Here is a 60,948-nt window from a genome sequence, read left to right as displayed (position 1 = left end):
TGGAGTAGCGACCTTGTGCTGCGAGTCTTCATGGAAAAGTCCTTGAGCTGACCTTTTGAAGACCCCCTTCTCTGCCCCCCGCCCCGCTACGCTGGGGGACGAGGACTGTGGGGAACTGCCAACCCCAACTTTCTGTGTATTTCAAGCCCCCAGAACTGGGCTTCCTTGTTTGCTTATTTAGCAGCCAGCAGAGGAAGTGGTAAAGGAAACTAGCTGAGTCGTTTTCTGAGAAGAGACCATATTTGTGCCTGGAGGAAGCCGCTGCCTTCTGGGCTCTGCCTGCAGCCGAGAACGGGGGGCTCCTGGGGCTCCTGGGGCTCCTGGGTCCTCCTGGGCTGGGAGCGCCAGGCCACGGGCGGGCTCCGGCTCAGGGCTCCCCTGTGCGTGGCGTGGGGCCCCCGCCCAGCCGGTGAGCCTCCCTGGACGCCGCCATGGCCCTGAGTAACGTGCCCTTCCGCTCAGAGGTCCTGGCCTGGGACCCCGACAGCCTCGCAGACTACTTCAGGAAGGTGAGGCTCGCTCTTTCGTGGGCGCGGGGCCAGGGGCGGGGGTGGACTGGGCGTGGGCTCCAGGGTGGGGTCTGGACGGAGGCGTAAGAGCCAGCGGCAGAAGCTCCGCCGCGGCGGCCCCAGCGGCCCAGGGCGCGCCCCGCGGACCTCTCCCGGCTGTGTCCTGCAGAGGCCGAGGAACTGACTGTGTGTTGGGCTCTAATTCGGTGTTGTAATGGCCGGGACCCCTTGAAAACGCCCCGCTGTCCTGTGAGCTCTGCGCCGTCCTCGGCTCTGGGCAGCGCCCGCTCAGGGAGGTGACATGGCCCAGGTCCCTAGAGACCACATGCGGTCAAGGCGGGGTTCGAAGCCAGTCTGGTTCCAGCCTGCGGGCTCTGAGACGCAGAGAGCAGCAGCAAGCACCGATGGCAACCCACACTGCCGGACCAGAAAGGAAGATGGCGTCCGGGGACAGGAGGAAGAGCAGGCAGGCAGAGGGCAGGGGCACAGGTGGCATGAGGGGCATTGGGGCATCCATTTCTTGCAGCCCCCAGAGGGTCTGCAAACCCTCCCCCACCCGCATTTCATGGGAGAGGCCCAAGAAGCAGCCTAGAGAGCTGGCGCCAGCCCCAGTTGGGGAACGCAGGCTGGACGCATGGCACTGGGGTCACACTGAGCGGGGCCCAGAGGGCTGCGGTCCAGCCTCTGGACAGGACACGAAAGGACAAGGAAGCCGAGGGAATCGTGAGCATGGAAATCCCATCGCTGCTCCCGGGAGGAGCACACAGACCGTGGCATCCCCTGAGCGCAGATCCACATGAGATAATCAAACGATCGGTCAGCAGGAGCAGCGTCCACGGAGGGGCCGCGTCCACCCAGCTCCTGAGCCGGGCGTGCCTGGGACTGCGGCCTCTCCTTGTGCCAGCCGGGTGACCTTCCCTTAGTGACTCTACGTCTCCGAGACTCCGTCTCCTCTTCAACCGTCAGGAACACCCGTGAGGGTGGCTGGGAAAGGACCTCGCGTGCGCGACGCATCCAGATTCAGAGGGGCCCCATGGAGACCTCGCGTTTCCGCTTCCTTCTTCCTGCTCTGGGAAGCGGCTGTGCGTCTCCCGCCTCAGGTCTGCCTGCCTCAACTGTATCTGGACTACAGGCCCTGAAGACGGAGACTGCGTTCTGCGTCTCCTCTGGAGCCGTCGGGAGAGCCATGCCACTCACCATGGGCCCGCGGAGCAGTGCCTGCCCGGCTCTGAACCTCAGATGCTCCATCGACAAGCCAGGCGGCTGCCCTAGACCACACCGGCCATGCCAGGAGGTCACCAGGGTTGCCTGGGTGTCGGTTCAAAGCGCAGCTTCTAGCCAGGGGCGCGGCCAGTTGTTCAGGAGACATAGGAAGGAGAATCATGTCCCAGGCCTGCCAGGGCAAAACCAAGATCCAATCTGGAAAATAACGGACGCGCAGAGGGCTGGGAACGTGCCTCAGCGGGGGAGTGTGCCCAGAGTCTCACCTGCCTGCCTGGTCTGTGGGTTCAATCACAGCCAGGACTCCTCACCACTGGGGTTCGCCTGCCGATGAGGACAGAGATGAATTAAAGGCTGTCGACACCACGGAGCTGAGCACAGATCAAAGAGACACGGCCTGCTCTCAACTCTGGCCTCCAGCTTTCTTTCTTTTTTTTTATTAATTAAATTTTATTGACGAGGTGTTGTGCAAAAGGGGTACAGTTACGTAATAAGGCAGTGAGTACATTTCTTGTGATATCTTACACCCTCATTTTTCTTTCCCTTCCCTAGATCAGGTAGGCATATATATATATATAATTCACAGTGTACCAAGAACATATACAGTAGCCACGTGGCGTACGCCAAAGGAAATTCACCTAGAACTTTAAATGTAACGTCGACAATAGAATCCTTCTGTGTCCTTCTCTTGGAGTTGTTTTTGCTTATCCTCATCTTATATGATCACGTGTACATAGCTTTTGAGCTATTGTGCTCCACTGATAGGTCTATTCTACACCTTTTTTATGTTTAGTAGTTGTTTGGTTTTAGGTACATAATGTAAAGTTGCTGACCCAAACATGTGGAAATACCATTTGAAAAGATGTTTGTTGTTTTGCAGACCTGGTCTCTTCTGTTCCCCCCTCCCCCCCAACAGTCATATATCAAGGAGGCCATGCCCCTTTGTTTTCTGTGTTCTAGGCTTGTCTCGCTCAACAATATTTGTTCAAGTTCTGACCATTTCCCTGCGAATACCAATATTTCACCATTTCTAATTGCGATGTAGTATTCCATTGTGTATAGGTACCATATTTTTTGTATCCATTCATCTGTAGTGGGGCATCTGGGTTGTTTCCATATTTTGGCTATCGTGAATTGTACAGCGATAAACATGGATGTGCAGATGTCTTTATGAAATCCTGAGACCTGTTGTTCAGGATAGATGCCTAGGAGTGGTATGGCTGGGTCATAGGGTAGGTCTATGTTGAGCTGTTTGAGAAACCTCCATACTGTTCTCCAAAGTGGTTGTACTAATTTGCACTCCCACCAACAGTGGAGAAGGGTTCCTCTTTCCCCGCACCCCCTCCAGCATTTGTTGTTGCATGAGTTCAGAGTATAGGCCATTCTAACTGGGGTGAGGTGGTATCTCAGGGTTGTTTTTATTTGCATTTGCTTTACTGCCAGGGATGTTGAACGTTTCCTCCTATGTTTCTTTGCCATTTTTATCTCCTCATCTGTGAAATCTCTCTTTAGCTCCTTTGTCCATTTAATAATTGGTTTACTGGGCTTGGAGGGGGTTAGTTTTTTGAATTCTCTGTAGATGACAGATAACAGGCCTTTGTCTGTTGCTGTGCTGGTGAATATCCTTTCCCATATGGTTGGCTGTCTTTCTAGTTTGGTGGCTATGTCCTTAGCTGTGCAGAAACTTTTTATTTTGTAGTAGTCGCATTTGTAGAGACTCTCCCCTATTTGTTGTGCCCCTGGGACTCTATTCAGGAAGTTCCTTCCTGTGCCTATAAGTTCTAGCGTCTTTCCTATTCTGTTCTTCAGTAGTTTCAAGGATTCAGGTCTGATGTTGAAGTCCTTAATCCATTTTGAGTTGATCTTGGTGCATGGTGATAGGCTAGGGTCTACTTTGAGTTTTCTACATGTAGCTGCCCAGTTTTTAGTAGTTTTTCCATTTTTAGTGTTTTTCCCATTGTATGTCTTTAGCTTCTTTGTCGAATATCAGCTGACTGTAAGAACTCGGCTTTCTTCGGCCTCCTGCTTTCTAAGCGTGAGCATGGTGGTCCTTCCACCTGTTGCAGCCCACGAGGCCATGCTAGTCACATCTACCTTCTCACGTTTGATGAGAAGAAATTGACTTGAAACTTGTCCCCCGAGAAAGCTAGCTCCAACTCTGAGGCCCATATCTGTGGGAAGAACCCAGAACTTCCAAGGACAAATACTTGACCTCCCGCACCAAGATGTAGTGGTATTTCAAACAGGAATGAATTGAGGGTGAAGCGAATTCAAGCCAAAGTGAACCGCTTCAAATGATTCCTGACTGGTTTTGGAAAACAGCCAACACCTTGCCCAGTGCTCTTGCTCTTTTGATCAGTAATGCTGTTGTTCCCAAAGGAACATTCCATACAGAGACGCTAAAGTCCTTCTCGAATGCTCAGTTGCCTCTGCCACCCGCAACAGATGAGATGACAGGAATGGCATTAGGTGCTGGGTGTATTCACGTCTTTATTTACACATGGCAGTGCTAGGGTTTGAACTCAGGGTTCCTAGGCTGGTGTAATTCCGCCTCCAGCCTCATCATTAGGAGTTTTTATTGTGACCTTGGAACAGCAGTTTTCCAACTGGCCTTAATGTCCAGCAACATGGAGGGAGCGATGAAGTAACAGAACATTGAAAGTGAGGTAAGCCCCACTGGGGCGTGTTGAGGTTATTATCTTTGGGGAGTCCAGAGTAAAAAGTCAGGGTGTCAAGATGGATGATAACAGATCACTTTCCCAGTGACAGGAACATTGCTGTGGTCAGCAAAGCTGTCCTGGGTGCAAGAGGGTGCACGCTGGGGCTTGTTCCTTCGGTCAGCACCTCTCCTCTTTCTCAAGGAGCAGACGGCCAGCCCTCCGCATACTTTGGTGGAGTCTCTTTGGCGCATTCGAATGCGCTGTTTCCCCACGTTGGGCTGTCGTGTTCAATGGGGGCAGAGAGGGCGGAGGCTAGCCCAGCGCTGTTACCGCCATCGGCTGGGCCGCGGGGCAGGCAGACCATGGCGGGAGCCTGCCTGGCTGACAGCCTCCTCCTCCTCACAGCTCAACTACAAGGACTGCGAGATGGCAGTGAGGAAGTACCAAATCGACGGCGTGCGGTTTCTGGTGAGTTCCAGATGGTCTTGCACACTGACCCTGAGGATACTGTGCCGTTTTCCCAGGGACTGCGGGCCCACGTTGGCCTTCCTCGTTTCTGGAGTTCCCACGGCGGGTGGGTGCTCCTCTCCAGCATCCCCGCATGGCCCTGGGTGGTTTGTCAGAGTCCTCTTGCTCTCGTCCTCCAATGAAGGAGCCTTCTCAGACCCTCCATAGGTACCACAGCACACTCTAAAGTAGATGGGTGAATCCAATCATAGTTGCACACACGCACACAGACACACACGCACACGCACGCATGCAGACACACAGACACGCACACAGACACACACACACGCACACACGCACGCAGCCAGATGAGGTGGCTCACACCTGTAATCTTAGCTACTTGGGAGACTGAAGCCCAAGAAAGATAGAGAGAGGGAAAAAGTGGAGAAGGGGAGAGGGGGTGGGAGCAGTAAAGTTGAGTGGCTCGCTTAGAGGTCTGCCATGGCCCCCTTCTCTCAGGACTCCCCCGTCCTCCCTCCCCCCACTCGGGGCAAGTGGTGTGCGAAGTGGCCCGGTTAGAAACAGCCGCTCTTTAAGAGCCGGGTCAGATGAATCCAATGGGCACATGGAGATGCCCAGCCAGTCCCCTCTGAAAGTTGAGACCCTGAGGCTTCTACCCTGGAATGACAGGGGTGACTCTCGGGGTACCGGTAGGTGAAGGCCACACACATGGCCAGATGCAGGTCAAGAAAGGATTCCGTGTGGTGGCAGGGGTCCGGTGCTCACACAGATGTCTACCCACTGAGGTCAAATCCTCTGTCAACATCTAGAACTCAGGAAGTTGACTGGACTCTGGGTTTTTGGGATTTTCTGAGAACATGCAGCCCAAGCTATTCTTCAGTGCCCAGTCACAACTACTGTCTCCTGCCCCAGACCCCTCTCCTGCCCCGGCTCCTCTCCTGCCCCAGGCCCTGGCCTGGCTCACAGTCCTTCTGTGGGTTGTAACCTGACTGCCACCTATTGTGTTTTCATTTCAGAACCTAACAGAAAATGACATCCAGAAGTTCCCCAAGCTCAAGATGCCGTAAGTTCACCACCCTCTGACCCCATGGGAAGGGGGGCAGTCCGGTGGTAAACTGAGTCCGTGGTATATTACGGTCCCCACGATACAGGAGAGCACGAGGAGGGCTAAGGACAAAGCCAGGGCATGGGGGTGGGGCGGGGGAAGGGAAGTAGGATTCCGGCCGGCTGCTGGGCTGGGCGCTGCTGCACAAGGCACTGTGGCGGGGCCTCCTCTGCTGACGGTGCCCTGAGGCCCGGCCCCGGGGTTCATCCTCCCACTGGACTGGGGTCCCCCCACCCCCGCCACATAAGCGCATCTGTAAACCATCTGCATGGAGACCTGAGCTCTGCCCAGGAGGGAGTGACGAGAGCCTGAAATACCAAACAACCAGCAAAGGACAGAGCGAGCTCCGCTCCTCAGAGCTGGGAAAGGAGACTCAGGACACCTGGCCAGCTCACCTGCGCCCCCAGAAAGCTGGGCTTGCATGCGGATGCAGGCTGGTTTCCATTGTATGCAAGGAGAATCCTAAGGCTCAAGGTGCGAAGAGGTGGTAGGAAAGCCCAGGGTGAAAAGATGGCAGAGGCGGAGGTCAGACTGCCTGTAATCTAACGCTCCATTCCTGAGCTGCAGAGCAGCACCGAGCAGCTCTACAGCAGCACCTCCTGAGAGGAAGCAGGAAGGACTGTGCGCTGCGCTGAGGAGCTGAGTCCTGTGCTGCCTGCCCCGGCCCCTCTCTCTCGGGGGGGGGGGGGCCTCCGCCCGGCCGCCCACCCGCAGTGGCCCTGGGCTGCAGGCAAGCTCAGAGCCCAGCGCAGCCGGGGACCTCGCCAGCCCCCCTTCTCTGCTCCCGCTGCTCTGTGTGGGGCCTGTGGTTTGGCATTTCCTTCCTCACCAGGTTGGAGCCGCAGTGGCTTGCAGCCCGGCTGGTAGATAGCAGGGAACAAGCCCCGCTCCGGGCAGGGCCGGGCCCAGGCCTCCCAGAGCCCAGCCCTGGGGACCCACGAGGGGGGAGCACCTCCACTCCTCCCCTGCCTTCCTCGACATCCCCAGGCCCCCCAGCCCCCCCAAGTGCACATGGGGGATTCATACCCACTTGAAGCTTTACCTCCAGTCATAGCCGTGGGCGCGAAGGGCGGAGGCCTGTGTCTCGGTCGTGGTGAACCTGTGCGGGGAGGAGCTGCAGGGGCTGGCGGTGGCCCTGGTGCCAGCGCCGCCCTGCCGTGGGGTGAGGGGTGGGAGGAGGAGAACCCGAGAACGGGGTCTCCTGGTGCCAAGGCCACGCTGGCTCCGGGGTCAGGAGACTTGGCCTCTCTTCCCAGCTTCTCTAGAATCCAGGTCTCCTGGGGGCGGGGGCGGGGGCGGGGGGAGGGGCACAGGTGCGGAGCAGATAAGCACACACAGGCAATAGATGATGACAGCTCAGTCCTCAGGTGGAGAGTGGCGTCTGGACATTCTGGGGGCAGGAGCCAGGGCCGGGAGGGAGCAGGAGCTGGCCCAGGGGCCCTGGGCTGGGCGGGGAGGGCTCACATCGGGGACTTTTGGGGCTGCCGGGAAGGAGGAGGCTGGGAGGATGTGGTTGAGTCTTCTCACCGGGTCGATCTCGCAGGATCCTCATTAGGTTGAGTCAAGATATCAACAGGAATGAGGAGAGGAGGAGCATTTTCACCCGCAGGTGAGCGGGGCCGTGGGAGCCGGGCCCCGGGCCCTGCGAGCCCCAGTTGCACCATGAGCGGAAGCCCCAGAACTGGTTCAGGCCCCCCTGTGTGACCGGTGGGGGTCCCCTTGGTCCCGAGGGTCTCACCGAGGAGGGGGCGGGGCGGGTCGCCCTCCCCCGCCTTATCTCCCACCCCAGGTTTGGGCGGTAGGGGAATGAACTTCCCCCAGAATACCATCAGGCCGTCACGAGCTCCCAATTGTGCCACCAGTGTGGCTTTGGTGGTTTCCAGAACTAGGGGGACGTTGTGACCCGGGTTGCCAAGCAGTAAGGACTTAAGTCAGACCTTCTGCTGGGGAGTCTGGCAGGGCGGGGCTGAGGGACGAGGGTGGTCTTAAATCAACCGGCCATTGACACAGTTCCACTAACTCAGTACCATCAATACAGTGCCGTTAACTCAGAACTATTAACGCAGTACTCTTTGCCTCGGCAGACCCCACATCCAGAGGTTTCCTGAAGAGAGAGGTAAGGCTGAGAGGCGACTGCTCTAGAAGGTGCTGGGCTCCTCGGTTCTGCCTGCCCCCCGAGTTTCCTTGGGGGTGGTGCGGGTGACCCTACTTGCTTGCCCGCCAGCCGGTTCTTTTTCGGGACGGAGCGTGGATCCCAGTGAGAGCAGGAGAGACGCAGCTCTGTGGAGAATCGGGGGACGTGGGAGGCGGGAAGGGCAGCCGGCCCGTGCCTGGGGAACTTGCAGACTGATTTCTACTGTTAGATCCTGCCTGGCTTTGAGGTGGGCCTGCCCGGGCCCTGTCCAGACACCGAGTCCCAGCCCCGCGTGTCTGAAGCACTCGGGGAGGCTCCTGTGCACGGGGGAGGTTGAGGGGTGCCGCTGCCCTCGGGGGACCGGCTCCCGGGCTAGGAATTCTAGGAAGGCAGCAGCAGTACGGATGTCCAGTGGTCTGGGTTCTGCTGCGGTAACAAAGCCCTGGGGCTGGTACTGTGGCTCCGTTCCTGAGGCCCGGGAGGGCGGTGCCGGGGCCGCCCCGCGCCCACCCCGGCCCCAGAGGCCTCTCCCGCAGTCCCCCCACACCCGCCCGCCCGCCGGGCAGGCTGACCGCGTCTCCTCCCACAGAAAGCCGGGAGGAGGAGGAGGATGGCGGCTGGTCGTCTTTCGTGAGTAGGGCCGGGCTCGTCTCCCAAACCTCCCTCTTTGGTGTTGGGTTCTTGTGCTGGGGTGGAGCCCAGGGGCTCGTGCTGGCCGCCAGCAGGACGCCCCCAGTGCTTTGAGTCCCACGGCCTGCTTCACGCGGCTTCCACGGGGCACGGCCTTGGCGCCCCCCGCGCGAGAGAAGATCTTCATCGTTTTAGCAGCCGTGGCCGTGAAAGGGGCCGAGGTCGTGTGGACTGGGCGCGGGGGGACACGCGGGGAGGGCGGTCACCGGGGGCCGGGGGGGGACCCGGGCCCGCGGGACACGAGCGCCGGGGCCCCCTTCCCTGAGGGGCTGAGAGGGGCTCGCGGGGCCCACGCCCCTCCAGCCCCGGCCCCGCTCTCACCGTCAGGAGGACGACTACGAGAGCCCCGACGACCCCGACGACCCCGGGGAGGACCAGGGCGACTACGAGTCCCCGACGGAGGAGGAGGGGGCCGCGCCCGTGGACGAGGCGGACTACGAGCCCCCGCCCTCCAATGACGAGGAGGCCCTGCAGGGCGCCATCCTGCCCGCCCAGCCCCTGGCCGGCTCGGGCTCCGTGTACATCGGTGAGCGCCTGGCCCTGCCCGGCCCCCACACCCCCGTCCTTCCCGCTGCCCTCCCTCCCCCGCCGCCCCCCACTCCTTCCAGCACAGGTGGGGTGGGGGGAGGACCGGGGCCCCTAGGCACCGCAGAGTGGGGCACGGCATCTGTCCTTGGAGACCCTTCAGCTGGCCAGCCGATGCTGCCGCCCCTCTCCTGTTGATGTGTTTGTGTCTCTGCAGACCGGCCCCCCGCCGGGAAGGCCCCCCAGCAGCCCCCCACGCTCCCCCAGAGAACGCTGGCCGGCCCCCCTCCGCCTCCCGCCAGCCGGGGTCACCTGGTAGGTGCCTCCGCCCCTTCTTCCGCAGTAGGGGGAGGAGCGGCGGGTCTCTCGCCAAGCCCCGCCACCGGTGCTCTCTGTGAGCATCTCGCCGCTGACGACACAAATGATTCGCGTAGTAAAAAGAAAAATCCCCTTTCCAATCTTCCCGGTGATAATATCTCCTACTACTTGAGATAGATGAAAACTCTAGAACAACCACTCAGAGAACCAAAAGAAAGCTGGCAGTCTGGAGGCTGCCTCCCTCTCGCAAGGAGAGTCGCACCACCTGCTGCCCAGAACGGGGGTGGGGGGTCGGGGGGGGGCTTCCCCAGAGCCCGGGAGGGGGGAGAGGCAGCCTTCCCTTGGTGACGGGCAGAGCGCTCATCAGCTCCCAGGAGGAGGTGGGCATGGGGTGGGCCCGGGCACGGTGCAGGGGCTGGCTCTCCTCGCGCGTGCGGCTCGGGAGCTACGGGCGTCTACCCAGGCTTTTGCCGACGCGGGCGGGTCCACGGGTTCCCTCGGCTGACGATGACTGAGCAGCCGAGCGCTGTAGCAGGGGCCAGGGGCAGCGTGGTTTTGGATTGGGGGCGGGGGAGACGGTCAGTCAATGGACGCGGGCACCATTTGGCCGGCCAGGCGTGGCTGGGAGGGCAGGAGGTCGGGCTGGGCTGGAGCAGAATGGGCCAGTCATGGAGAGAGCGACAGAAACACGGGCGCAGCGGCGGCCCAGAGTGCAGGAGCCTGAGGTTTTCCGAGCAGGGCAGGAAGGCCCTGGGGCGGGCCGTGGCATGCCGGAGGGTGGGAGGGTGGCAGGCTCAGGCAGGGCCTGGCCCCATGGGTCCTGGTGTGTTCTGATGGGACTGGAGCAGGCTCCTCAAGGAGGCCCTGTGCCCAGTGCGGCCCGGCTGACCAAGAGCTCAGGGAAGGGGAGGGGAGGGTGGGGGTGGGGTCCCAGCGCAGCTGACGCCACGGGGCTCAGGGGAGCCCTGGCCAGCCTCCGCAGCACTTGGGTCTTTCCTTTATGCAGCCACTGCCCGTGCTGCAGGCCAACCATGAAGAACCTAGCAGGGGCCGAAGCCACAAAACCCCCAAACGTAAGCGCGGGGCCGCGCCCTCCCCGCCTGGCCGCGTGCCTGCCGGTCCCCAGCGGGCTGCTCTTCTCTGAAGTGACCCCCGCCCTCTTCCCTCCAGTGCCAGCTCCTTCGGTCGACAGGAGCACCAAGCCGCCCCTGGACCGCTCTCTAGCCCTGCCCGACAGGGAGGCCTTCCTGCCAGGTTGGTATGACATGACTTAGGGTTGGTGCAGAACCACCCTGGGCTGTGCTTATAAGGGTAAAGGTGACATCTCTGTTCAACCCTTGAACAGCGTCCCAGCCTGGGGTATTTTGGAAGAATAAATTTTTTCCCTCCCTCTCTCTCTCCCTCCCTCCCTCCCTACCTCCCTCCCTCCCTCCCTCCCTCCCTCCCTCCCTCCCCAGTGTGGGGCTTGAACTAAAGTCCTGGACGCTGTCCTTGAGCTCTTTTGCTCAAGAAAGGCTAGTGCTCTACCACTCCCAGTTTCTGAGTGGTTGATTGGAGATAAAGAGTCTCACGGGAACTTTTCCACCCCGGCTGGCTTTGAACTGCAATCCTGAGCTCTCAACTTCCTGAGTAGCTAGGATGACAGGTGGGAGCCACTGGCGCCTGGCTAGGAATGAACTCTTTGGGTGATGCCTAGTTTAACATGACCCCCCCCCCCCCGCTGACAGATGTGTCTGAGTGTGGCGGGGGGGTGGGTGGGCAGGGAGGAGCAGGAACTGCTACCCAGACCTCCTCTACCACATGTTGCAGTCTGTTTAGCAATATCGGGATGAGGTGAAAGCTGAGTCGGCTTGGACAACTTAGCTGTGCAGAGTTCTCTGCTGCACCTGGATGGCACCGAGCCTGTGTCATCTGTGCTTGGAGAGCAGTAGCACACACACACAGGCCAGAAACACCACAGCCCACCAACCATGGTGCACAGCCCACCAGGAGCCTCCCGGAGCTCCCTCCGCCCCCAGTTCAAAGGTCGCTCAGACACGGAGTCCCCCCACCCCGTGGCACGGCACAGCAGACTGTAGAGAGGGCTGCGAAGATGCCTTTGGCCAGTTAGAGATGTGCAGACCCAGGGCAGCTCTGTCCTCGGATGGCAAGCCACAACACGCTTTTGAGCTCTGATTCGGACCTGGCCGAGCCCCTCAAGGCTTCCGCTCCCAAGGACCGGACTCACCCACTAAACGCTAGGTTCCTCCAGGTCTAAACTCAGGCCCCACTGTCTCTCCTCCACAGGGAAGAAGCCAGTGTTTGCTGACAAGGTAAGCTGGCGTGGTTCTGGGGGTCGTCTGGGGATGTTTGTTTTGCTTCTCGTCCTTCCCTCACCAGCCCCACCCCTTACTGTCTTGCAGCCCAAGGCCCTGGCAGGAAGGTAGGCAGGGCGGTGCTGGGAGGAGGCCAGGTTTGCCCTGGAACTCTTCTTCCCAACGCCGCTCCTATCTTCCACGTCCTCTCTCCACCCCAGGGCTCCAGGGGAGCATCTGCCCAAGACGCAGAAGGCGTCATTACTATGCCCCGCGGACAGGCCCGAGCGAGGCGGCCTCCCAGCAGGGAAGAAGCCGCCGGTGTCCAAGTACCTGTCTCCTGTTCTTGGCTTGGGGTGCTGGCGCCCGCCCGGGCCTGGCTCTGCATGTGCAGAGGGGCAGGGTGCTCTGGCACGAGTGGGGTCTCTGTGTGGCTGTGCTTAGGGAATGTTCTGGAGTCCCCGATTCCACGGGAAGTGTCAGGGTCTCCAAGGAAAGTGAGAATCTAGCAGGGGTGAGGGAAGGGGGTTTGTCTTTAGCTGGAAGGGAATGGAAGGAGAAGAAGAAAAGAAGGAGGGAATAGAGGGGAAGAAAGAGGGAGGGAAAGAGGGAATGAGAGGGGAAGAAGGGAGGGAAGAGGGAGGGAATGAAGGAAAGAAGGGAGGGAAGGGAGAGAGGGAAGAAGTGTTGGACTTCTGGAAGAAGTTGCTGGACTTTTCCTGCATTGTCAGAGCCAAGTCCCAGCATGTACTGGGTGTGCATGGACAGCTTCGCTTTCAGTACAGAGAGCAGACAGGATGTGTTGGGAGGAAGACTTCAGGCCAACACCGGGGCCATACTTGATTAGCCTCACACCCACGGTCTGTAACTGCCCACCACTGAGATCTGCTCCGGCGTTTGTCACGGTGCCAGGAGGTCCAGACAGGGCTGCTGCGCCCAGGCACTGGGCCGTCCCCCCACCGAGGAAGGAAGTGACAGAGGGCCTGGGTTGTGTTTGGCATCAAGATTCATCAGGATGGCCTTACCTGGCTGTGACGAAGCTCAGAGGAACATCACAGCTAGGGACTGGAGAGAGCGTGCCCAGCTACAAAGTGCAAGGGCTCTCAGTGATCCTCACCCAACACCCTCCGTGTTGGATGAACCTGGAAGGAGCTCAGCCAATTATCCCCCTTGCCTCCTCTCCACTCGGAGGGAGCTGCCCTGCTGTATGGAGGTTCTTGGGGCTCAGATAGCTGTCCCCCCCCTCCCAGCCCCGGTCAGCAGGGCTGGCTCGTTCATCAGGGACAACAGCCTCAAAGCCTCTACCAGGCAGTGACATTCTCCCTCTGCCATCTCAGTGCACAGGGGTGGGGTCCCCAGGCCGGTCCAAAGCACCCATGGAGAATATTGCCACAGAGCTTCATTTGCATGCAGAAATATCTCAAGATTAACAGTGGCCAAAGAGTCAGGACGGTGGCTACGGAACAGGGGCTTGCGGAGCTCCATGTACAGAGATGGCAGAGAACCGGTGGCTGAGCCTCCCTCTCCTCCACTCCCATCCTTTCTGCTGGGGCTCAGTGTTCTCTCTAGACTTGGTTTCTCTGGGTGCAGTTTGGTGACAATATATTCTGAGGCTCCTAGAAACTCCTGATGCTTACTTCTTTTTCTCTGCTCTAATTCCTTTCAGGCATGGATGGGTACAAGACAGAAGAGAGAATGTAAGTAGGAGATGTCACTTTGGAAACACGTGGCACAGGGAAAGCCAGGGTAGGGGTGTGTGGGCAACAGGACTCTCTGCCTTGGCTTTCACGAGGGTCCATCTCCTGAAGCAAGGCCTGCACATAGTAGGCTATCTGTGTGGCTGTACTGGGGATTGAGCCCAGAGCCTGGTGCTTGCTGCTGAGCAAGTGCTCTAGGGGACTGGAGCCATGCCTCTGGTCCATGGTGGTTCTTGAATCCCGGTGCCTCATGTTGGGGGTCTCAGTGTTTCCCAAGAGCCCCCCATGCTGTATTGTCTAACCCCTCTTCCCCTGCGCCCCCCGGGGGGCGAGCCAATTGCATTCCATCCAAAGGTTGTAATTAGCAATGTGGGTGGGGGCGGGGAAGGGGTGTCCAAGGGGCTGGCCTCACCGAAGTGCGCAAGGCCTCTGTTTCCGCCCTCTCTCTACGAGAGGAAGGGGACGGGGGGAATTTAGGATGGAATGGTCCATGTCCCAGAAACCACATGGGCTCTGGGGATGCAGGGTTTGGTTATCTCTCTCTTCCTGGGCTTTGCACAAATGGTTCTTCTCTTTCAATGGGAGGGAAACTGGGGCTTAGAGAGGATCAAGAACTCTAAGTTGCCCAGGTACTAAATAGCAATCTGAGTTCTCCTACACTGTGCCACGTGCTAGCAGGACTCCATGGTCGCAGGGCTGGGGGACCAGACGGTGGCCAGAGGACCAAGGATGGGAAACTTGCCTTGAGCAGCACTTCCTGTTGCCACACATGAAAACCAACTGCAGGAGTCCTTGCAACACTTAGGGGAAGGTGTAGCTGCACCTCTGCCCAGACGGCGGCACAAACAACCTCCAGTTGGCCCTTCTGTTCTCCTGACTAAAGGCAAATGTATCCTGAGCCTCACTTCCTATGTGAGGGGATAAGGAAGTAGTCAGTAGGGTGGCCCCGAAAGGAAGTCCATCAGTCTTGTAGTCCACGTGCACTATACAGAGTAGTGGGCCTGGCCCAGGAGATCTGGCGAAAGCTCTTTCGGGAAATGTCGGCAAGGCAGGAGCCCTTCCCACCATCTGCCCTCCCCTTGTAAAGTGAGGGCACCCCATTCCTGAGGGCCTCCAGGGGAGTGGAGTGAAATACTGTGTGTGAATCTACGGGGGAAGATCATAGATATCGTAAATATTATTGTAACTTTGAGAATCTCACACTGGAGTGCCCTCAGATAATTGTTTATATTAGAAAATCATAAATCACTTATCAAGTTCTGACATGCTCATAATATAATTATTGTGGCACCCCACAACTAGGAAATAAAGAGCCAGCCTGTCCTTGTGATTGAGAAATGTGTTTACCCTTCCAGGAACTGTGTTTTGATGATACGCTAACATCTTCTTTTCTTCTCTGTCTCTCAACAGGATGAGGAGGATGGTAGGTTTACAAAATCTTTCTTACCACTTCTGTCTCATCCTCTCATTTTTCTGGTGAGGCATTTAAATGGAATCTTTTAGTGTGGAAAAAGCACAGGATCAGTTAGAGCTATTCAACTCACAGAAGCAGACGTCTATCTACTCTGCTGCTGCGCAGTGAAGTAAAGTGGGATTCTTTGGTTGAATTAACAAGGAGAGTTGTTAGATTCCTTACAACAGTGCGAATTTTGAACAGCAAAATTAAAATGGAATGCATGGTGTGATGGAGACATGTTACAACATGCATGACCTCTAAGGTGACGCGGTAAGCACTGACAGCTTGAGGTGAATGAGCCAGCATGGGGACTTGCCTTTCCTAACACAACTCAAAGCAGCACTAAACCACCTGTGACCCAGGTCTGGAAGGCTTCCGGGATACCCGGACTAGGACATGGCCACTCTTTTCTCTTCTTCCCACCCAGTGCATAGAAGGCCTCTGCCTCCGCCAGCACCACCGTCAGTGAGTTCCAGCACTTTCCCCTGGAGGTCCGCCAAGCCCAGCCCCAAGCGTTCCCTCCCTGCGTCCCACAGCCCAGGAGCTTTTGCAGAAAGGTGCGTGGCTCGCTCCTTACGTTTCAACCTGACTTAACTAACAAGCACCCCCCTCCCAAGGCAAAGACAATGGAACGGCAAAGCTGAGGCCACGGGGACTGGGGCAAAGCTGCTTTTACACGTTGGCCGCAGTCTGAGGCGTCTGAGCATGGAAAATGGTAGACGTCCTCTGGGGAGTGGATTTTTCCTTTACAGAAAAGCACGGGAAGGGGCTAGGGCCGGACGGTCCTCCCACGGGAAGGAAAGGGGGGCCAGGAAGGGGGGCCCAGGCAGGAGGGGCCAATCCTGTGCAAAGCTGGCAAGATCCTACCTGAAGGACAAAACACAAATCAAGCAGCGGGGCAGGGTCAAGGGTGGAGCGAGTGCATGCCTAGCTGGGTGGGCTCCTAAGTTCTGTACCACAGGAAGGTGGGAAGGAGGAAGGGAAGGGAGGGAGGGAAGGGAGAGAGGGAAGGAGAAGGGAAGAGGGGAGGGAAGGAGAGGGGAAGAAGGGGGGAAGGAGAGGGGAAGAAGGGGGGAAGTAGAGGGGAAGAGGCTCTGTTCCCTCCAGGCTAACCCAGAACACCCACCTATCTGCCTAAACTGGGCGGTATTTTTCAAGAATAACTGATAGGTGGGAGTGCTGGGATAAACAGCAGACAGGAGATGCTGGTGGGGTCCTTCCCTGTAGCACAGCAGTCACTGCCAGCGCCAGGGGTTCCTACCCCCAGCCCAACCTAAAAGCCTCCCCTCCACCCCACAGCAGCAGCTTCCCGCACAGCACCTCCCTGCCGCCATACTTCTCCCAAGGTCAGTACCCCGGGCCTTCGGAAACTGCGCTGGCCAGCACATTTGCACGACCGGCCAGAAATGTGTGTGACCTCTGTGGTCGTGGTGTTCTAGGATCTTCTATGCAGAGCAGATGAAAGCCCACTCGTGGTGTCATTGAGAGGGTGAAAAATAATGTACACGGAGTACCTTACTCGAGACGTGGACAGCACAGTGCTGAATAAGCCCTGTGGAATGAGTGGATGGATGGATGGATGGATGGACAGGTGGCTGGATGGATAGATGATGGATGGATGAATGGATGGATGAGGGGGTGAATGAATGAGGAATGACTAATGAATAGAATGTTCTGGCTAAGGGGATTCTTCAGTGGTTTACAGCTAAGGTCAGCACAATCGAACCTTCCCTGAGAGGAAGAAACACCCTCTTGTGAACTTCAGGGGGCTGAGTAAAGAGTAGGGCTTAGATAAGAAAGTGGGGTTCGTGTGCTGGGGGATTCCCAGGCTCCCCACACTGCGCCCCCTCCCCCATCAGTGCAGTATGCCTTTGTTAGAGGAACCTCTTTGGACACAGCCAACACAGCAGGCAGTTGGCACTGGTTCTAGAACTGTACCAATATTCTTATCTCGGGTAGCTTCCGTTTCTTTTCATGAAGAGGAGGAGAACATAATTATCCTCATCACCACAAGGTATCCCTCACCGCAGAGAACCATGCTGCCTGCACAAATGCTACAGGAGTCTGTGCAAGACCTATCTAGAATGTTCTCACTGATACAACGTTAAAGCAACAGTCACATTTTCACAGATGGATGCCCTCACCTTCTAGTATACACAAACACACCTAGGATATTTACAGTATACATCAGACACAGTTAGGACCTCACAAATGTGAAGATCTGCTCTGGAGCTTTTACTGCCATGATTATATGAGCAGTCCTTGGGTTTGGGAACAGGGCAAATGATTTCCACAGCCCTGTTTTCCTGAAATGTTAATTATGGAAAAGCTAGAAGGGCATGGGGGGGCATGTTATGAGAAGAGTAAACTTGGACTTGCAGTACATTAATGGGGTGCATTAATTAGAGCATTGTGTTATTTTTCCACCATGTGTTCCTCCAGGCCTTAGCAGCAGACCCCCTCCCAGAGGTGAAGGGAAAAACTTCTCCTTGCCGGTCCCCAGCAAGCCGCAGCCGCTGTCCCCCGGAGCAGAGGTGAGGAGCCACACGGTGAGTGTTCTTCCAGCTTTTATCTTCAGTTGGTTTGGTGGCAGGCGAGCTTAGAGGGGAGCCCGGCCTGGAGGGAGTAGAGGGTGCCTTGGTCCCCAGCCCTGCAGAGAGACCGAGAACAGAGGAGCCAGACGAAAGGAAATAAGCTCTTTTCCTTGCCTGCTCTTCCAGACTCTCCAGGGGCCAAGTGTGTGTTTTGCATGAAGCGATGAGGACATAATCCTATTTTTCATCTACTTCCTAGTTTATGACCTTAGAACAATCTAATCTCTGAATCGCTCCATTCACCTATTTAGCATCGAGTGAGTGATTTGCTATGCACACAGTTGAGGAAGCTGCCCTCCCTGCGGTCTCCTAGGCTTGTTTCCAGTGACCTTGGCCAGCAGTGCACATAATCACTCCTGTTTGCCCCAGTGACTCTTTTTTGTTGTTGTTGTTGTCAGTACTGGGGCTTGAACTCAGGACCTGGGCACTGTCCCTGACCCCTTTTTGCTCAAGGCTAACACTCCACCACTTTGAATCACAGTACCACTTCTGGTTTTCTGGTGGTTCATTGGAGAAACGAGTCTCATGGACATTCCTGCCTCTCTTTGAACTGTGATCCTCAGACTCGAATCTCAGCCTCTTGAGTAGCGGGGATTATGGTGGCTGATAGTCCAGTGACTCATTCAAATTAAGTACGCCAATGTGTCAGTCCTCATGGGGCTGTGGTGGAGACTTGTGGAGGCTTCAGTTTCACTCAATTGGGGAAGGGCAGAATTTCTTCATCCTATAACTTTCCACTTGCAGAATTCCTTAGAAGAAGAGTGGTATGTCTCTTACATCACCCGGCCAGAGGCAGAGGCTGCGCTTAGAAAGATAAACCAGGTATGTGTTGCAGCTTGCTTTTAATGTTCTGCCTGTGGCTGGTGAGCCAGCGGTCAGAGCACTGAGAGATGTTCTGGCTAGCTCAGAATGTGGAGTAAGAGGAATCCCTTGTTGCTTCCTCGATGATGCAACTTTACTTTTAGGACGGCACTTTTCTGGTTAGAGACAGCTCTAGAAAAACAATCACGAACCCATACGTGCTCATGGTGCTTTACAAAGACAAAGTCTACAACATCCAGATCCGTTACCAGGAGGACAGTCAAGTGTATTTGTTGGGAACTGGCCTCCGAGGCAAAGAGGTAAGGACTCCAAGCTCAGAGTTTCCTAAATTCTCTTTTATGTCTCTCCACTCATCCACGTGGGACTTCATTCCATATCCGCTGGAAGTACACAACTTCAAAGTTAAGCTTTGTTGGTTTGCTGCAGTGACCCATTTTACCATAAGACTCTCTGTCTCTCCTTTCCATTCTCCTTTCCCTTCCCTTCTTTTAATCTCATCCTGTTTTCTAAATAATCCAACATGACAGACATAAGCCTAACTGGTAGGTGTGTGTGTGGGTCCCCAGATGTTTCTTCCAGATGTTTCTCAGTTGTTTGCGATACAACTTCTACCACTAGGAGATGGCCCCCAGTGCAGTGAAAATAAGAAAGAATAGGAAGAGAGCAGGATATGGTTCCTCAGCAAAGCTAAAGGACACTGCACTTGGCGATGTGAGGCAGGAAGTCCAGGCCTGTGCTCACGGTGGGCCTTGGGTGTGGTAATCCAGTTACTGGGTGGTACAGGGTGGAGGTGCTCCCCACACAGTGAGAGCACTGTGGGTGGCAGCGTGTGTGGACTCCATCCTTGGCTGTGCTTTGGAGAAGGTGAGGCTGGCGCCAGTGCAGGGTCTTCCTCGCCCTTCCTGGTGTGGTAGTCAGTGGAAGGTCATGTCCAATCATGGTGACCTCTAGGCCCAGGTGTAACCCTGTGACTTTGACTAAGGGAGAGGCTTTTGAGGTAGGAGGTTCATTGTCTAATCCTTGGTCCAGGAAGCAGCCATGTGAGGAGGGGGGGGGCGGTTTAGAATGGAGACTACTTTTACCAGTATTTCCTTATTCTTGCCTCCCTATCCTCACTCCTGCAGGACTTCCTCTCTGTGTCACATATCATCGACTACTTCCGGAAAATGCCGCTCCTGCTCATCGATGGGAAGAACCGAGGCTCCAGATACCAGTGCACACTGACGCACGCTGCAGGATGCCCCTAGCCAGTCAGCCCAGCAAACAAGCTAGCCTCTTGGCTTGGTGATTGGACAAACACATGGACTGAAATGATCTTTGACATGTGAATACGAGAGGATTTTTTTTCCATTTTCATAAAATATGTTTGGAAACTGTCAAATATAATTTATTTTTAACAGTGTACAGTACAAGGCATGATCACACTGCTAGCTGATAGAGCACAGTCCATAGTACTTCCTTCTAGTATTACAAAAAGACTGTGTGTAGTACTTCATTTTTTTTTAAAAAAAGGTATTTTTGCATGCCACTTCCAAAGTACAGTAGGTTTAACATGGCTACAGACATAATTGGGGTAAGTCTGTAAATGCTGAGACAGTAGCTTTTTGTATCACATACAACTTTTTTTATAGGCAAGCCTTTGTCATTCACAGGTTATTTTTTTTGGGAGGGGGGTCAGTCATGAGGCTTGAACTCAGGGTCTTGGTGCTGTCCATGAGCTTTTTTTTCACTCAATGCTAGCACTCTACCACTTTAAGCCACAGTGCCACTTCTGGTTTTTCTGGTGGTTAACTGGAGAGAAGAGTCTCACGGGACAGCCTATGCTGTCTTTGAACCATGCTCCTCAGATCCCAGCCTCTTGAGTAGTTAAGATGACAGGTGTGAACCACCAGCACCCAAGCTCACAGGTTGATTCTTTTAATTATAACTTAAATATTACAAAAACATTTTCTCAGCAGCAATAAGTTAAAAGTCTTCATTCTTATTTCATCTGTTTTGCTGGAGAAGTTTTTGTGTACTTTTTATGATAAGATAAATGTATATTGGGATAGCTTCCTGGGACTAAAATTATCTTTTGCCTTAGTGGTTTTGATTCCTAAAACTTTATTTAGTTCATACTATACTTTGTTTTAAAGCAAATTAAAGCCAGGAATACTGAGAGAACCCTTCTGAACAGAGAGGTGACATTTTGGCACCAAATCCCTGGGTGTGCGTGGGCTCTCCCTCCACGCATAGCACCACTCCAGCACCATGCCCTTTGAAGAGCAAGAGAAGTGCTCATACTCACAACCAGGCCATCACTTTCCTGTTAAATACTGCTTTGCTGAGTCCATCGTTTGTGGCCCTAGTGCTTTGGTGGCACAGCACTTCGTGATGGACCACATAGAGGAAAGGAAGCCTGCTTGCCTTATTAAGGTGGATGAGAAGCAAAAACAGAGACCGCAAGTGTCCTCACTCACCTCCCAGGGACATGCTCCTTACCTAACTTTGTCCCCCGAGCTCACTCTGATGGTACCACACCCTCCCAACAGTACCTAGTTTGGGACCACAACTTTTACATGTGGGTCTGATGGGGATACTTGTTCAAACTACAGCCCTGCTTCCTTGTTTTTTAAACCACCAACTCTGTTATTTTCATTGTTCTCAAACAGGCATTGTAAGTCCTTCAAAGGATTGTTGTGTATTATTTCCATTTGTCCTTCTGGCTGGGCCCCACCTCTTTTAGCCACGGTCTTTAGGACCTGTACCAGTCTGCAAGGTGCAGACCAGTGAGGGGCCCTCTCTGAAATGTTACACATGGGCTGAGACCCAGGACGCCTCTTTCTGGAGGGCCTGAAAAGGCAATGTAACCTGGAGCTGAGTGCTGTCTCCATCTAGGTCCTTTTTTTACACATCAGTCTGTGATGAGAGATGGAGGCCAGTCCACAGACACCCAGTAGACAGCTGAGGGACTTTTGGAAACCCTGAAATCTAAGGCACATGATCAACTGCTTTAGAGCTGGTTATATTTGGTGTTTGGTACCTGCTGCCTGAAGAGTTCTGGGTAGTTTAAAACTCCTACCATCCATTATTAATCTAGTAATTCTGTCAGGCTCATAATGTAAAAAGGCAAGAAGGTTTGTGGCAAACGTCCCAAGTCATGCGTACATGTACCAATAGGGAAATGAATCAGCCACCTTGTAACACATTAAAATTACTATAAAACAGCCTTCAAAATATGCAACGTTTATTCAGAACTCTTCTAATGATACTAAGTACATTAGTAACTCAATTTGTTCATATATTTGGTTCAGTAACAAAGTCAGAAACAATAAAAATTGTTCAGTCGGCATTGTTGGTTTTCTTTGCTTCCTTTACATGCTTTGTCTTCGAAGGCTGATCCAGCTGCATAGTCAGGTCACAAAGCAGTACCTGAGCATGCTCTGAGAAAAGAGAAAGAAGATGTACTCTAGTGCCTATGTATTACTTTGTTAAATAGCTGTTTCTATGTTTCCAGATGACTACTGATCACATCACAACTTAATTGGACCCCGTTGTAACTTACTCTTCTTCAAAGCTGGGTCTTATATAATATACAACATACCCAGCCAATTAATAGTGTATTATTTTTCCATTGTTTGAACATCTCTCAAGTAGCTATTCTACTAGTAGGAATGAGTTTTCCCTCTAGCTGACAGCTCTTAAGGACTGTCTACAGCTCATGTCTATCAAATTGCGTCCTCCATTACCCTAGGAAAAAGAGTACCTAGGATAATGGAGAGGGAGTTTGAGTGCTCTTATTCCAGAATTCTTATGCTTTTCTCTTTTGGTCTGCTGCCTTGTTTGGTGGAATATTGCCTCAGTATGTCCTAGGTAGAGGATCATATATCTAAAAGTTTCTATTTGCTACTGCTCAACTTCAAGGTTTATTAGCTTTAAAACTGAGGTTGGGAATCATATTTCCTTAGACTTCCAGTGTTCCTATTGAGAAGTCTTATGTGCTATTAACTCTCCATCCTCATCTTCTCTTCAGAATCATGACTGTTCTTTTTATTCTGCTAATCATGGACATTAGTATTTGGGGAGGATAAGGGGAGTGATGGTTTAATCCTCCATATTTACCAGAAAATTGCCTTCTAGTCTTGTTGTACAAATCCCTAGTATCTCAACTTTTGGAGTAACCCACACAACCTTTCAGGACTGTATTTATTATTCCTATTTTATTTCATGAAATACTTACCAAACTACAACAATTAGACAATCAAAACTGGATCTAATGCTTCTCTATTCAAAATGAATTCAAGCACCCAGACCACTTAGAACCTTTTATATTAAGACACTGTGCCAGGGCTGGGAATATGGCCTAGCGGCAAGAGTGTTTGCCTTGTATACATGAAGCCCTGGGTTCAATTCCCCAGCACCACATATATAGAAAATGGCCAGAAGTGGCACTGTGGCTCAAGTGGCAGGGTGTTATCCTTGAGCAAAAAGAAGCCAAGACAGTGCTCAGGCTCTGAGTCCAAGGCCCAGGACTGGCAAAAAAAAAAAAAAAAGACACTGTGCCAAAGGCTGGGGATATCTTTAAGGAGGGACAGAAACATTGTACATGTCCAATTATAACACAGTGTGTTAAGTAGATAATGTCTATGGGTAGAAAGGAAAGCATTCCAGCTCAAAACTTCCCAGTATAAGTGACCTCAAGTACTAAGACATTGTTAACCTGTTTGGAGATACAGCAGAATATGCATGTAAGGTTCAGACACACAAAGGCATCATGAACACACAAAGCATTCAGTATGTGTAGAGTACAGAAAGTCCATTCTAGGAGGTTTGGACTTATCCTAAAGATAATGGTGAACTCATAAACATTTTCAGCGGTTTATACTTTAGAAAGAAAATCTTCATTGTAGTAACACTACACCTCTGAGAGATGATGAATTCAGCAAAGCTAATTCTATCTTTGGACATCAGGCTTCTCAGAGCCTTTATTAATATGCACTGTAAATTTGCAAGGGAAATACAGAGCATAAAGCACTTCTAAAACTTACTTGATTATAAAAGCATCAACTCTGATTGCATACCACCTATTAGCATCTCTTGAAACAAAGAGTTCAGAGATCAATGTTTGGGAAATGCTGTTCTGGGGAGAGTAGGCACTCACTGGGTGCCTCACAGTCACCCCCTCCCTCCCTTCCTAGAGACACATTTTCATTTGTGGTGTTCTCTTTAGGTACCACAGTGATACTGTGAACACGCCAGGGGTGAGGCAGAATGAACCTGGCTGGGATCTGCTGTTCCTTACTGCACAAGGAATATGCAGGAAGGTTAAGTTGCTAGTTGGCTACTGCTAGGTAAGGGTCTCACATAGAGGCTATCTACAAATATCCACATATTGTTCTAAGAGTACAGACACTCTGGGTCATTTTCATGGTTAGAAATAGGACCTGTAAATGAAAGCAAGTCCCCTGCGGACTGGTCCATAGGAGTCGGATCCTACTGGTCCAAAACAATTGGGGAGACGGAAACTCTGGCAAGCCAGGGAGCTCCCAATACTGAGACATTTGGTCAGGGTTAGATTCTCTCTGGAAATAATGAATTACAGAAATGTTGCCTGCTTAAAAGAATGTATCTGTTAGTATTATGACCTATAAGGCCTACTATTACTCTATGAATGTTTAAAAAGAACCTTTGCAGACATAATTACAACTCTTCATTCAAAATGAACTTTAGGGGCTTAGTAAGGATTCATGGATAATGACACTGAATTTTACAGTTTTGTTCCATGTAATAGTGTACTGAAGAAAGAGAAGTAGATTTAAAGAGGGCTTAGATGGCTGGATAGGAGCTTGTTAGCGTTGGATAGGAATCAGGTCTAACTCCTGGGTCAATGGTCATTTGTCTTCGTATGTCTAGTTCATATCACACTGCAGCTTATTAATACAGAAATCCTAATTAGTGGGGGAAAAATATCACAGCAGAACCACACATGAGCCCTGTCATTTCTTTTGCAACAACAGTGCAAATGTTTTGAATTATTTCATGCCTACCTTTCATCCTCCTCACCTCCCTGGAAATCGTTTTAAGGTTTTTAACTATGGTCTCCACCTTCTGCTTATGGTCACCAGAATCATGACACTTCTCATTCTTAAAGAAAAACAAAACAATGCATAAATCAGAGGTATTTACATGTACTTTAGAACCAAAAATAAATCTGCCAGGGGCTGGGGATATGGCCTAGTGGCAAGAGTGCTTGCCTCATATAACATGAAGCCCTGGGTTCGATTCCTCAGCACCACATATACAGAAAACAGCCAGAGGTGGCGCTGTGGCTCAAGTGGCAGAGTGCTAGCCTTGAGCAAAAGGAAGCCAGGGACAGTGCTCAGGCCCTGAGTGCAAGGCCCAGGACTGGCAATAAATAAATAAATAAATAAATAAATAAAATCTGCGATTTCTGACCTGAAATAATTGTCAAGTTCTTATTCTAACATAGGGAGTCACTACCCACGCGTGTATTTTTTCCAATTGTAAACAACTCCAAGTGGAATTCTTATGGCAAGGTCTCTTCTTCAATCCGACCACATCCACAGGTGGGGCCTGACCGTGGAATGGGGGTGACCCCGTGCAGAACGCTCGGGGTTCACGAGCCACGGGGGGGTGGCGCGAGGTTGCCCCCGCTTTCGGGGTCTTCCTACGTCATTCTGCCAGGGCGGGCCACCGGTTCCTTCACTGCACCTGAGGAGGTGGTCACCGGCCTGAGGAGACGGTGAGGTACCCGACCTGCCCCTCACCCGCGGGGGTCAGCGCCACCTCGCGGGTCTAGACGGGACGACCCCGGGCGCGAACCCCACCCAGGGCGGCTTCGGGGAGGAGGGCGCCGCACTCACCTCCCGCGGCTCCCGCGCCCCGGACGCCTCTGCGCACGCGCCTCCGAGCTCCTGCAAGGCAAGGGGGGGTGTTGTGGCGGTGTCGGCGGGTCACGGGCCCGCACACGCGCGCGACGCCGCCGCCCCCCAGTCCCCGTCGGGCACGGGTGGAACACTCTAGAAGCAGAGACCGGCGCGGCCGGCGGCCGGCCCGGGCCCACCTCACGAGGCGACCCCTCGCGCAGGGGTCCCGGCGGGCCTGGCGCCAAGCGCGAAGCCGGGGCCAGTCGGACGCGCGAGGGCTTCCGCCTGGGCGTCGCCATGTCCCTCACAGGCCCTGCCGCGCCGGCCCGCCGAGGCCCCGTCCGCTACGGCAGAGGGCGAAGATGGCGGCGCGCCGCGTCCCGCCCGCCCCCGAGCTCGGGCTCCAACGGTCCGGGGCGGGCCCGCGCCTGCGCCCTGCGGCCCCGGGTCCTGATTGGCCCGCTTCTCCCCGCGTCCTGATTGGCTCGCTTCTCCCCGCGTCCTGATTGGCCCGCTTCTCCCCGCGTCCTGATTGGCCCGCTTCTCGGCCAGCCGCGTCTGGATTGGCAGGTTTTCCTCACCCATGGAATTGTGGGAGCTGACAGCCCCCGTGCTGGATTCCCGGAGAAGGTTCTGGAGGCCCGAGGCCAGTCTCGCGAGAGGCTGGGTGAGTAGGCGAGGAAGGCGCGGCGGCCTCGGGCCTTCCAGCTGCTGTGCCCGCTGCGGGTACCGGGAGCCTCTATCCGCTCGGGTTCCCCCGCACCGCCGCCCCCAGGACGCACCCGCACGGGGTCCCCGCCCGCCCCCGGGACGCCCCCCCTCCCCCTCCCCCTGCACGGGGTCCCCGCCCGCCCCCGGGACGCCCCTCCTCCCCCTCCCCCTGCACGGGGTCCCCGCCCGCCCCCGGGACGCCCCCACACACGCACGGGGTCCCCGCCCGCCCCCCACCTCGCCCCCCTCCCGCACGGGGTCCCTGCCCGCCCCCCCCATCCCCCCGCACTTGCCAGGCGGGAGCCCCCCATCCGTGCCGGGCCCTGGTCCTTGCCGTTGTTTTCCCCTCGGAGTCCTGACCGTGTGCACGGCGAGCCCCAGCCTGCCTGTCACCCCGGAGCCGGCACCGGGACGGACTGACCTGCCGTCATTTGCGGAGGGTTCAGAGCTGATTTTCCGGCGTTACTGTTTTCACCTGACTTATGAATGCCAGTAATGGGCTTGAACCCCTGACTCTCCTGCCACTTGAGCCGCACCCCTAGCCTGGCTTTTTGCTGGCTGCTTTGGAGACGGAGTCTCAATAGACATTGCTGCCCAGGTTGAGTGGGAACCGTGACAGCCCAGATCCCAGGGTGAGCCTCCAGCAAGCATAGCTTAACGTCAAGGCAGCCATGACAGCAGGAACAGAAGCTCCCTGCCGGGGTCAGGAGTGGTGCCAGTGGGTGGTGTTGAGAGGAAGGGGCTCAAGAAGAGCGACCAGGGCCACGCCACGCCGAGTAGGAGCAGCAGTGACCACAGGGTTGTGGAAACGGACAGTCAGAACCGGCAGAGAGCAGGGGCTGCCTTCTCACCATCCCCGTCCAGGGTGACCAAGAGACTCCTGGCCAGCTGAGTGGTAACACAAGGGCATTGGTGATTTATTTATTCATTATTCTGGGGCTTGAAACACACGGCCTGGGCGCTTTCTGGCCCTCAAGCTCTGCCTTCACTTCTGGCATTTTGCTGGTTAGTTGGGCTGGCTTTGTAACTATGATCCTGACATGTCAGCCCTCTGAGTAGTGAGGATGACAGGTGTGTGAGCTACAGGGGCCATCTGATGATGTTTTGTTTTGTTTTGTGTTGCCAGTCCTGGGGCTAGAACCTCAGGGCCTGAGCACTGTCCCTGGCTTCCTTTTGCTCAAGGCTAGCACTCTGCCACTTGAGCCACAGCGCCACTTCTGGCCTTTTCTGTGTATGTGGTGCTGAGGAATCGAACCCAGGGCTTCATGCATGCTAGGCAAGCGCTCTACCACTAAGCCACATTCCCAGTCCCCTGATAATGTCTTACAGATTTGTGCCACTGCCATTAGGAACGGCAGTTTGTTATTCCCCAAAACAAAAAAAATCGACTTCATGTTTTGTTAAAAATTTTAGGAAAATAAAAGTTCAACATTCAGAAAAATGAACTATAATAATCTATTCCATGAAATTATCTTGGAGCAACGATGACAGCTTGTTACTGGGGTTTTGTTTATTTTTAGTAAGAAAATAAAACTTTAAAAGCATGATCTGCTACTTAATGCTTGAGACCCTAAAAAATATCTCTTCCTTAATAAGTTTGCACACTTATTAGAACCCAACCCAGGATGCACTTGTGGGCGATGTTTTCTTAATCAAGTAAAGGAGATTAAAAAGCTCGCAAATTACCCCATAAAGACCAAAGCTGCTCCAGAACAAGGTGATTAAGTAGTTTACGGAGCCCAGTGTGCGTGCCTCAGTTAGCTTTATCACAGCTTCCTGACAGAAAGCCTGAGTGTCCAGGAAAGCAAACCAAGTAAATTCTCTTCTGCTGGATCTCAGGGCTCCCATTTCCCTCCCCCGTCTGCTCCTTGGGAACCAACAGTGCTGGACTCTGTGTCTGAGGACCTCTGCTGGCCTCATCCCTAACTTCCCTGAGCATACTGTTACACAGCCACTGGGTACGTGCATTGGGAGGCGACACGCGTGCGGAGCATACACGGAGTCCTTACCTGGAAAGTGTGGCCAGCACCAGGAAGATCAAGGCTATTCCTGCACACCCAAACACTTCTGGCTCTCTGCAAGTCCCCTTCCACAAAGGAGGCAAGACGCAGCGGAGGACAAGCCACGGCAAGCTGATGGGAAAGCTGGTCTCTGCCCAGCTTCCTCTCGATTTCACAGTCATTCTCCTGTCCTCCAGGGAAAACACTTGGGAAACACTGGCATTGTTCATGAAATTCTGCAATTTTTAAAAAAAGATTACTTGAAATGTTTTCACTTCCCATAGGAAGCTACTCAAAAGAAGATTGCCAGAGGGGTGTGTGTGTGTGTGTGTGTGTGTGTGTGTGTGTGTTTGTTTTAAGGATATTCAGTTGAATTTGACTTTCAGATAAGAGCAACTGTTGAGTATAAATAAAAGACCTGAATGTGGTATGGCACACACTTCAACTCAAAATTTGAGATTCAGATTTAACCGGGAATCCTGTGTTGTTATTTGCTGAATCTGACAAGTCTCTATCACAAACTCATCAACCAGGAGAGAAGAAGAGCAAAGAGCAGGAAAGCATGTTGATGAGAGGCACAGAAGCCGGGGAGTCCCGGGGATTCCCAGTGTTGGTGGGACACTTCTCGGCGTCAGCTCCCGGCTCTCCTCTCCCTTCTGCACCCTGGGATGCAAGCAGATGGGCAAACGCTGCCTGCATCCAACAAGGCACTGTGGCTTCGTGGCTGCCTGCCACATCTTTTTGTGTGAAGACTGTGCGTGGCTTTTTATCCAGCAAGGCACAGTCATGCACAAGTTGTGTTCATTTCCAGGGATCTACCCATCAGGGAACACCCGTCTCTGTCCCAAAATAAAGTATGCTTCTAATTCCGTGTCAGCCATCCATCCCCCACAGTGCTTCTTCTGTTTATTAAAGGCGTCGATCCCGGTGGTGTGACCCCCCTGTGGACTTCACCCCTCATCCCCACTCCCAGCCCTCATCAGTGCTCGTGCGATGAAAAATACCATCATTGTGAACTCAGTTACACTTGAGCCTAAGTGTGTGCTCATATTTTGTGATGGAAAATGAAGTGCATTTGGGCAGGAAAGCAAATTTGGAAGAATAGCCACCCAAATGTTAATGCTGATTTTTTTTCTAACTACTTAGTTTATTTTAATCCCTAACACCTTTAATCTCTTCAGGTCCTCTCTCAGCCTGGCACACCAGTCACTTTAAGGCAGGGCCTCTGGAACTTTACATAACAATGACAGATGTAGGGTATACCTCAAAGACTCCGATTTAGTCAGTCTAAGGTAAGACTCCCCAGATCTGTGTGTTTTGACCTAGGCGTTCACTGGTGCATTGACCTCTGGCCTCCTTGGGCATCTCCTGTGAATCACCCATTCATGGCCACCATTGAAACTTATTGTTGGCGTCTGACACCAGAATCAGGAGAAAATTTCCCCTTTACGTATGCATGTAATTGCAGCCCTGAATGACATTCATGTCGTTAGAGTGGAAAACGTTTTGCCGTGCTCTCTGGGGGGTGCTGAGCTAGCTGGTCAGTTCCGGAGGTCTCCCTCAGCATCTCTGCCCCGGGCCAGGCACAGTTCCTGGCAGCCAGCAGGTGCTCGCTGTGCTTTCATCCTCTAGCTGAGGGAACTTGCCACGGCCGTTGTGGCATCCCGGAAGGCTAGAAACTAGCGAGATGTGTGCTGCTGCCTACGGCTCCACAACTCAGCCACATTTCTGGGCCTCTGCGCCCTGGGTGAGGGGCCAGGCACTCCCGTGGCAGTTGGGGGAGCAGCCTAAACCCAGCATCCTGAGTGGAGGGCGCCCCTCTCTCTCATCTGCCTTCTGATCCCGCAGCAGACTGGCAGCTATCCTTGAAGGTGGCACCAGGCTGGCAGCTGGCAGAGAACCATGGCATGGGAAGGATTATGATGCTATCTCAGCGGTGGATCATTTGAATACAAATCAAATGACTTCGGCTCTGTCCGGAATGAAGGATGTTTTCATACTTGGTGTGTAAGGACACCGATATTTTGCTTCTTTTTCATTACACAGATTTTATTATTTTCCAGAATCCTGTCAGTGTGATTGTTTTATAGGCAGATGAAATCTTTAGCCCTCTGCTATAGGAGTTCTCCAGCAGTTACCTCGTTTCACTTTCGCCATAATTGGGTTCCCACCTAGGCATTTTCCCTGGGTCTGGGTAATAAATGAAATAGGACCAGAATTTAAATCTGTCAATTACAAGCACGCATAGTGCAGAATTCCAGCCCGTGGGCTGCTGCTCGGGGCAGATGCTCTGAAAATTAAAATGAAAATACAGCTACAGACTGGCGAGTGAAACATAGCCCCCAAAGAAAGCACGTCTCTCCTTCTGCTCACGTGTGGGGCTGCCAAGCCATGAGCTCTGGACTGCAGGTCCTGGTGTGTGTGTGTGTGTGTGTGTGTGACAACTCCCGGCCACAGCTGCTTTGCCCAAGCCCTGCTCCCCTGACAGTGCTGCCTGAGGCCAGGTCAGGCAGTGTTTGGACGTAACAGATGGGTAGGCCACTGTGGCATGCATCCCGCTGCTGGCGGTCATCAACTGACTGATAGCTTTGAACTCTTAAAGGAGTTACAGGCCAGGAAAAGGGGACTGGCATTTCCTCGGCCTGCTGAGTGCCGTGTGTGTATTTATTCTTGACGCAGGTCTTTCTGGAAACATCCCTTCCCTGCGGTGTGAAGTTGCAGTCGTGTAACCAGCAGATCGTCCAGGACGCAGCGGAGGGGGCGGGTGGATCCCCGTCGCGCGATCCATGCCTCACCACGCGGTAAGTCGCAAGCAGCTCATCTTCTGGTGATCTCACTGCCGTGTGAACGTCATAGGGTGTACTCGTGCAAACGGAGTCAACACGTCCCTGGCGATGCGCGCGTAGGAGGACGTGGGGTCCGGTGCGTGTTGGGAGATCCTTCGGCTCGGTGCTGGCAAGGATGGAGGTGAGGCATGGGGGGGGGGGGGTGACATGGCTAGGGTCGGTTTCAGGCTGGGCTTCCCTGGTGATGGGACATTTCGGCTGGGATGAGAAGAAAAGAACATTCCAGACAGAGGTGCGGGAAGGGACTGCGTCAGGACAACTCAGCCCAGCAGATGGGGCGACTGAGAGGAAAACACCAGCAGACTGGAGCGGGGCCCAGCTGGCTGAGTGCGGGCTGGGGGAGCTGCGCCAGGGCTCTTGGGCCGCGTCTAGACTTGCGATGCTCCCCCGTGGCTCACAGCAGCCGCAGCGGGGTGGGCGCGTTGCGGGGGGGGGGGGGGGGGGGAGCCATGGCCGCCATGGCTGTCAGTGTGGTTATGTCGTGGTTTGAGAAGATGCCCTGGCTTCACCATGGGGAACCGACTTAAGGGGAGAAGAGAGCAAGCAGTTCTGTTTGGAGTGAATTGCAGGTGGCGGGGATGGCCGTGTGGTGACAGGAAGTGAGGCGGAATCGGGGCGCGTGGCAGTGGTGCCGCATGGCGACAGACCACACGGGGGCTGGGGGCGGGCGAGAGGTGAGCTCAGAGCGAGCCCAGAGCGCTGCCTCCTGCCCCAGGGAGCCCGCTCGGAAGATGGCGCTTGTCTAAAACATTCTCCCTGGCCCGGGGCGTGGGGATCGGAGCTGGAGTACTCGGAAAGGACTCTCGAGAAGGAACTGGAAGTGTCTGGCAGCCTAGTGTGGTTGAGTGGACACAGTGGTTCAGGGTTCGACTCTGGTCCTCAGGTGCAGACGCCTCTACCTGCAGCCTTTCCGGGCCTCAGCAGGGTCGTGCTTAAGGCGGGGGTGATTTCAGTATTTACCTAGCAGGGACCTAGTGAGCCTCGTGTCTGATCACCACACCTTAGCAGGCCAGCTCCCTGTTCTGGAGAGAAGGCTTAAGAAGTTGCCTGGCTAGCCAAGAGAGTGCCAGGGGCTGGGAAGCCCTCTCATCTTGGCCTTGAATTTCTGTCCCTTACTGACTCTTCTTCCTGTGGTTTATTCTGGAATGAGGAAAGAGGAAGTTGGCTGGTGGTGGTGGTATGGGGGGGGGGTGTCCCCTCACAGGCTGACAGATGTCCCTCCAGGCAAGTTCAACGGAGAGTTCTTTATTATTATTATTATTATTGTTATTGTTATTCTTGTCATGATTTACAGCATGCATCATAAAGCCTCTGGGCACAATCATGCAGCAGACTGGCATTAATAAGTGGGATCTGCTTCCTGCTTAATTCGTGGCTCTAGCAAATTTAAAAATGGAGCTGGATGGGAGGCCTAAGAAGGCAAAGTGTCCCAAAGCCTGGATTCCTGAGAGAGTGGTGGGCGGGGTTGCAGGTGGAGCAGGACTGGGCAGATCCGTATTTGAAACAAGGGGGGTCTTCCAAGCTGTTCAGGAGAGCCTGGGGACTCCAGAGAGCCACCAAGCCTGCCACCGAGAGATGTGGAAAGGACTTAACAGAGTGACTGTAAAACAACGCTCTCCTTCCCTCCCTCTCCCCTTATCTCTCTCTCCCTCCTTGGCACCCCCTCTCCAAAACTATCATGTAAGGCTCAGAATAGTGCTCCCCCAGAAAATAGACAGCAACCAAAACAATGGTCTGTCATCTCTACTAGGAACCATCACCAGTAACATTTCCCCGGCTAACATGACTGCTTGTCATTTTCCCCTGTGTTGTCTAGCTTTTGAAAACGGATTGTTCCATTGAATGTCCTTAATGTTCAAGAAAAGGAGACTAAAAAAAATGTCCTTATGTTATCCCTTTCAGAAGGAACCCAAGTGATCCCTGTTATGTAAACTCTTTCAAAGAAAGGTCTGTCCAACCTTGTTGCTAAGTCATTTGTTGCCATAGAGATGCCTGGCCCCAGAGGCAATAAACCACCATCCCGACTCCAGCTCCCAATGCAAGCCCGCATTCCCTCCCTGGAGCCCTGCAAGCCCGCATTCCCTCCCTCGGAGCCCGGAGCCCTCGTTTACCTCAGCAGCTCCTTGGACAGCCAGCACTCGGTGCTTCACAGGAAGCCACAGCAGGGGGCTGAAAAAGCCCTGAGAGGCTGAGGATTGGGGGCTCACCTGTGGTCTCCTGGGGGGCTGGGGTAAACTGTTCTTTTTCTCTCTGTGCTCCCTTCTGCCTTATCAGATGCTGTAAAGCAGGACAAGCCAGGGTAGGTGTTATCCCATTACAGAGGAAAAAAATTCTCAGTACATTCTGGAAAGCTCTTTGTAATGTTATAGACAGCTGAGGAATGTTATTACTGAAAAAAGAAGTCCTAAATGGTAGAAATTATTTCACTTGGTTTTGGCAAAAGTACTGCAGATGGCGAAGTCGATGCTTAGAATAAGTGACTCATCCAAGCTCTCTGACCTGAAAGTGGTAGAGCTGGCTAGTTGATTGGTCGGTTGGTTGTCTTGTCTGTCTGGTTAGTTGGTTGGTTTGGTGTCTGTCTGGTTGATGATGTTTTTGTCTGGTTAGTTGATTGGTTGATTGGGTGTCTGTCTGGTTAGTTGGTTGGTTTCAAACCCATAAACCCATGCTGTCTTATCTCAGAGCCTGTTCCTCTGCTGTTTATATTACATTGCTTGAAGAACAGGAATGGACATGTATAGAGCTCCTACGCTTCTCAACCGCTAAGCATTTTGCACACATTATTTAATTGCTCTGGTTGGGCTAGGCAGACATTTGTATTCTCACTGAAGAGGGTGAAGCTGAGAGCCACTCAGGTCTGGTGCCTGTGCCACAGCCAGCCCAGGTCCCCAGGTCCCCACGGGAGAGGACTGAGCCAGCCCAGGTCCCCAGGTCCCATGGGAGAGGACTGAGCCACCGTGTCTGACCGCACAGCTGGTTTTCCTCATCGAGGTACCAGCATTTCCTGGAACCGTGCAGTCATTAGACCCAGCACTGTCTCTTTGGCAAATGAGGAAGCAGACTTGGGAATGTGAACAGCCTCCCCCTAGGCCATTTCTCAAGGCCTAAAGACTGCTTTCCAGCAGCCTGACAAGGAAGGCAGAGTTCCTTCCTCTGCTCTACCTTGCTTTGCCCTTTATGCGCAGGCCAAGTCCCGGGGGTGACGGTAAAGGCCAGTGCACTTGAAGACGTGCTGAGGGTGAGGTGCTAATGGCCTGTCCTCCCAGCCTGGCCCGTCCTTGGCTGGCTGGCTGGCTCTGTAGCTGGAGAATTCCTCCTGGACGAGAAGGAGGGCAGAGCAGCGTGGGGAAGAGCTGCGTGGGGGAGGTGTGGGCCCGTGGCTCACTCCTGCTCTTTTCCAGTGCGGCCTGCATGGCAGGGTTCCTTCTAGTTATCGCTCCTGTCAAGCAGGGTTCTTCCGTCCTCCCCTGTTCCAGCTTCTGGAAACGGCTTCCCTCGTTGCCCCTCTAGTTCTAGGGGTAGAAGTGGTGTCATCTTGTTTTCAGCCAGAGGGCCACCCCCACAGCTTTCTACATTGTCCAGCGCTGCCCACGCCGTGGCAGGCTGCCTCCTCAGCTCTAGTGTGCCCAGGGTGTTCACTTCCCGGCTGTGCTCTGACTCATCATCCCACTTAGCCCCCCAAAGTGCCTACCACAGCCGGTAATGGCTTCATCTATTATGCATATCTGCCGTTTGCCCTCCCTGCCCTCTGGAGTGTGAGCTCCCTGGCCTATTGGAGTCAGGGGGAGCCTCTTGCAGCCCTGCCGTGGGCCTGTGGAACACTGAGCCTTACGGGGTGGCCCCAGTGGAAATGCTGGCCTAGGCCTTTCATTCAGGCTGAAGCAAACATCGCACTCTCGCTCTCTCTCTCTCTGACCTCGATTGGTTTTCTTGACAATCCCCACTGTGGCTGACGGTCAAAACCTCAGTTTTCCTCCTCCATGTCCACCATGTGTCTACCTGCAGTGAGACGGATAGCACTGGGGGCTGTTGCCTCCCTCAGAGGGAGGGCCCTTGCCCGGCCAGGCGCTTGGCGAGGACTCGGGGATGATTTACCTTGGGCGTTCGGAGGCGCTGCCCTCACAGCTGAAGGAGAACTCGGTCACCGAGAGCCCCAGGGCCCCTGCCGCCTTTGGAGGACGCTCGCTGCTTCACGGGAGAAGTGGCATCTCTGGCTGGCGTGGGTGGCAGGCAGCAGGCGCGCCGGGCTCCCCTTCCCAGTGCTCTCTCACTCAAGTGCTGGCTTTCCTGTGGAATTCAGCACGGCTCCCCGAGCCTGCCCCCGCCTCAGCATCTTCACCTGTCAAATGGGAATCCACAGACCTAACTCCTGGGGTCGCTGGGAGGATGAGGCCGGACGAGGCAAAGCTGGGCAAGGTGCTGACTGTGTGCTGCGTGGCGATTAACTCATCACAACGGCGAGCTCTGCCGGGAACCCTATCAACGCGCAGAGCCCTGGCTACTTAGCCCTGTCCCTCCCTTACCTGCTAAAGCTTCAGTGTCTTCCTGAAGCCATCGTCCACATTGATTTTTACTTCTGTTTCCATCTAAAGTGGAAAAGGCTTACTGGTTATTGACTTTTCGACTCACCGTGGCCCAGCGGGGGAGGATGTCCCGTGCCCGCCCTCCAGTTCAGTAAATCTGACATTGTGAAGGCCCACACGGGTCTTCGGGAGTTTCTGACTCACCTCTCGGTCTGTTGCCACCAGCAGAGGACCGGTAGAGAGGCGGGTGGACTCAAGGAGAGACGCGCAGGTTCAGGGCTCCGGGAGGTCTGTGTTGGAATGCTGCCTCTGCCACTTGTTCACCTGTGTGCCTTGGGGGCCTCATGCCATGGTTCGGAGTGTCACTGTCCTCATTTGTGACCATTGTGTCTCACACACACTGGGCTCAGGCTTGGAACCGGGAGCCCTTTCTGTCGTCCTTACAGTCTTACTCTCTTCGTGGAGGCCCCCATAACCTCGGGGTGACGAGTGCCACCAGAGGTGGGTTGAATGGCTACAGTCTCGTGTGGGCAGACATGCTGTTGAAGATCTTCAGCAGCTACATACCTGGTATGCTAATGAAGTCACAGGTGTCCCCCCTTTGGCCCCAGCACTTTGATGACCCTGGGACAGTCCAGGTGTTGGGGTGCCGACCTCCCCTCATGCCTTTCATTTTTTCTCCTCCTCCACTCTTCGTGTAGCGCCCACCCTGGTATTCGCAGGGGACTTGATCCAGAACTCTTGCCGACACCAAAGTCTGGTGTCAGTGTCGTCCCTTCTGTCACAGAGTTTGGTGTCTGCACATGGCATTACCTTCGCACCAAAGTCAGGTGTCAGTGTCGTCCCTTCTGTCACAGAGTTTGGTGTCTGCACATGGCATTACCTTCGCACACCCCCTGCACACTTTGAGTAGTGCCTGGATGGCGTGTGATAGCAGTACCGAGCGCTGTGTCACCCGTCGTTAGAGGACATCGCTTAGGGAATTGTGAAAAGCAGAATGCCTGTGTGTGTCCGGAACAGACACAGTTCTCTCTCAAGTATTTCCCCATGGCTGGCTGAGCATCAGATGTTTGCCCTAGATCCTTAGCACTAAGATAATTTGAAATGAATAAGCAGACAGATAAAGGAAACGCAGCATGATCCAGCCTGGACTTCGGCGGCCTGGCCAGGCGCGTGGTGGATGTAGTTAATTAGGAGTGGCAGCAGGGGACGCTGTTTCCCAATAAAGCCGGTCAGGCCAGCTCTGCTCCCTGCGCTGGGCTTCCAGGACTTCCTTACTGCAGGAACTGTGAGGGTCTGGATGAGATCTGCGGAGGGTCGCTTTCCCTCCTCGTGGGCTGCCACTCACCCTCTCGGCCATTGCCAATTGCGAATGAGAAGCCGGAGAGGAGCTGAGCCCTGGAGCCCTGATAACTCAAGGGACCCTCTCAGAGTTCCAGGGTCCCACCTCTCCCCAGGGGTGGAGCAGAGGGAGGGGCGCTTGCTGGGTGTTCCTCTGCCCAGAGGTGTGCCCTCCTTTTGGTTGGCTTTAACATGCACAATGCTGACTGACTGCAGCCTTCTAGAACACACCGGGTTCTTATCAGATGAAAATCATCTCCTCAGTCCTGGTGTGTGCTCATGATTATGAACGTGGAGAAGGACACAGCCGCCCCGCCGTTCACACTGGGTGGGTGTCGCGTGAGCTCATCTTCTCTGTTCTGACCTCCCGGTCCCCTCCTCAGAAGCCCGCAGCGACACTCTGCTGTGGCGGGGGGCCCCTCCGGCTCTCAGGCTGCTGTTGCCCCTGCCAACACTCTCAAGCCCCTGTGCTGGACTCAGCTGTTGGCACGTTGGTCCCTTGGGTTGGACTCTGCCATGGATTCTCTGGCACAGAGAGCAGCTCAGTCACTTCTGTGTCCTCAGCAGAGGCGCAGCGCAGAGCCTCTGCTAGAGCAAGGGTGCAAGGTGAATCAGCGGCGCACTCGCCAGGGGAAGTGAGGCTTGGGGAAGTAGCTGGGGGCTGAACGAAAGCTGCAGTTAGTGAAAGTGAGCAGCTGAAGCGTGTTCAGATGCGAGGACTGCTCTGGGTCTTGAGAAGCCAGCTGCACAGGGCGGGTGGGCCAGCGTGGCCTCGCAGACAGCCACAGACAGATCCCGACCGACCACGAGAGGCGTCTTACTCTTTCAAGGCCTATCCGCGTTTGACCCCTGCTCGAGCGCATGCATGCGCGCACACACACGCGCACACACACGCGCACACACACACACACACACACACTTCTGAACCTTGTGAAGAAGTTTCCTGGCCCCCCCCCTTTGCCCCTAACACTGTTCTCCCAAGGCCATGATAGATGATGCCCTCCGTCATAATCTACCCATGGTATCCATTCAGATCGGATGGGGTTTTTGTCGGTTGACTGCCAATGTCCTTTCTGGTATTTTCCATTCACTGGAGTTTCCAGGCTGTGCAGTTTCCTTGTGGGTCTTGTCACTCTTACAGCACAAGGAGTCCCATCTTTCTGAGACTAGTCAACAACAACAGACGCCCCTCACTCTCAGTCCTGGCTTTCGCCAGGATTCCCTGGAGCCCGAGGGCCCTAAGCAAGCAACGCCACCCTGGTCTTAGCCTGCCCCCTGGCTACCTGGAGTAGCAGCGACTCAGGCAGGGGTGGTAATGAAACGTAGGAGAATGAGAGTAAAATAGGCTGCTGTTTCAACAAAAGCAGTCCGGCCTAGTCTTGTTGGTCTAAGACCGTGGTGTTCAAGCGAGCGGCTCTTTTGGCTGACACAGCATCTCTGTGTGCATAGAGGTGGGAGGTGGCGATGGTTTGCCCGGCAGAGCACCCACCCTGGGCTGGTGCTGGGAGCCAGAGGGGTGCCAGCCCCTCACCGAGCGGCCCAGCTTCCCAGGGGGAAGTGCAGCTCTGTGGACACTGACTAAGCACAGGAGCCGCCTGGCCCGTGGGAGGCAGCGAACGGTCAAGCCGAGAGCTGTTTAAAGAAGAAACCCTTGCTGTGGACGGTTTTCACCAACTGTATTTTGGAGTAATCTTTTCTCTGTTGGCCAAACAAACCCCCACGGTGGGTGCGGCGGGCGTGGTGGGGGTTTGGGACCGGCTGGGCGGCTGTGAGTCATTGTTGATTGAAATTGGAGTCTCAGATCTGCGTGACCGTGATGTCCTCATGGAAACAGTGATGTCAGTGACCCCAAGCAGCTGTGGAGGCCTCTGTCCCCCCCCCCTTTTCCGGGGACTGTGACCCCTCCCTGTGACTGTGCCCTCTCCTGGGACTGTACCCCTACCCCGGTCCTCCCAGGGTCAGGGCTGGTGCTGGGTCACCTCCCTGGGCCCCACATCTTATGTTAGCTGTCCTCCACGCCCTCTGCTAGCGGGCCTGCTTGTCCCTTCCGCTGATTCTGGTCTGTTTCCGGGCTTCTCTGTGTCCTTGGTGGGCTGCAGGGGTTGACTGGGATGATGGTGGTGGGCACCTTGGAGTTGCCAACAGCTCCTCACCTCCCAGAGGAGCCACCGGGGGCAGGGGATGTGTGGGTGTGACCGCGTCCGCCTCCCTCCTCGCCCAGCAGAGTGGCAGGCATCGGGCCCGCAAGGGGCACCCGCAGCTTCCCGTCCTCACGGCGTCCCTCGGGGAGGTGCTGGGGACCAAGTCCCTGCCACACCGCACAGCCCACTCCTAACGACAGCTCCGCCCCGTGGAGACCCAGGGCCCAGCCCTGCCCAGGGCTCGGGAGAGGCGCGGGACGGAGGCCTCGGTGTACCCCGCCAGCCCTCCGTGTCTGCACATCTGCAGACTCGACCCAGACCACCGCAAACGGCCCTGGAGCAAAGCCTTGCACGGACACTGGGCACGGGGCGTCTTTCCCCCCTGGTTGTTGCTGACAGACGGAGTCGTCCACACTGCACACCACACCGCACACCGCATGGGGAGTCACGGGTCCTCAGGAGGGAGTGAAATCACACAGGAGGAGGTGTGCATGCTACACACAACCTCATTATCCACAGACTTGTGCCTCCATGGGTTCTGCTATTCATGGGGGTTCTAGAGCCAGTGTCCTGCAAATGTTGAAAGGCCACTGTACTGTGTATCCCCCGAATGCTACCAGAAGAACCATCTAGAACGCACACACACACACGTTTTTCATGCTGGTCCTAGGACTTGAACTCCAAGCCTGGGTGCTGTCCCTGAGCTTTTGTGCTTGCACCCTACCACTTGAGCCACAGTGCCACTTCTGCCCTTTTGTTTTTGGTGGTTAGTTGTAGATAAACGTCTCAGGGACTTTCCTGCCCAGGCTGCCTTCAGATCATGACCAGATGTCAGCCTCCTGAGTAGCTTGGATTGTAGTTGTGAGCCACTTGAACCCCGCTAGGACATATTTTTATAAGAAAAGTGATTAATACTGCTGTTTAAAGCCTTGCACATTCAGACCCTATGCACAGAGACAGAAGTACCACGAGTGTCAGGTGTGGGTCTGGTGTGACTTCAGACCAATGAGTGAACATGTATATTTATTCAGTCCACAACAGCCAGTACTGGCCTCACGAGCTGGTTGAGCCCGTGTGTGTGTGTGTGTGTGTGTGTGTGTGTGTGTGTATTGTGAATTTCCTTTAGTCCTTGAGGGAGTTTAGTGCTATAAAGACACACAGTGTGAGAACCAGAGGGTTCCACACTGCCCACCCTTGAGAGATCATATCCTCTGCCATTTCCCTGTGGCTGCCTTGTCATGGGCCATCCCAGAACCCCAGAGCCACCATTCCCTGTGAAGCCCTTCATCCGAGTTACGCTAGCCGGTCCGGCAGGGCCTGCCTCCATGCCCAGTGGCTTGCTGTTTGTTTCGGGTATGGTAGCCCGTGGCCCTGAGGGCTGGGCTGGAAGTGACCTTCTCTCACTCGATTTACACATTTGTTTGCCAGAACACAGACACACAAGTGGCCGCTGACAGTATGTGTCCTAATATCACAGACGGGTGTATTTTGCTCAGAAACATACCCTGTTAGTTGTTGAAACCTTTCTTGCGTTCCCTGAAACAAATGACACTGTAGTATATTTTCTTCTGGGGGGCAGTCACTGAAAAGTCTTTTATGTTGACAATGATAATATTATATCCTGCGATCTATTTGCATGTCTCCATTCTGTGGATTTCGTTGCTGGGTATAAATCCCCCGGCCGAGGCACGCCGAACTCCACGGGGAAAAGCCAGGGCCGTGTGTCTGTCCTAGACCCGCACAGGCTTGCGCACCAGAGGGGAGCTGTGGAGAGAGGAGACGAGGGTCTGCGCGCACGCAGCAGCGGGCGGCGTCGCCCAGGCCGGCCGCGCTCCCCCGGATCCACCATCCAGATGGATTTCCAAGAGGAACGGGCTGAGCGCTCACATCTCCCAGGCGCTCCCCGCAGCCCAGCCCCGCCAGCCCCGTCTTCTGCCCTCAGCACTCGCTCTGGCTCCTGCCAAAGCCCTCCCGCCTGTGCGGGCGTCGGGAAGCCGGCACGAGGCCTCGCGAGCGTCTCACCCTTTGCCGGGCCGCCCGGACACTTCGGAGCGCAGGGGCATCTTTCTCCCGGGCAGGCTGGGAGCCATGGAGAGGGCCCGTGTGGCGCAGGCCACGGTTGATAGTCACTGCTGGCCACTGGGCCTCCCCGAGTGCTCGCTCTGTGCTAAGCATGTGCCCGTGAATCCGCACAGGTCCTTCAAGGTAGGTGCCACCGTCAGCCCCGGGTTGCAGATGAGGAACCAGGGCCCAAGCGCCGTGGCTGATAACGTGGGGAACGGGAGCTCCAGCCCCGGGCGGGAGTGACTGCTGTTATGGGGGAGCAAAAGGAAGCATATTGTGCTGTTCATGGAAGGCCATGGAGGGTGGGTGGCAGCTGCTCCTCGGGCCGGGCGTGGAGTGACGGTGCTTGGTGTATGTGGGTGTGTGCGGGGCCGACCTCCTCAGCCGGGCACAGGCTAGGTTAGCAGGTGGATTCCTCGTCGTGAATGCTCGCTTCCTGTGCTTCAAGCCACCCGATCGTTGCCCTGTCCAGCCAGGTCCACTCCGGCAGGGGCAGAGGAGGCTGGAAGGGGGTTCACACCTGGTGTCCTCCTAACTTAGAGACCCGTCTGAATGCCTGTTTTCAGACGGAGCTTTCAAGTATAGCATTTGTGAGTGCAATGGCCCCTTTCATTTTTGAGGTGATTGAGCCCTGTTTCTCCCCTTCCCATCTCCTCCAGAGAAGCCCGAAGCGTGTGGAGTGTGGCCTCTCCGTGTGCCCGCGCAGTGGGGCCTTGGGTGTCGCGTGGTGTCACGCGGAGGGCGGAGTGGGCGGAGCCGGTGAGCCGGTGAGCGTTTGGACCTGAAACACGCAGGGAGGACCTGCGCCTTGATGATGGGCCCGGGCCGGGGGCCGGGGGTCCCCCGCAGCCGTCGACAGCAGGGGCGGCACGGAGCCCCTGAGGTGGCAGGCCAGAGGCCTGTTTCTGGTGACCCTGTGACACCAGGCCTGCCTGCCGTGGTGACCGCGCGGCCCCTGCGCGGGGGGGGGGGGGGGCGGGTGGGCAGGGCCTCACTTCTGTGGGCCGCCCTCCGCGGCTTCTCGCCTCCGCTTTAAGCGGACCCCGCCGTGGACCCGGAGCGGCTGGCGGCTTGGGACCAGGGCACCGTGGCTTGGCCTCCTTTTAAGCAGCGTCCCATAGCCTTGCTCCTGGGTGGTTGTCAAGGCAGGATTAAAAAGTTGACTTGAGATTCCTCCCGTGTGTCCTGTCAGGCCGTGGGGGTCTGGGCTGTGCCAGCCAGGCTTCTCCACATCGCCATGGCCGTTCACAGAAAGCTGTGCTGGGCCCTGGCCTGGCCCCGGCTCCAGGCTCAGAACTGAGGGCGTGTCCCTCGCTGGGCTGGGCTTTGGCTTTTGGGGGGCTCTGGCGGCCGGGGCTCTGGCTGACCCCACTCTGGCTGGCCCCGGCTCTGGCTGACCCCACTCTGGCTGACCCCATCCATGGCTGACCCCGGCCATGGCTGACCTCATTTTGACTGACCCCACTCTGGCTGACCCCGGCCATGGCTGACCCCACTCTGGCTGACCCCACTTTGGCTGATCCCACTCTGGCTGACCCCACTCTGGCTGACCCCACTCTGGTTGACCCCAGTTCTGGCAGACCCCGGCCATGGCTGACCTCATTTTGGCTGACCCCAGCTCTGGCTGACCCCGGCTGTGGCTGACCTCATTTTGGCTGACCCCAGCTCTGGCTGACCCTGGCTGTGGCTGACCCCGGCTGTGGCTGACCCCGGCAATGGCTGACCCCGGCTCTGGCTGACCCCGGCAGTGGCTGACCCCGGCTGTGGCTGACCCCGGCTGTGGCTGACCCCGGCTGTGGCTGATCCCACTCTGGCTGACCCCGGCAATGGCTGACCCCGGCAATGGCTGACCCCACTTTGGCTGATCCCACTCTGGCTGACCCCACTCTGGCTGACCCCACTCTGGTTGACCCCAGTTCTGGCAGACCCCGGCCATGGCTGACCTCATTTTGGCTGACCCCAGCTCTGGCTGACCCCGGCTGTGGCTGACCTCATTTTGGCTGACCCCAGCTCTGGCTGACCCCGGCTGTGGCTGACCCCGGCTGTGGCTGACCCCAGCTCTGGCTGACCCCGGCAATGGCTGACCCCGGCTGTGGCTGACCCCGGCTGTGGCTGACCCCAGCAATGGCTGACCCCGGCTGTGGCTGACCCCGGCTCTGGCTGACCCCGGCAATGGCTGACCCCGGCCGTGGCTGACCCCGGCTATGTCTGGCCCCACACTGGCCGCCCCCGGCTCTGACCGGCTCTTGCGTCGCACACGGTCAGGAGGCAGCCCCTAGTTGCTCGTGGTGGCTGCTGCCCTGCTCCCACGGCGCAGGTCCCCCACCTCTGGGCTCGGTCCCCTCTGCTCCCCTCACCAGGGCCGCGGGCTTGCCTCTGGAGGGGAAGGACGGCGCTGCGACACTCTGCTGAACCTGCTGAGGAGGCCAGGGCCGGAGCGGCCGTCCGGCAGTCGGCCCAGCAGCACGGAGACGAAGAGGCGCGTGAGTTGCGTGGCAGCCTTTCTTCACCTCGAGCTGCAAATCCTGGGGAACCTGAGGCAGGCTCTGAATTAAGCTTACTTAAAATTCACTCACGTGGGGCCCTCACTTAAAACCGCTCTGTGTAATAACGCTGTGTCCTCGTAATGAAGCCCCGGGGATGGAGGGGGACCACCACGCTGGGCAGGTGGAGACTTCCAGGACGGACAGAGGTGTCACCTGACTGCGGTCGTCCCGGGGAAGCTTGTGCAGTGGCGGTGGGTGGCAGTGGTGTTCACCCGGTGGCCGACGTGTACCGGAAGGAGGGGCAGGTGAGGAGTCCCTGGGGGTCAGGTGGGAGGGGGCCCCCACGGTGCCTTCCTGTGCAGCCCTCCTGTGGCTTAGGGAGCCCAGGAGTGAGCTGACAGTGTGGCAAGGAGCCCACAGCACCAGGGGGCACAGCCCTCGGGAGGCGTGATGGGGGGGCGCTGGGAGCAGAGTCCTGCCCCCCCCGTCCCCATCCCCGCTCAGCCCCCCTTCCCTCAACGGGCCCTTCAAGGCCAGGGTCACGGCTGTCTTCATCACCCCTACCCCGGCTCTTCAAGGCCAGCGTCACCCCCCCCTTGGACTCGTCAAGGCCAGGGCCAATGCCATCTGCCTTTGCGCTAGAGGAACCTGTGGCGTGGTTATTGGTGGTGGCATGTATCGTGGTCGGCTTGTACCCGGAGGAGAGGCAGGTGAGGAAATGCGGCGGGCACAGCGGGATGGGGTCACGGGATGGAGGGCGGGCCGTGGCTCTGGCCGGCAGCCCTCCCTCCTCGGCTTCCCCCGGGCACAGCGGGATGGGGTCACGGGATGGAGGGCGGGCCGTGGCTCTGGCCGGCAGCCCTCCCTCCTCGGCTTCCCCCGGGCACAGCGGGATGGGGTCACGGGATGGAGGGCGGGCCGTGGTGCTGGCTCACCCGTTCCCCCGTTGTGCCAACACCAGGTGCCTGAAGGCACTGGGCGGCACTGTGCCCGGTAAGTAACAGCTTTCCACCGTGCTAACCCACGTGCGGCTCCGTTACTTTACGTTCATAACTGCCCTTGTGAATGTGCATCGCTGTTTTTCTCCTTACACATAAAGGGCGCAAGTCTCCTCCCCGGTCTCATGGCACGTAAGAGGGAAACGATGGGGACGGCAAGCGCAGCCTTGGTCCAGCTGTGAGGACCGCTGGCCACAGGGTAGACGCACAGAAGCTGCACTTGGTCCTGAAGGGGGTCACTCACCCCGCCTGCCTTCCGGCCCTGGCCTGCGTGGGGCCCGCCGACGCTGTGCGGGCATTTGGGCTCACAGGTGGGGTGGGGTTGGGAAGTGACAACCCGCCCCGCGTCCGATGTCCTCGGTGACACTCCCACCCTGGTCCTCGCCCCCGTGCTTGAGTTTTCTCAGGTGAGGGGGGGCGTGGCCACCGACAGCGTCAGCCAGGGGCTGCCCTGGAGCTCCCGGTGGTCCAGGGGCTGCGCCCACGGTGTACGCGCCTCGTGTTTCTGCCAGCAGCGTGCCGGCGCCCGGTGGTCCAGGGGCTGCGCCCACGGTGTACGCGCCTCGTGTTTCTGCCAGCAGCGTGCCGGCGCCCGGTGGTCCAGGGGCTGCGCCCACGGTGTACGCGCCTCGTGTTTCTGCCAGCAGCGTGCCGGCGCCCGGTGGGGGCCTTTGACTCAGACTTTCCGAATCAGTGTCAGCAGTGATTGGCAGGGCCTGGGCATCGGTGTGGTGTGGGGCACAGAGTTAGCGTCTGTGTGTAGGCAGACCGGCCTTAGCCAGCCAGGACTGCCGCTGGAGTGGGAATCCTAATTGGGGAAGACTCTTGCACGCGGCCCGGCCCTGCGTCTGGGCCCCAGAGGCCCTTTCCCTCCCAGAGCAACGGCACTGCGCCCCTCTGCCCCCGAAGCCCCAAGAGTGAGGCTCAGGGAGGGGCTGTGGCCCCCCCCCCCGCACGGGGCCCCGGAGGAAGGGAGGGAAGGTGCCTGGCCCCCCGGCACCCGCTGGGGCAGCTAGGAGCCCGAGTTCCGGCCGGAGGGCCGAGGGCGGGGGCTGTGGCCCGCGTGCGTCTCACGGGGCCCGTGAGCTCTGCTCTGCCACGGAATGGTGGCCGCTGCCTGTGCCCACGGCGGTCAGCGCCCTACACGTGGCTGGACGCCCTCCGAGGGCGTTGGCCGTCGACGCCCCTGGTCCCGCACGGTCCTGACGTGCTGCAGGCCCACCCCAGAGAGAACCCCAGTGTGGGCCAGCCTCCCGCGGGGGCCACACCCCACGGGGCAGGCGGCCCGCTCCCGGGGCCCACAAGGGAGGAGGCGCCAGCCCCGCCCCCAAGTGACCCCACTGTCCTTGAGCCCCCAGCACGCAGGCACCTCTGTTTACACTAAACAGAGCCCGCTCCACCTGCAGGCTCCCGTATTTTGGTCAGGTCACGCTGGAGGTCCCTCAGCCAGCCAGGCCAACACGCAGCCTCTGTCCTGGGGGTGGTCACGCGGAAGGTTCCACCCGGCCCCCGCCCCCCCAACCCTGCCCCCGTCCCTGCCCCTCTCCTCCACCAAAGTTTAGCAAACACCTTATCTCCCACAGAGCATCAGGTGATGTTTATGAGGGGTCAGGCGGTCCTCCCCCCAGATGGGGCACTGCCTGGCCGACAGTGCTGTGGTGTCTCCTGCCCCTCACCCCACCCCGCCCCCAGTGCCTCCTGCCCCTCAACCCCCATACCACCCACCCTCACCCCACCCTGCCCCCAGTGCCTCCTGCCCCTCAACCCCCACACCACCCACCCACCCACCCTCACACCACCCCGCCCCCAGTGCCTCCTGCCCCTCAACCCCCACACCACCCACCCACCCACCCTCACCCCACCCCGCCCCCAGTGCCTCCTGCCCCTCAACCCCCATACCACCCACCCTCACCCCACCCTGCCCCCAGTGCCTCCTGCCCCTCAACCCCCACACCACCCACCCACCCACCCTCACACCACCCCGCCCCCAGTGCCTCCTGCCCCTCAACCCCCACACCACCCACCCACCCACCCTCACCCCACCCCGCCCCCAGTGCCTCCTGCCCCTCAACCCCCATACCACCCACCCTCACCCCACCCTGTCCCCAGTGCCTCCTGCCCCTCAACCCCCACACCACCCACCCACCCACCCTCACACCACCCCGCCCCCAGTGCCTCCTGCCCCTCAACCCCCACACCACCCACCCACCCACCCTCACCCCACCCCGCCCCCAGTGCCTCCTGCCCCTCAACCCCCATACCACCCACCCTCACCCCACCCTGCCCCCAGTGCCTCCTGCCCCTCAACCCCCACACCACCCACCCACCCTCACCCCACCCCGCCCCCAGTGCCTCCTGCCCCTCAACCCCCACACCACCCACCCACCCTCACCCCACCCCGCCCCCAGTGCCTCCTGCCCCTAAACCCCCACACCACCCACCCACCCTCACCCCGCCCCCAGTGCCTCCTGCCCCTAAACCCCCACACCACCCACCCACCCTCACCCCGCCCCCAGTGCCTCCTGCCCCTCAACCCCCACACCACCCACCCACCCTCACCCCACCCTGCCCCCAGTGCCTCCTGCCCCTCAACCCCCACACCACCCACCCACCCTCACCCCGCCCCCAGTGCCTCCTGCCCCTCAACCCCCACACCACCCACCCACCCTCACCCCACCCCGCCCCCAGTGCCTCCTGCCCCTAAACCCCCACACCACCCACCCACCCTCACCCCACCCCGCCTCCAGTGCCTCCTGCCCCTCAACCCCCACACCACCCACCCACCCTCACCCCACCCCGCCCCCAGTGCCTCCTGCCCCTCAACCCCCATACCACCCACCCACCCTCACCCCGCCCCCAGTGCCTCCTGCCCCTCAACCCCCATACCACCCACCCACCCACCCTCACCCCGCCCCCAGTGCCTCCTGCCCCTCAACCCCCATACCACCCACCCACCCACCCTCACCCCGCCCCCAGTGCCTCCTGCCCCTCAACCCCCACACCACCCACCCACCCACCCTCACCCCGCCCCCACCCCACCCCACCCCAGTGCCTCCTGCCCCTCACCCCCACCCCACCCATCTGTGCCCTGCTCTGCCGTGATGTGGTCTCCCCAGCCCCGCCCGGCAAGAGCCGGCTCCAGCACCCCTCTGTGGCCTCATCTCCACTAGCCAATGGGCCTCACTTTATGCAGGAGGAAACTGAGGCAGGAAGCCGCAAGGCCTCCGGGCCAGAGGTACAAAGCCTGTTGGCAGGTAGGCCAGAATGCCGGGCCTCTGCCTCCGTGTCCTGAGCTGCCTGTGTTCTCATGGGTGGACGGAGGGGTGTCTGGCCATGCCGCTACGTGGAGCACACGGCCGGCCAAGCAAGGAGGTGGATGGGTAGACAGTGGTCACAGACAGACCATGCGGGAGCAGGCGATTTGGGAAGAGCAACCGAGAAACCACACCAAGATTGCCTTTGGAAAGGAAATGGGGGTGGGGAGGGGGGTGGTCCAAGAGGGAGACTACTTCTTAGGCATTGTTTTTTGGGGGGCTCCTCCTGAACTGCTGGAATGCTGTCTCGGTGTGAGCATCTGTTGCTAAACCTCCGTTTCCACCCTGCTCTCTGCCCTGCGCCCACAGCAGAGGCCAGGGCAATGCTGTCAACAAGTTGTCCTTCCATGGGGAAGCGCACAGCTGTCCCTCCCTGGCTGGAAGCTCCCTCACGCTCAGGGCGGGCGGGCGGGTGGGCGCAGGAGGGAGAGGAGCAGAGCAGAGGCTGGGAGGACAGGGGCCGGGCCACGTCTGCACTTGTTCCACGGACGCCCTGTTCTCTGCTGGACTGAAAGCTCACGAGACCCAGGACGGTGTCTTCTTGAACAGCCAGCCTTACCGTGGAATAGTTTAATAAACAAACGCAGACACGTTAGTGTGGGCTTTTTAGTGAGTATTGGCAAATTTGTACGAAACCTTACACCCGGGCGCAACCCCCTCCACAACCGTATGCGCACAGGGACGGGCTGGCGTTCCCCAGGGCCCGCTGTGCAGGCCCCAGGCAGCTCCTCCTCCCCGGCCTGGGCGGCAGCCCTGCCCGTCCCTGTACGGTGCGGGGCTTGGGCCGTGTCCGCTCCTGTCCAGCATGTCCTGCCACTGCTGTGCCCTGGTCTGTCCCCTGAAGCTGCTGGGCAGTGTTGCAGCCCCCTTGCTTCACAGGAGTCACTTGTGGCCCCCCGGGCAGCTAGAAGCTTCCACGGGGCAGAGCCTGTGTCTCCCGGCTCTTTGGCTATCTGTCGCGCGCGGAGCCCCAGGGACGTGGCCCCTCTTCTTCTGTGTGGGCAGCTCTGCAGCCGCTCGGCACACACGGTTCCCTTCCACACCCCAGGCCCGGGCCGGTGCCGGGCACAGGTCCCTCCCTGCAGAGCCACGCAGAGGGCCGAGGGCCATGTTGGGAGGCAGCTCCTCCAACGGCACGAACTTGGACTTCCTCCTTCCCTGGCGTCTCTCCACAGGGCCCCGGAGTGGCCCAGGGGTACCGTGGACGCGGCCACAGCCCGGATGAGCTGAGTGAATTCTGTCACCCGGCGGTCTTGGTCTGCATTGACTCCCCACGCCCTGGGCCTGTCCCCATCCCTCCCCTCCTGGCCTTGGGTCCGCTGGAAGTGGACAGGGCCCCAGGCAGTGTTCTAGCATTTGAGAAGTTGGGGTGACGTTTAGTGGGTGACCGGCTTCTCTGCATGTGTCCTTCTGGGCGGAGGAAGTCAGGTCTAGGTCCAGCAAGCTGGGGGAGGGAGGGGTTCTGCTTCAGCGAGCGGGAGCTGGTGGCTGTGCCCAGCCCCGGCTCCAGGCACTGGAGTGCTGTGAAGTTGGTCCTCAGCTAGGGACAGGCTGTTGACGGGGTAGGGGACTCTGGGGTGGGATTGCCTTCCATTCTGTAAGCCCGTGTTTTGGCAAGAGCCGCCTCCTTGTGGGCCATCGCTGGGGATTGGAGATCCCGGTGCCGGCTGCAGGTTGGCGCGGGTGACGACCGTGCTTGAGGAGGGAGAGGCAGCTGTCCTGATGGGGGCAGGAGTGCCGACCCTTCCACTGTGGCAGATCCTGAACTGGGCATGAGGGACACACAGCATTCTGGCATATGTCAGTCCTGAGTGACCAGGGAAGGCAGGAGCTGCCCGCCTGCCAGGCACAATGCCCGCCCAGGAGGCCAAGACCCACGGGCAGGTGGAGGTCCCCAGACCTCGTGGGCTGCCCGGGCGGCAACCGCTGACCACAGGGCCGGGACTCGACTAAGACCTGATGCCAGGGAGAGATTTTCACCTGGCAGCGCGCCAGGAGCAGGGCAGACACAGTGCCGGAAACAAGGAAGTGTGGAGAAGAAGGAGACTCTTCCTCATCCACCCGTCACCGTCTCCAGAGGGTGGGACTGGAGTCTGGGCAGGTCCCTACCAAGTTCTGGGGTCAACCCCCCATTTCTCCTTGTGCACGCCAGCCAAGGTGTCCACCACTGAGCTGCACCCCGCCCTGGGCTCCCTTCCCTTGATTCCCTCTTCCCCTTCCTCTTTCCTTCCCCTTTCTCTCCCTGTTCCTCCGTTCCCTCTCCCTCCCCCCTCTCTCGTTCTTCTAGGACCTTGCTCGATGCGGGATGTGTGGCCTTGACACTGTGTAGTCCAGGCTGGGCTCAGACTCCAGCTCTCCCTGCCTCCGCCTCCCGAGTGCCGGGAATACAGGCGTGCGCCACCGCGCCCAGCGCTTCATTCCCTTTGACGGTAGCAACACCTGCACGCAGGACGGCCGCTCTGTGATTCCCGCTCGCAGGACCCTCACTTAGCATGCCCAGCTCGTGGTGACCCACTCGTGCCCAGAAATTCCCATCCTGCCACCTTCCCATTTTGGTTCCTGGCAGAGCCAAGGCTACATTTACCCTTCTGCTCAAACACCCTAGGCGTGAAGGGACCCAACAACGCCTCCCCGCGCCCCCTTTTCTCGCCCTTGCTTCGTGGGGGTGCTGCCACCCTGACCACCTGCCAGCCGACGCCCCCGGAGCCCCCAGCCCCACATTTCCACCCCCCAGGCCTCTCAGCGCCCGTGTCCCGAGCTGCCGCGGTGGGTGGTGCCGGGTGTTGAGTTGGGGGGGGGGGGTGGGGATCACACGACATGGTGCAGACCCGAGGCAACGTGAACCGGAAGTGCCAGCAGGGATGGGAGAGACGAGATGGGAGGTGGTGGTGGGAGGAGGCAGGACCTGGGGGGTGCGGGGGGTGGGAGGAGGCAGGACCTGGGGGGTACAGGGGGCGGGAGGAGGCAGGACCTGGGGGGGGCGGGGGGCGGGAGGAGGGAGGAGGCAGGACCTGGTGGGGGGCGGGGGGCGGGAGGAGGGAGGAGGCAGGACCTGGGGGGTGCGGGGGGCGGGAGGAGGGAGGAGGCAGGACCTGGGGGGTGCGGGGTGCGGGGGGCGGGAGGAGGCAGGACCTGGGGGGGGCTGGGGCGGGAGGAGGCAGGACCTGGGGGGTGCGGGGGGCGGGAGGAGGCAGGACCTGGGGGGGGCGGGGGGCGGGAGGAGGCAGGACCTGGGGGGTGCGGGGGGCGGGAGGAGGCAGGACCTGGGGGGTGCGGGGGGCGGGAGGAGGCAGGACCTGGGGGGTGCGGGGAGCGGGAGGAGGCAGGACCTGGGGGGTGCGGGGGGCGGGAGGAGGCAGGACCTGGGGGGGGCGGGGGGCTGGCGCCTGGCTCTGGTCTTCACGGGAGGAGGGTCTGGGGTAGCGCGCTATCTCCCTGTGGGCCTTAGGGGCTTTAACGGGACAGCGGATTGCTGCTGCTGCTTCCTCTACGGCATTTTCAGAGAATTTAACAAGGTGGCATCTGAAGCCCAGGACCTGGCTCGTAATTAGCACTCTGCCAAAGTAGCCAAGATCAGGACACTGAGGTTACCTCCCAGGGGCCCCAGCTCGTTCCTCCACAGTGCTGTGTTTTACAGGGAGGTCTAGGCAGCAGCTGAACCGCTCCAAAGTGAGCCTCAGACAGACCTGCAGCTTCCCCAAGGTGGCCTCTGGGGGGCAGCAGAGCTCTGCCCAGCCTGGACGTGGGGTGGGCAGAGGCCACCCCTGGGCCACCAGACGGGCCGCCTGCCCCGGGGCCGGGCCGGGCAGAGTGGAGGAACCACGTGGATGTTCAATTGGGACCCCGGCCCCTCCTGCAGTCGCCCCCTTTCCCTTCTGTTCAGTCTATAGAGACTGAACTGGACCCAGCGGTAAGAGGTCCATTCCCAGCCTGCGGCGGGGGGGGGGGGGGGGGGTTGAACCTAGGGAGTGGGGGGCGGGGGGGGACCATGCTGGATGGCACCCGGCCAAGTGGGTATTTCCTGAGCCCTGATTGTCTGTGCAAAACCCCGGGCTTTTCCCTCCCCGCTGTGGGTGACGTGTATGTCCTCGTGACCCCTAAGAGAGGTGCAGCCTGCCCTCCCTGCGCCGGGCAGCACTGCCGGCCTGTGAGTGGACAGGAGAGAAAGGGGGAATAAAGACGCAGTGGCTCCCGACTCACTCACACTCGGCTCGGCGTTGCTTTGTCTAAACAAGTGCCGTTTTGAAAAGGAGGAGGAATGAAACCAAGTACTCGGGGGGCACGGCCCAAAGCGGTCTTCGGTGAAGGGGAACAAAGGAGGCTGACGATATACCCACTGGCAGTTCACGCCGGAGACAAGAGATGTTTTCATGTTCCAGATTTTTCTGACCATATGCAAATAAATGCCCCTCCGCGGGCTGATAAGGCCGGCTTCGTCACTGATCCTCAATCTGGGGCTCAGCAGCCTCAGGCCAGGATCAGGTGTGGGGAGGGGGCAGGTTCGGGTCAGACGCCCCGTGCACAGCCGCGGGCCAGGTGTTCATACACGCACGCACGCACGCTCGGCAAGCTCCGAGAACATGGAACTGTCCCTGGAAGCTGTCCATCCCCTCCTTCCACGAGCGGCAGGGTGCTAAAGTTACACCCCCCGAAGGAAGCCGAGCCAGATGCAAATGCCGGCCACGACTCTGGGACAAAGAGGACCGGCCCTGGGCTCCGGGACCCCAGGGCCTGTGCGGAAGCGTGGAAGCCGCCCCGCGGAGAGGAGCCGAGGCACGGCGGTGCCAAGGCCGGGGCGTCCTTGCAGATGCCTCCTAAAAACTGGAAAGGACTTCTGCCCGTGTTCACACGGACCCAAGGCACAGGGGGAGCCAGGCCTGCGCCCCGTGTTCTCTAGCTCGGTGTGTGAGCCCCTAAGCAGCCAGGGTCTGGAGACAAGATGGAGGTGGAGCACCCCGCCCCATCTCCGTGTTCGTGTGCTCCGTCAGGTCTCTCATCCCCCTTGGGGGTTCGCCTCGCCCTGCGCCCCCCCTGGCATAGGCTGGAGCAGGTGTGGATTCCCTGGAGGAGGAGAAAGTCAGATGCCCCCTTCTAATGACAGGTGCTGATAACTCTGACAGTGGTCCCCAGTCCCGGCCAGCCTCCAGTGGCTGTCCCCCAGCTGGTCCTCGGTGGCTGTCCCCCAGCTGGTCCTCGGTGGCTGTCCCCCAGCTGGTCCTCAGTGGCTGGCCCCTAGTGTCTGTCCCCTAGCTGTCCCCCAGCTGGCCTTCAGTGGCTGGCCCCCACTGGCTGTCCCTTGGTGGCTGGCCCCCAGCTGGCCCTTGGTGGCTGTCCCCCAGCTGGTCCTTGGTGGCTGGCCCCTAGTGTCTGTCCCCTAGCTGTCCCCCAGCTGGCCTTCAGCGGCTGGACCCCAGTGGCTGTCCCTCAGTGGCTGTCCCCCAGCTGGCCTTCGGTGGTTGTCCCTCAGCTGTCCCTCGGTGGCTGTCCCTCAGTGGCCGCCCCCCAGCCGGCCCTCAGTGGAGTGGCCGAGGGCACAGGGCTGGGGGGGGAGGAGACGGTCCTGGAGCTCTGTTTCGGCTTGGCAGAGCCGCCTGTCTGCCTCGGGCCTCCGGGCCTCCGCAGCCCTCCTCCTCCTGTTTACCCTGAAAACAGCCGAGTGCTCCGCACCTTCATTTAGAGGCCAGGGGCGGGTGGCGGCGGGGGCCCAGGCAGCTCAGGCCTGTTTGAGCCGTCCCGGGACCTGCCGCCTGCACGCGTGCCCACAGCCCATTTGCCTAGGAATTAATGGCCCCCCTACCCTGGCTGGGTGCAGGCGGGAGCCAGGGAGGCAGCCAGGAAGGGGGAGGGAGGGAGGGAGGGAGGCGGCGGCTGCTGACTTCGCTCCTCTGGAGTGACCTTGAGCCCCTGGGTCTGGCTGCCTCCGTTTCCCTCTCAGTGTCAGAACCCCAGAGACCAGCCAACGCCCAGTCAGGAGCACTGTGACTCCACACAGCGCCTGTTCACCCCTGCTTTCAACTTGACCATGTTCCGCTCCGCGTGCCTTCATCCCCTGCACACGCTGGCGGGATCAGACCCCTTGCACTCAGAGCCTCGGGGTGGGGTCCTCACCTTCCCATGGGTGCCCTCCCGCCATCCACCAACCTCCAGGGACCAGACTCGACGGAGTAGCGGGGTGGGCAGCTCTCTCCCCCGTCCCTGAGCCCAGAAGCCCCGTGTTCTCGCACGTCCCGTGTGAGAGACGGAGTTCAAGGGCTGGGGCCCCCACCGTGCGGGTCTGGTCCTTCACCAGACTCCGCGCCGGAGGGGGGTAGGGAGGGCGTGGGGGTGGCGGGGTGGGCAGGAGCAGGGCGCCTGGGTTAGCTCCCGAGCTCTTCGTGTTCCAGAGCCAGGAATCCCCCTCAGTGGCTGCTGGAGGGGGTGGCCCGGAGCCCCGCTGTGCTGTGTGGCCAAGGGCAGGCCCTTCCTCTCGCTGAAATGGGGGGATGAATCAAGAGGCGGTGGCTGGGCCCTGGCCTGCTGGCTTGACTTGGCTGTGGTTGACTTGTGGATTTTGTGGTATAGACAGATTCTCTGGTGCCTCCATAGAAAAGTCTGTGAAGATGGGAGGTCTGAGAGTAGCAGGAGCACCAGCGGCCACAGACGATCAGGAAGGTATCCTCACAGCTTGTGTCAGAGAGGGGAGGCCTGGGGGGGGGGGGCTGAGTGTCCCCATAGCTCTGCATGAGCTCAGGGGGGAGCAGAAGTGCCTGGGGTCAGGGGGACTGTGGGGAGGGGGGGAGGAGTGCCTGGGGTCAGGGGGACTGTGGGGAGGGGGGGAGGAGTGCCTGGGGTCAGGGGGGACTGTGGGGAGGGGGGGAGTGCCTGGGGTCAGGGGGACTGTGGGGAGGGGGGGAGGAGTGCCTGGGGTCAGGGGGACTGTGGGAGGGCGGGGGGGGAGTGCCTGGGGTCAGGGGGACTGTGGGGAGGAGGGGGGGAGTGCCTGGGGTGGGGGGGACTGTGGGGAGGAGGGGGGGAGTGCCTGGGGTCAGGGGGACTGTGGGGAGGGGGGGAGTGCCTGGGGGCCCTGGGGACTGTGGGAGGAGGGGGGGGGAGTACCTGGGGTCAGGGGGGACTGTGGGGAGGGGGGAGGAGTGCCTGGGGTCAGGGGGACTGTGGGGAGGGGGGGAGTGCCTGGGGTCAGGGGGACTGTGGGGAGGGGGGGGAGGAGTGCCTGGGGTCAGGGGGACTGTGGGGAGGGGGGGAGGAGTGCCTGGGGTCAGGGGGACTGTGGGGAGGGGGGGAGGAGTGCCTGGGGCCCTGGGGACTGTGGGGAGGAGGGGGGGAGTACCTGGGGTCAGGGGGACTGTGGGGAGGGGGGAGGAGTGCCTGGGGTCAGGGGGACTGTGGGGAGGAGGGGGGGAGTACCTGGGGTCAGGGGACTGTGGGGAGGGGGGAGGAGTGCCTGGGGTCAGGGGGACTGTGGGGAGGAGGGGGGGAGTGCCTGGGGGCCCTGGGACTGTGGGGAGGAGGGGGGGGGAGTGCCTGGGGCCCCTGGGGACTGTGGGGAGGACGGGGGGGGGGGAGTACCTGGGGTCAGGGGGACTGTGGGGAGGGGGGAGGAGTGCCTGGGGTCAGGGGGACTGTGGGGAGGGGGGGAGTGCCTGGGGTCAGGGGGACTGTGGGGAGGGGGGGGGAGGAGTGCCTGGGGTCAGGGGGACTGTGGGAGGGGGGGGGAGGAGTGCCTGGGGTCAGGGGGACTGTGGGGAGGGGGGGAGGAGTGCCTGGGGCCCTGGGGACTGTGGGGAGGAGGGGGGGGAGTACCTGGGGTCAGGGGGACTGTGGGGAGGGGGGGAGGAGTGCCTGGGGTCAGGGGGACTGTGGGGAGGAGGGGGGGAGTGCCTGGGGTCAGGGGGACTGTGGAGAGGAGGGGGGGAGTGCCTGGGGTCAGGGGGACTGTGGGGAGGGGGGGAGGAGTGCCTGGGGTCAGGGGGACTGTGGGGAGGAGGGGGGGAGTGCCTGGGGTGGGGGGGACTGTGGGGGAGGGGGGGGGAGTGCCTGGGGCCCTGGGGACTGTGGGGAGGAGGGGGGGGGAGTACCTGGGGTCAGGGGGACTGTGGGGAGGGGGGGAGGAGTGCCTGGGGTCAGGGGGACTGTGGGGAGGAGGGGGGGAGTGCCTGGGGCCCTGGGGACTGTGGGGAGGAGGGGGGGGGGAGTACCTGGGGTCAGGGGGGACTGTGGGGAGGGGGGAGGAGTGCCTGGGGTCAGGGGGACTGTGGGAGGGGGGGGAGGAGTGCCTGGGGTCAGGGGGACTGTGGGGAGGGGGGGAGGAGTGCCTGGGGTCAGGGGGACTGTGGGGAGGGGGGGAGGAGTGCCTGGGGTCAGGGGGACTGTGGGGAGATGGGGAGGAGTGCCTGGGGTCAGGGGGACTGTGGGGAGGGGGGAGTACCTGGGGGACAGGGGACTGTGGGGAGGGGGGGGAGTGCCTGGGGTCAGGGGGACTGTGGGGAGGGGGGGAGTGCCTGGGGTCAGGGGGACTGTGGGGAGGGGGGGAGTGCCTGGGGTCAGGGGGGACTGTGGGGAGGGGGAGGAGTGCCTGGGGTCAGGGGGGACTGTGGGGAGGGGGAGGAGTGCCTGGGGTCAGGGGGACTGTGGGGAGGGGGGGGTGCCTGGGGTGGGGGGGGGACTGTGGGGGGAGGGGGGGAGTGCCTGGGGTCAGGGGGACTGTGGGGAGGGGGGAGGAGTACCTGGGGTCAGGGGGACTTGTGGGGAGGGGGGGAGTGCTTGAGGCCTTGGGGACTGTGGGGAGGGGGGGAGTACCTGGGGGTGGGGGGGGACTGTGGGGAGGGGGGGGGAGTGCCTGGGATCAGGGGGACTGTGGGGAGGGGGGGGGAGTGCTTGAGGCCTTGGGGACTGTGGGGAGGGGGGGGAGTACCTGGGGTGGGGGGGCTGCAGGCAGGGCTCTGGAACGCTGTTTTCCAGGGCGCGGAGCCCGCCCTCTCAGCAGCCATCACCCACTTTGCCTGATCTAGGAGTTCTGGGTTCGGATCATGCAGCTGTGAGCAGGAGCCCTCACGCTCGCTCTGCCAGCCTCTCCTGGCTCAGGACCCCGTTCGTTCGTGTTCTTCCCCCCTCTGGGACTTGCTGTCCTGGCAGTGCACACCTTCTAGGAATGTGGGTGGGGGTGGGGCGGGATGCAGGGGGGGGCGGGGGCGGGGGGCACACCTATCTGCCGACTTCTGGAGTGCGGCTCTGGAGGCACCTCGGGCCCCCCACTCCCCCGAGCCCGGCTCTGCCTCTGGCAAGCTCCAGGGTGCGTGGGCAATCAGACCTGATCTCGGAATCGACGATGTGGAAAATCCAGGGGAGCAATTCCTGTTGGCTCTGGACAGGTGCAGCTGTCTGTCCCCAGCCCCACGTTCTGGCTGGCCGGCCCCTCCCTGGGGGCCCGGGCGGGGTGGGGAGGAGGCCTGGCAGCAGCTGTGTGTGTTTCCCCGGGCATGGCCCTGCCACCCCTCGTCGCCGCTGTGGGCATAAACCCACCCCTCTCTGGGAAGAAACAGGCTGCGCAGGTCAGGATGGCCGCGTGTCCTCTCCACGGCGAAGGCCATCCAACGCCTCTGCTTCCTGGGGCCAGGAGCTCTGGGAAATGACCCTTCTGACCAGTCCTTGCAAGGGGAGCTTTCACACGCAGCCAGCCGCCTTCTGCCTGCTACCCCTCCCCCCGCACCTGCCCCTTCTCTGGATCTAATGCGTCCTAGGAGGAACCCTTCCCTCCACTTACAAGGCTCGGCCACTTGAGACTGGAAGCTGGCCACACCCACGGAGGCTGGACGCTGGCTGGTGTCCTCAGTTTAGAACCCTGTACATACTTGGTCTCACATAGTCATCCAGCCATCCAACTGTTCATCCATCCATTTGTCCATCCATCCATCACCCTCCTACCCACACATCCATCCATCCAACCATCCATCCACCTATCTTCCCATCCACCCACCCATCCGTCTGTCCATCCATCCATCTACCCATCCAACCATCCATCCACCTATCTACCCATCCATCCATCCGTCCATCCATCCATCCATCCATCTGTCCATCAATCCACCCACCCATCCATCCATCCACCCACCTGTCCATCCATCCTCCTACCCACTCATCCATCCCTCCACCCCCCCTTATCCATCTACCCATCCGTACGTCCATCCATTTATCCAGCTATCCAACAAGCGTATGCTGGCAGTGCGTGTGCTCTGTCCTGGGACACTGAGGACCCTGGGGGACTCAGTACTCTCTTTCTGAGCAGAGCTGATGGCAAGTGGAGGCGGCAGACAGGTCAGCCCGTGACCATAGTGTGGGGAGCTAGGTTTGGATAGAGGTTCATTCATTCCTCGCTCCAGACCTTTGGGTATAACTGGCTTTACAGTCGCTCCCACTCTTTCAGGAGCAGAGGATGTTTTTCAGGGAACCACCGACGCTATGGGTGGCCAGGCTTGCATCTGAGGTGACCCAGCCTGGACGTGAGCGGAGGGGCACTGACGTGGCGTGCACTGGCACAGCTGGAGGGCGTGGAGGGGAGGGCCATTGAATAGAGGGGCGGGGGAGGCGGCAGCAGGATGACTGGAGAAGTAAGGAGGTGTGTGGCCAGTGGGCATGCAGATGCCCACACTTGAGTGGGCAGTGGTGTTGGGACCCCACCCATGAGGACAGGCATCTTGGGAGAGCAGATGGGCTCTCAGGGGGGGCACAGAGTTGGGGAGCCTGGCCCAGACTCCTTGCCCAGCTGCTCCTGTTGCTGGGGACCGTGGCGTGGGAGTGGTGGTGGGCAGAGGCTGCTGGGGCTCGTGAGAGGGGGAAGCCTGTCCCCTGGGGAGCTGTGGCTTTCAGCCCCACCTGCTCAGCCTGGGGCACAGCCTGGGGAGGGGCGCCACTGGCATCCAGGTTAGCGGCTGGGGTGCCGCTAGGGGGCCTGCGGTGCCCTGGCCACCCCCCCCCCCCCCGCCCCAGGGGCTCCGGAGTGCTGAGGGAGGGGAATCAATCACAGCCTGGTCCAGAGCCGCATGTGACACGTGGTAGCACCAGGGCTCGAGCTCCCGTCTTCCCAAGCCCATAGCCCAGGGCCTCAACCCACGCACCACGGTCCCTGGGCCTGCAGCGGCCCCGGAGGAGCCTGCGCCCTGCAGGAGCCGGGAGTGGCCGTCTCCCAGCAGCCGCTCCTGGGCTCCTTCCTGCGTGTTCTCCATGACGGCGTCCAGTGGCTCTGGGGAGCTCGTATTCTCACCAGCTCCGGGGAGTGCCCACCTCCTCCTGGGGGCAGACGCCAGGAGTCCCCGAGGCCTGCTCCGGTGCCAGGTGTGGCGGGGCCAGGGCCCTGGGTGCCCTGAGGGTGGCTCCTGGTCACCGGCGCCAGGCTCCTGGCTGGGCTGACGCTGAGGGCTGATGGGGCCCGCGCCTCATCACTCGACGCCCCGTGGTGGTGCAAGGGCCACCGAGGCCGGCCTGGCTCCCTGGGAGGCGTCCTGGGGGGTTGCCCGCCCTGCGGGGTGGCAGGGCAGGGGAGGACCACCGAGGCCCCGCCTGGCTCCCTGGGGAGGCGTCCTGGGGGGGTGCCCGCCCTGCGGGGGTGGCAGGGCAGGAGAAGACCACCGAGGCTGGCCTGGCTCCCTGGGGAGGCGTCCTGGGGGGTGCCCGCCCTGCGGGGTGGCAGGGCAGGGGAGGACCACCGAGGCCGGCCTGGCTCCCTGGGGAGGCGTCCTGGGGGCGGGGGGGGGGGGGGGTGCCCGCCCTGCGGGGTGGCGGGCAGGGGAAGGCGGAAGCTTCCTCCCACCAAGGCATCCAGAATTTGGCCACTCTGCTCCTCCTACCTCTGCCTGGGCACCACTGCCGGAAGCTAGCAAGGCCATAAATGTTTTAAACAGAAGGTAATAAAAATCTGGAAGGAAAAATTGAAATCTTGCCTAACCGCTAGCTCCTGAAAGGGCCCGTTTGTCTCTCCGGAGCCAGGGGAACCGGTTTTAAAAACCTGGGCCCAGCCAGCGACGGTCCCCTCCTCACCCCTAGCTCTGGGGTCTCTGTGTCCTGGTGTTGGGCACCGCGCGTCCTTAGCACGTCCCCTCGGAAGCAGGAGTGGGGCTTTGAAAAGCAACCGAAGTGAAGGATGCAGGAGACATGCCTCGACCTCAAGTGGTGGAGCACCTGTCTAGCAAGCACAAGCCTCCGAGTTTAAATCCACACACCACTACCACAAGCCAAAGTTGCCACAGCCCCCCTGAGCCGGGGCTGCGCTGAGCCTTGGACAGCTGACGTGTCCCCCTAAGGGGCCAGGAAACACTGGAGAATTATTTGTGTCAGTTGTGGGGCTTGAACTCGGGCCTGGGTGCTGTCCCTGGGCCTCTTGGTGCTGAACAATAGCACTTTACCAGTTGAGCCACAGCTCTGCTTCTGTGCTGAGTGGGTAATTGGAGATAAGAGTCTCACGGGGGCTGCCAGGGCTGGTGTTGCACCATGATGCTCAGATCTCAGCCTTCTGAGTCGCTAGGGGTACAGGTGAGAGCCACGGGACACAGCGCCCAGCAGGCCGCTCGCGTGGCTCTGTAGGCCGTGGCCTTCAGGCAACCTTTCCAATGATGCTCAGGGGACTGGCCTTGGAAAGCAAAGGGCAGCTCACTTACTATGTGGGATAGAGAAGATCATGTCTTCACTGGCTTAGCAGGGTGGTGTGTGTCTATAATTCTAGCTGTACGTGGAAGTGTAACTAGGAGAACGAAGTCTGAGGCCGGGCCTGGGGGAAAAAAATAAAACAAAACATGAGGCCTTATCTGAACAACAGCGTAAGAGAACTGGGGTTGTGGCCTAGTGATTCGATAGTTGCCTAGCACGAACAAGGCCCTGAGTTCAATCCCAATGTATTCTGTCTATCATCTACCTACCTACCTACCTGTCGTCTACCTATCATCTATCTCTCTATCTAACTACCTATCATGGACTATCTAGTCTCCTGCATGCGTAACTGTCAGAAAGGCTTACTGCCCGTTGTAGTGAGGTGCTAGGGCTCTCTGAGCTTGAGGCTCCTCTCTCTAGGTTTAGGACACTCTCCTGTGTGCACAGGTGCCCCCGGCCTCTTCTCTTCATCCCACAGGGAGGGACAAGGCGAGGTGACCATCACGATGCGCGTTGCACTCAGCAACAGATC

The 60,948-nt window shown here is 58.6% G+C and overlaps 1 protein-coding gene across 3 annotated transcripts; it reads left to right on the top strand.

Annotated features, from left to right (window-relative positions):
* Positions 1-279: 279 nt before the first annotated feature.
* Lcp2 (lymphocyte cytosolic protein 2) lies at positions 280-19,994 on the top strand. Of its 3 annotated transcripts, none has more exons than XM_048334171.1 (21): positions 280-509; positions 4,796-4,858; positions 5,875-5,921; positions 7,507-7,572; positions 8,048-8,079; positions 8,687-8,727; positions 9,115-9,313; positions 9,530-9,627; positions 10,637-10,703; positions 10,801-10,884; positions 11,917-11,942; positions 12,033-12,052; positions 12,146-12,253; positions 13,591-13,621; positions 15,032-15,044; positions 15,505-15,634; positions 16,377-16,423; positions 17,520-17,611; positions 18,416-18,493; positions 18,637-18,792; positions 19,618-19,994. In XM_048334171.1, the coding sequence occupies exons 1-21, from the start codon at positions 432-434 to the stop codon at positions 19,738-19,740; spliced, it is 1,599 nt and encodes a 532-aa protein (XP_048190128.1). In that variant the 5' UTR covers positions 280-431; the 3' UTR covers positions 19,741-19,994. The 3 variants fall into 3 exon arrangements, with proteins under 3 accessions (XP_048190128.1, XP_048190127.1, XP_048190126.1); XM_048334170.1 differs by having other exon boundaries at positions 284-509; positions 16,380-16,423; positions 17,520-17,626; XM_048334169.1 differs by having other exon boundaries at positions 284-509; positions 17,520-17,626.
* Positions 19,995-60,948: the final 40,954 nt, after the last annotated feature.

Source organism: Perognathus longimembris, chromosome 25, assembly GCF_023159225.1.
Source record: "Perognathus longimembris pacificus isolate PPM17 chromosome 25, ASM2315922v1, whole genome shotgun sequence".
NCBI classification, from domain to species: Eukaryota; Metazoa; Chordata; class Mammalia; order Rodentia; family Heteromyidae; genus Perognathus; species Perognathus longimembris.
The sequence above is the reverse complement of the archived record's forward strand: the minus strand, read 5'-3'. Positions and strand labels throughout refer to the sequence as shown.

What these genes read in the sequence shown, in the direction of transcription:
- Lcp2 (XM_048334169.1), top strand. Translation starts at nt 432, where the DNA reads ATGGCCCTGAGTAACGTGCCCTTCCGCTCAGAGGTCCTGGCCTGGGAC. An exon ending in TCGCAGACTACTTCAGGAAG is followed by an intron (nt 510 to 4,795) that starts GTGAGGCTCGCT and finishes TCCTCCTCACAG; the next exon opens with CTCAACTACAAGGACTGCGA. An exon ending in CGCTTAGAAAGATAAACCAG is followed by an intron (nt 18,494 to 18,636) that starts GTATGTGTTGCA and finishes CTTTACTTTTAG; the next exon opens with GACGGCACTTTTCTGGTTAG.